The following is a 60,948-nucleotide window of genomic DNA, read 5'->3' as shown; positions in this document are numbered from 1 at the left end:
CCTAGATTACCTTTCCCTCATCGCTTGATCGTTACTTCTGATCCTGCGCTGGTTGCTGTGTCTGTGTCTGGACAGGCTCACAGAACTGTGGAAAGGCCCCACTTCCAAAAGTGTGACAAGCTCTGTTCTTGTCATTGCACATTTATAGACTTGGGAGTAACTCTGACAGTCCCAGGTATCGTGTTATGGCAGTCCATGTAGACTCAGTCAACAGGTGACTACTTCTCAGTGACCCAACTACTCCGTACTCCTACCAGATCTGAGCATACAGCCAAAATGATCATCTGTCTCTTCTCCATTGGCCATTCATCTACTCTAGCTTCCCTCTATGGTAAATTTTCTCTTCAGTTTAGGAGCCAGTATTCACTAACCCTAACACTACCCCCCACCAAAACAAGGAAGTCACCAATGCTTGAAATGAGTCCTTCAAATAATAGTAAATAGATGAGTATCATGGCACATACTTGTAATCCTAGAACTGTGGTTGAGGCAGGAGGATTATAAGTGCAAGGCCACCTTAGGCTACATAGAGAAACACTGTTTCAATCAGACAAACAACAGAGACAAACAACAGACAATTAGCTGGGCATAGAGGCACAGGCCTGTAATTTTGACACTTGGGCTTCCCATTTGCCAATCCATCAGTGTTTGCTCACTGAATGTTTTCTCTAATTGTGAATGGAAAGGCTATTTCCAATCCCCATTCATGGCATTAATTTTTAAAAAAATTAATAAAAGACTAGGAATATTTAGGAATTTTTGTTCATACATCAGAACAGGAGAGACTGCAGCAGAAGTATTGAGGGTTTGAGGCAAATTTAAGCCAGATTGTGTCTCAGACTTTTAAATAAATAAATGAATAAATAAACAAATAAATACAACCAGTGACATAGCTCAGCATTTCCTGGTTTAATTTCCAGCATCACAGCCCCCCAAAGAAAAAATAAAAAAAGAAACTACCATTCTTCTGTGTGTGTGTGACTCTCTCTGTTCTGTCTCTCTAGTTCTCTCTCTGTCTGTCTCTGTCTCTGTCTCTGTCTCTGTCTCTCTCTCTCTCTCTCTCTCTCATCACCTCCAAATAGAATGCACGCTGCCTCCAATGAAAACATATGAAATCATGAGCAGAGTCTGAAGGGATGCAGGACTCTTTATTTGCACTGACAGGACTCAGGGGCAAGCAGTGGCTGAGTTCTCAGGGAGATCGCAAAGGTGGCCTCGGGAGTGCAGGTGGCACAGGGGTGGGAAACCACTCCTTTTTCACCCACCTAAATTTAGGCAACACTCAGGGCCATCCCTGCTTATAAGGCTCTCAGAAAAGCAGAAATAATAATAACAAAGGCCCAGACAATCTCTGTAGCACCAGGTCAAAGCACAGGCACACTAGTCAGGGTCCTGACCTTCTGGAACACTTTCCCCATTCAAACCTCATTAAAAGTTCACAGACTTGGACTGCATCCTATGTATATAATGTATCAGAGTGACTTCTGGGACACACATGCAAGTTTTGTGCCTCGGCGATGACTCAGCACTCTGTCAATCATGCCTGTCAATCTTATCCAGAGACCAGGGAGAAGCCCCTGGGCTGGGGTGCACATCCTTTAAAATTCAAAACCGGATTTATCTGTGTGCTGTTCACTTTCCTGTCACCCTGACACCACCTTTCTGTTCACCCCATCTGAGCACCTCTTCCTGTCGTCTCCAGTAAATGTACCTGCTTTTTCCCTTTACCAGTGGATATACACTTGAGATTCTTTGCTCCACACACACCACAGTCTGGAATCTATGTATTAGATGTACCACACAGCAATGTAGGAATTTAAGAACAAAAATGTTCTTGGAATACTGGCAGGAGATGACTTGAAGTATGATAAAAGCAAAGTCACACTCACTAGAATGCAGCAGGAAGTCATTTTTATTGCGTGAATGCAGTGCAATTATCTTGACAAAAGTGACAAAGTCCTAGAACATTTCCCCCCTTTCCATATTTGCCTTGCTCCAGAATAGACAGGCCTCCAAAGCAGAGAAGAATTATTCTTCTACCCATCCAACCTCAGGTCTGCTACAGCACCCTAGGCACTGTAATTCTCCCAACACCTCTCCTCTTTTTTTTGCAGGAACAAGAAAATCAAAAAAGAAGATGAAGAAGGAAAAAGAGCAGACCAAAAATGCAGAACAAACTATAATAGCAACTGCCTGTCAAGACAGAGGAAAACCGCTGGGAATTGTGGACAATAGCGTCAAAGTGAACAGGAACCAGAGGGTACTGACGTGGATCCTCCTGCTGAGGTGGCTCACAGGCCACAGTGAAGTTCTTGAGAGTGGAATCAGTCCTGTAGTAGCAGTTCGGGTACTGACCTTTAGTTAACTGGCAGACAGTCATCTTCACAGGATGTATACTCTGGTGGCAGTTGTTTTGGCCATTCCTGCAGAGCTGGTTGGGCAGTGTACACACATCAATCACATTCTGGAGAGAGTTATGCAGAAAGGTGTTTGTAGGCCTGCACTTATGATTCTTTTCTAATTCATTGACAGCAGTCATCGCCGGGTCACATGGGCGAGGGTCTGGCTGTACATGTTTATGCTGAAACATCTGAAATGGGGTGAGATCCTGAGACACAGCCCAAAAAGGGCACAGCAGCCCAAACAGGCACAGCAGCAACAGGAGAGGAAACCTCACAGCTCGCACCATCTTTTCTGTGTAGGGAAAGGGAAGATCATAGTAATAATAGAAGCAATAAGAGCAAAATTATTAATCATGCCTGCTCACATTCTTATTTTGCTTTTAAAGGTTTCATGCCTCTTTTAAAAGTCTGTCCCATGTAGCCTCACAGTTCCACTGCAAAGAATGGGAGGCGAGCAGCCCTCTCCCTTGACTGGTGTATCCCATCTCCCACTTTGGCCTCTACTCCTGTATCCAGTGACTCTAATGGTAGAAATCTGGGGCTTTTTGCATCTTCCCCTGAGATCTTGACCCTTCATCTATAACTGCCTCTTCTGAATCCCCATCACTGCCCTGTTCATCCCAGTCCTGAGGTTTCCCATCTTACTAGGTGTTTATGCTGGAGTTCCTGGTGAGCTCAGAGCAGTGCGTAGCTCACGTTCAGAGGATTCCGTTTGCTTTTTCTCTCCACACCCTACCTGAGATGCTGTGCTGGGCAGAAGATGTGTTCTGAGTATCAAGAAAAAAGAAACTTACCTCTCAACAGATTTGGACTTCCAAAGTACGGATGAGAATCTAGATCTTCAAACCTCCTCTATAACTTCATATCATTACCACTTTTGATAGAGGAAGAACTCTCATTTATATAACAAGATGACTCAAAAGATTATTCAAAAGTTTACTTCTGAGTAAGCAGGAAATTCAGCTGGTAGCTGGGGTGAGTCAGCTCCCTATCCAGAACCCGGGAGGCTGTGTTAAGATCATTGCTCCCAGAGCTCAAGGGCCCGCCCAGAGCCCCGCCACACTAGGCTGCACTCGTCTGGCCGGTTTCAGGCCTACCTAGGACATGCCCAGCCACCTTCTCCAGAACCAGGAACCCGGAAACTCAGCTGGTGGCTAGGGTGAGTCTGCTTCCCATTCAAAGCACTGGAGACTATGTTAAGATCATTGCTCCCAGAGCTCAAGGATCCGGCCAGAAAACAGCCACACTAGGCTGTGCTTGCCTGGTGTGATAGTGTTATAACTCAGGCCCCGGTATAAAATCCAAGGAAGCAAGAGACCGAAAATTTAGGTGGGAGCCAATTTGGAGACTGTGTCCCAGAGACTGAAGGAAGGACTTTAAAAGGAGGCTAGAGGAAAGCGCGGGGGGGGGGGGGGGGGACCTGCAGAGCCATCAAACTTGTTGACCCGAGTCTGGAAACTGTGTTGCTGTCCACTTAGCTCTGACAATCTCGGGAGTTCCTGGTGTTTCTCAAATTACTCCCATCCTACAGACTGACATCATCTCAGAGTGGCACATCTGCAGCAATATTTGGAGAAGAAAGTGGAGAGTTAATTATCCCAGGACAGCTCGTTTTCGCTAGTGGGTGTGAAGGGGTCAAGAGTTACAAGAAGCTGAAACTTAAGTTTTACAAAGATCTGATATCTAACTCATTTGATGCATACAGAACAAAAGGAAAGCACTGATTGGGGTTTGGGCCATAGTATTTCCCGGTAATTTCTTTGAAACTAAACAGTTCTTAAAATTGGGGCAGGCTCATTTTATGACAGATCATCACCGGGTTGGGAAGAGGTCACCAGAAACCCAAATTCTTTATGGCCTAGATAGATAGGTGAGGGGAGAGGGAGGCAATAAGGCACCATACAGAACAGAAAATGGCGGTTATGTGTCAAGGTCAGGTAAAGGGTTAAACTCATATGCAAATCTCTCTGCACACAAGCAAGTTACTTCAAACAAGTGTAAATTAATGGGCCATCCTAGTTTTCTTTAGCTCTTTAGCGGAGAATAGAGGCGCCTAACAGTGATTAACAACCCTTGTTAGCTTGTTTTAGCACAACTTCTGTAGTTTGTAGAGGGCAACAATGGTTAACATATCAATTAGGTGAGATTCTTGCAATTCTTTTCAGAGGAGAGTATTGCTCACTATATCAATTAGGTCATTTAACATATCAGTTAGGGAAAAAGGATAAAAAAAACACATTTAGTAAGCCACGTTGCAGGTTTGCTATAATACACATATAACGAAGCTATTTTCTTAGAGTACAACAATAGCTTGGACCCCAGAATAAAATCCAAGGGAGCAAGAAATTAAGAAATTTGGAGCAAAGCCTTTATTTTAGGCCAGGCCTGGCGATGCAGCTTCTGGTAGCCAATATGGAAGACTGCATGCCTAACAGCTAAAAGACTGGGTTTTTATCTTGTAAAACCGTGAACAGCTGCTCTCACAATGCAATGAGGGGAGTGGGTTTGTCGTGCACTATAGAACAGGAACATGGTGATTACATTTCTTGGGAAGAGCAAGGTTCAGGTAAGGGTTGGGCTAACAAGCAAGTTTAGATTAGGCAAACATCCTCTAGGGGGAAGGCACATCCTGCAAACAAGCAAGTTACCCTGCAGACAAGCAAGTTTAGATTAGGAAGCATCCTGTTCTGCTCTTAGAGTTACCTTTGATTTTTTCCTTGCCTCTGAAGAGACTTATGAGGGGTTTTTTTATATACAGGTATAGCACCTGGCAGATTTCAGGCCTACACCAGGACACATCCAGCAACCTTCTCTGGAACCAGGAAGCAATAAATTTAGCTGGCGGCTGGGGTGAGTCAGCTCCCTATCCAGAGCCCAGGAGACTGTGTTAAGAACTGATAGAAGGGGTCCTGTGAGTTGTTTATGTAATACTGATCTAATAAGGAAGTAAGTCATGTAATGAGCAGACATGGAAAGACCAGAGAACTTTTAGGTAAGTAGATCTGGGGGGTCTTCGTTGCCCAGTGAGGTGACTGATACCTATCTAGATTTTATTAGAGGATGTGTTAACATTTATCTCATCCCTTGGGGAATAGGAAGGCCTGGCCCTTCTTGTTGTTATCTTCAAGCCTGGCCTCTAACTGATGCATCTATAGCCACAGCTGTGATACATTTTTACCTCTTGTTCTGACTTTCTGGAAGGCCCAGACTTAGCTGTCTCTGATATTTTTACCTAATTTATCTCGCTGTTTTTGCTTGTTGCTGCCTTGAAATATTACCCTGGTGTATGCCACCCTGGCTTGGAACCAACTGATTACATACTTAAACTTCCATGAACTGTGAGCTAAATAAACCTTTCCTTCCTTAATTTTAGGTGTTGGGTATTTTGTCCCAACAATAAGAGAAAAGTAACCAAGACACCCTTGTTATAACCTAAGGCCCCCTAACTATCGTGCCATAAGGTCTGTTCTGTATAAGCCCACCTGCTGCTCCCCCTCCCCTTCTCCCTTCAAATCTAACTAGGTTAAGTTTTAACTTCCTAAAGGCCATAAAACAAAGGCCTGAGGTAATAGCTCCTGACAACCTGGGTCTTCCCTACCCGGTAGCCTGTCACAAATTGTGTTAATTGCATTAGATTGTATTAGATTGTACTATTCTTCACAAAAATAGCTTTGTTTGTATCATAGCAATACCTGTAATTTGGCCTTACTGTATATGTGTGTTTTCTTTTTCCCTCTGAGTAAAGGATTGATATGTTAATCAATGCTCTCCTCTGTAAAGAATTGTAAAATCTTACCTAATTGATATGTTAACCATTGTTGCCCTCTACAAATAGAACAGTCGTGTTTTTAAAGTAAGGTAACTAAGGTTGTTAATTGCTGTTAGACTTCTCTATTCTTTGCTAAGAAAAACAAGATTTCTTCTTATCTAAACTTGCTAGTATGCAGGGAGACTTGCAATTGCCGTTTCTGCTTTGTAGTGCGTCACACCCCCATCCCCCTCCTTACATTGTGTGACCAGCAGCTTTGTGGATTTACAAGATAAAAAGTCCTGACTTTTAGCTGTGAGGTGCGCAGTCTCCAAATTGGCTCCCGGAGACTCATCACCAGGCCTGGATTTTACCTAATAAAGCTTTTGCTTCCCAAATTTTAATTTCTTGCTTCCTTAGATTTTATACCTGGGTCCGAGTTACCACAACCTTCAATTAGCTTTAAGCAATACCAATGAGTCCAGTTGAGGCACCAATGAGAAGTAAAAAGTGACAAGTCTGTGTTGCCCACCTATACCTCCCTACTACTAATCGTGAGTTGGCTGAGAGATGCCTCCCTATCAGCTGGGAATGAGCTTCAAGAAAGAGGCAGTGAGGTCCCAGGGCAATAAAAGCTACACATCAGAGTTGAAGCAGCCAACACAAAACACAAGACACTTTCTCAAACTGTCATGAAGATTCCTCCAAATTTAGAGGCTACTTGGTGCCAAAATTTGGTACTCTTTCTATATTCCTCTCTCTGCATGTCACAGAGGTGTCTTTGTGCCTCCTCCCTGGTCCAGCTCACAGTAATCACTTACTTCCCACTATGCTCACAGTCACTCAGTCCTAAGCCATTCCCTTCTTCATGGGTTGTGGCCTTTGTTCTGGTTAGTCTTGGTTCTGGCAGGACTTAGGACACTCTTGGATCCCCACAACTGCAGATATGTCTTTGTCTATTTATTCTCACCATGGATTGCATTGAAAGTGGTAAATTGGAATTTACTTATGAAAGTTCCAATAGCTTTTTCCCTGGGATTACAATTTATAAACACCTCTGGACTATGATGAGGTCAGGACAGACTCCTTTAAGGGTCTACCAGGCTTGTCCAAAGGCAACATGGCATGAAATTTATTATGTCTGGTGCAGGCAGAAAGAAGGTAAACAGGACATCCTTGTGGTATGGAGAAAAAACAGAGCCTTTTCATAGGGTTTGGACAAAAAGAGTCAATGGGGGAGCTCAAGCAAAGTATCTGGTAAGGAAGTCAGGGACCTTAGGTAAGGAGACCTGGCCAAACATCTGTGGTAAAAATTCTCCAGTACCAAGCCATCTAAAGACACTTCCCACTGGTAAGCAGCTCAGGTTAGGAGGCAGAGGCTGGTCCTTCTGCCTCGTGCATTCCAGCAGCCGTCTGAGGACACTGCTCACAGGTAACTAGCTCTCAAGTTGTGAACAGCAGCCAACCCTGCTCCTGCACACACTCCAGCAGCCCTCTGGGCACTTCTGTCCCAGGTAACCAGCATGGGCTGGGAAAAATCACCAACTAGCTCTGTACCAGCACACCCAGTAGCCACCACTGGATACGTGTAGCCAGCACTGGCCATGAGAACCAAAGAGTCATGCTCCAGAGAAATTGTAGCCAACACAGGAAAGGCCTGGAACCCCACTGTCCACTTGTTTGGAAGAACTCAAGAAAATGTCAAGAAGAAGAAGAAGAAGAAGCAAAAGGCAGTCTGTGGCCTCCACCCAAGCACAGCAAGTCCAGCAAATGAGAACATGGAAGAGATCAAGGATTTTCTCATTTCCTGATCGACGCCCATAACCCCTTACTTTGTAAATCATGCTTGCTACAGAAAGTCTGGAAAGTTTTGAGTGACACACAGTTTTTGCAAACTCCAACTGCACTGTGTCAGTGGGCCCAGGATAAAATAAATCAGCGCTGCTTTTTAAAAACATGTCTTGCCCCATTTTTGGACAATATGTTGGGGGCTCTGGGGGGCTCATTTTTGGGCTACAAGACCAACAGCATGGTAGAGATGGGCCAGTGCAGTGTTGGCCATAACCATTAATGTAGATAGCCTCAATTCAACAATAAAAAGAAACACAGGCAGAGTGGGTCAGGAGACAGGATTCATCAATATGCTTTATTCAAGAAATATATTTAACTGTAAAGGAAATTCCTAGGCTAAAAGTCAAAGGAGAAAAAACAATGCTCTATGTGACAGGAAATCAGAATAAAAGTAGGGGCAGATTGTCCATCAACTGCAGAAGGGATAAGAAAGACATGGCATTTCCATACAATAGAAAGCTACTGAGCTATAAAGAATGATAACCCCCAAGGCTCTTGGAGGTAAATGGATACAACTTGAGATCATGCTCATGGGTGAAATGGTTCAGAGTTAAGTGGGTGATCACTTTAAAATTATACACTTAAAATTGTGTTATCTCCATAGTGTAAAAAGACGAAAGGAATTAGTGGGATACAAAATGCACAATAGAGGTTGTAAAGATGAAAAGAGATGTCTAGAGAGGGAAGGCAGTGGGCACTGTTAATTTACGTCCTGTTTTGAAACCCTACATTGTTTTCATTGTTCTGTTTAGCTTCATTTTATTCTGTTTTGGTTTGTTTGTTTGTTTGTTTTCATATTTGATGGCATGGACAGCTATTTCAAAAATAGCAAAATGTATTATAGTAGACATTATTGATTTCCAGTTATCTTATTTTGAAGTCCTGCATTGCTTTCTTTTCTTTTCTTTTTTTTTTTTTTTGTTTTTGTTTTTGTTTAAGGAGAAAAAGAAAAAAAAAACAGAAAAAGGGTACAAGTTATACAGAATTTCAGAAAAAATAAACAGTAGGAAACCACTAGTTAATAGATTATATATTGTTATCTTAGAAATAGTTGTTCAATTTACAAAATTAAAGCATGTAAAGTGAACTTTCAAACAGTGAGACTGGAAACAGTTTTGTTCAATGATCCAACAAAACTCAGTAATATGGTTATCTATCTTATACACTTAAATATATATGCAATTAGATTCTTTAGAGCACTTTCTTTTCCTTTCTTTTATACAATGACAATTACACATTTTGGGTTTTATTACTCCCACAGTTCTTATTACTTTTTATGAAGAGAGTAAAACCAAATGTGACATAACAGAACAGAGTCAGTCAAATCAAAAGGATGGACATAATAGATAATGTAAAAACAAAATACTAGGTGATCAACAATGGTTACCATACTGCCTCTTGCTATCTTAAAAAGAATGCCTATATCATCAGTTATAATAAAATTGAACAAAACAGTAAAGAATAACACCAAAACATTGGAGACATTACAGGACTTTAAAAGAAGATAATAGTCAACCGGAATGGGCATCATAATGAATCTTACTGTCTTCACAGTTTTGCCTATACTTTCGAACTTGGTACTATCAAGCAAAGCAAAACAGAGGAAAATCAGTCAAAGCAAGATGGTGAGGGCTATATAGGGTTTCAAATCAAGTTAATAAGAAATCAAAGTAGGTTACTATAATATATCCTGCTATTTTTTATTTTTTGTTAATTAAAAAGATAAAAATAAAAAAGTAAATAATTTTTAAAAAGGACATTTAGATAAAAGAGGGCATAACAACAAAACAGCACAGGTCAAAGCATAACCATGTAAACAAAATAGTGTTTCACCACAAGATATCCTGACATAAAAGTAGTTGCCATAGTGTCTCTTTCCTTGAAATCTTTGAGTATAACTTCGTATACTGTGGCACCAAACATATCAAGACAATGTAAAACCATTCAAGAGAATGACACTATTACAGGGTATTTAGAACCAACTATCAGAAAATGAACAATGGTTTCTGTATAATCTCCTTGTCTATAAAATTTTTGCTTATATTATCACATATAATAAAATCCAATAAGATACAACCTGTTAAGACCAATGGAAACAGAAGAATAAAAGCTTGATGGGACTTCAAAACAAGATGATACTAAATAAGCACTAGCTCTTATGATGTCTTATTTTCTCCAAAATAGCTGTTCCTACCATCTGATCTTCTCTGCTTCATTTCTGTTGAGCTCTTTTTCTGTCGTTTGTTGTCAGTTTGTCTTCTTCATTTCGCTTTCTGCTCCATTCATTGTAGCCTCTCTGCCACTGTTTCTGAAGTCTTAGTATTTTCCTTTTTTAGAATATCCTGCAGTATTCTCTGTAGAGTTAAGTTGGTGGTTGCAAATTCCCCTAGTTCCTCTTTATCTTGGGAGCACCTTGTTTTTCCATCAATTTCTAGGGAAAGTTGTGCAGGATCTATCAATCTTGGCTGGAGGTTGTTATCTTTCAAAGCTTGAATTATTTCCCCCCACGCTCTTTGTGATTTGATGGTTTGTGCCGAAAAGTCTGCTGTAATTCTGATAGGTGTTCCCTTGTAAGTGATCTGTTTCTTGTCTCTGACAGCTTTTAGTATTCTGTTATTATATTGGATTTCTGGAATTTTGATTATTATATGCCTGGGTGTAGCTCTGTTTGGGTTGTAGGTGGCTGGGGTTCTGTATGCCTCATACATCTGAGTATCTTTACCTCTTGCTAAATTAGGGAAATTCTCTTGGATTATTTCTGTGAATAGCTTTTGTAGTCCATTTGTTTGTGTTCCTACTTCTTCTTTTATGTTCTTAATTCTTAATTTATAGATCCTCTTATCATCTTCTAGCCTTTGTATTATTGCTGTTTGTTTTCTTGTTATTTTTAAGAAGTTTTTCATTTCATGCTCCCAAATTACAAATCTGCCTTCCAATTCAGGTAATCTATCCTTAGTTTCTTTCAAGCTGTTATGCCAGCTTTGGATAGAGTTTTTAGTTTCCTGGTAATCTCTTTGAACCTGCTTCACGTATTCTATGTTTTCTCTATTTTCTCCATCAAACAATTCTCCCCTTTTTTTCTGTTCTTCCATTTCACCATCTGTATTTTCTTGGGCAGTACTTAGCATTTCTCTAACTATTCTACTTATATCTTGCTTTATTTTGTTAAATACTTCATTTTTAAACTCATCTATGAGGCTCTGGAGATATCGCTTTATGTCTATTGGTGCCGTGTCTGATATTGCATGTTTTCTGTTTTCCTTTGTGTTTCCCTTTTCTGGATCTGTGTTCTCAGGATTGGGGACTGAGGACCCTCTCTTGTTGCTTCCTCTTCCCATACTTTTTATTCTTTCCATACAAGTGAATGTAGGAGGCCCAATTTTTTTCTCTTTTTCGGTTATGGTTTGTTTGAATTGCACCGACTAGGTGTTCCCGCCTACTATAGTGTACAAGGGAGACTTAGACCTAGGCAGCCTCTGCTGGGCCCTCCCCTCCAGGTCAAACTACCAAAGGCTTCACTGCTAGGGTGCACCTCCAGGCACTGGGACCTGATTTGGGCTGGTTTGGATCTTAGCGACATCACACAGGTCAGGCACTCCCCACCAATCCCGCTTGAGAGGGAAATATGCGACTAATGTCACTGCAGCGCCCTGTTCTGGCAAGTCTGCCGGGTCCCAGTATGTCCTTTGCTGGAGCCTCCTACTCTATGAAAGGGTCCCCGTCTGCTCACTCACTGCAAGTTGATGTAGGGCTCCCTACCAGTCCCGCTCTCAACTCTGTTTGCAGATTCCCACTTTCAGAGCTTTCACGTGTCTCTCTCCCTGCCAGCAGATTTGGATGCAGCAGCGGCAGCAGGAAATTCAAATCGCAGCTTCCAGTGGCATGGGTTCTAGCTTCCGCGCTGAGATTTTATCTGTTCCTGTTATAGCACCAGGATTGGATTTCCAGTTGGTTTCTCTTCGCTTAGTTCATTCCTGGGTCGGCAGGGTGTATCTCCCCTTGCTTAGGACTCCTCATACCACACCATTCCTGGATTTTAAGCAGGGTACCTCAGAGATCCTCCGTAGCTGCTGCTATCTATCTGCCATGTTCTTCTGGAAGCCTCTTTAGTTGTTTTCTTTTGATTGATTTTATTCTATTTTGTTTTGCTTAATTTTATTATGTCTGATGATATAAACAGCTACTTTGAAGACAACAAGATGCTTTATGCTAGCCACTGTTTTGTCTTGTTCTGAAGTTCTATATTGCTTTCATTGTTTTGCTTTGATTGGTTTTATGCTGTTCTGTTGTTGGATTTTATTATCCCTGATGGTAAGGGCAGTTATTTTGAAGATGGCAAGAAGCATCATGCTAGCCATTGTCGGTTTCCTTTTATCTTGTCTTTAAGTTTTGTATCACATTCATTGTTTTGTTTTGATTATCACTATTCTATAATATTTCTTTCAATTTTATTCCCTCCCCCCCCAAAAAAAAGTTCACTAGTACCTCAGTGGTCAAAGTCCTCAGGGCAAATGGTGTAAAAGTATAGATGTTTTGAGGTGTTCTGGTGTTTGGAGGATTCCGTGTTCTGTTCTATCTTTTCTTTTTCCTTTTTTTTTTTTTTTTTTTTTTTTGCCTTTTTTGTTACAGGGCACCACTATGCAGTTCAGGCTGGTCTTGAGCTCACTTTGTAACCCAGATTGGTCTCAAACTAACAATGATCCTCCTGCCTCAGCCTCCCAAGTGCTGGGATTACAGGTATGCACCACCACGCCTGACCTGTCTTATCTTTTCTTTATACCACCTTGCCTGGTTTTTGCCATGGGTAGCAGCATTGGTGCTGAACTGAGTTTTCTCTGAGGACAGTGGTCCTTCTGACAAATAGATTGGGTTCTGGGAAAGTCATGCCCAAATGAGCCTGACAGATTTAATGCTTTCTTCTTCATTAAAAGCTTCAAGTTTTTTAAACTGTATGATTTTAGTTTCTTAAAAGAAAAGGTGCATGTAGTATAATATCTGCTACATATTTGGTAATGTGCTGCATTCCAACAATAGATGTGGATGCTTCATTTATGTGTTTATTGGGCCAGATCCAGGGCTGCTCAGATTCAGGAGTTCACACTCCAGTGAATGAGAAAGTCAAGCAATGAACAATACATAATGAATATAAAGATGAAAACAGATGGCATTTGCAGTGTGATAGAAGGCACTGCAGAGGCTGTGGAGACTGTGACAGGCCACTTAGGCTCCTAAGCTCAGGTTCACTCAGGTCTGTTTGCTCATCAGTTACCAAGTGAAAGGAGACCATATGTTCTGGTGAAAAGGAAAAAAAGGATTTATTCAAAGTAGCCCTGAATAAATTATGCCTCATTTGTCTCAAGTCACCATCTCCTGGTTGCAAGGGGTCAAGGATCTTTTACAGTAAGGAACAAAAAAGGAGGTGAGTACAGAGAGACGATGCAGATCTCCACATTTGCTTTACTGATTTTAGCCACCTGAAAACTCATTGCCCCCATTGTTGTGGATTGGGAACTGGGCACTGGAATTCCTGGTGTCAGTATCTGCATATTCTATTCCTTCATTTGGTCTGGGAGGAGGTGGGAGTTGCTTGTAACCCAGCCATCAGGAAGCCACTTATCCTGAAAGGAAATAAAACTAACCTCTAAAGTTCCATTTTGTGGGGCTGGCAAGAATTATTAGAGGAACACAACCCCTCAGCTGAATTTTGAGGAATTAGAAGTAGGTGAAGGGAGAGATAAGAACCTAAAAAAGATAAAAATGTGTTTGAAAAGCCCATAAATATGAAGCAGGAAGACAAGTTTAGACTATTTGCCTTGAAATCTGTTCTTTCCTTTCCACTGGTCCTGCACCATCTCGCATTCTGCACCTTATTTTCATGGGTGGCTCACATAGAGCTTCCCACCTGCACTCCCTGCCTCCAACCTCTTCTCCTAAATATGCACTTGGCTTCCAAATCAGTCTTCTGTGAGAAGAGTTATGATAAGTACGTAACTTCTGTCCTATGCTTTTATGGTATTAAATATCCACAAGGAAAAAACGGTGTTTATTAGGGTTTACCTGCACTGAGGTTAATTACAGGATACAAAGTTAACACACAAAAGTCAATGCATTTATGGTTTGATTTGGCTTGATTAGAACCAAATCATTTTATTGGTTTAGTTTGGTTTTGAGACATAATTTCACTATGTTTCTGGGTAGCCTCGGCTGGTCCACAATTGGATGTCTTCCTGCCTCCACTTCTTGAGATTATAGACAATGGCACCATGCTCAGCTCAAAAGTCAATTGCTCTTTTACATACCAAAAATTTAAAATAGAAATTTAAAATAAAAAACAATGTGGTTTTCATTGCCATGAAGAGAAGTACAATATTTATGCATCAATCTAACAAAATATGTAAAGCTGCTGTGACTAAATGTTATAGGAGCCAGGGCAATGGCTGGATGAATGTTTTTATTAGAGATAGCTAAGTTAAGTAGAAATATTATAGGCAGTCAGACAGGGATGGGCCCTCAAGAGTCAATGAAGAGTACAAAAACGCATTGCACCTGTAGCTGGAGGTACATCTGCTGGGGGCCAGGCCTCAGGATAAAGCCAATGAGCAGGCCTACACCCCTCCTGAAGGATAAAATGAGTGGTAACACCTGTTCCAATAAAGTCTAGATGGACATCAGTCACCCTGGTGGGTAACCAAGATCCCCTAATCCATCCCTTCCTTTAAAAAAAGGTCTTTGTTCTTTCCATCTACACTTGCTAATCACATGCTTCCCCATTGGATCGATATTACCTATATTTCTAATCTTATTGGTTAATCATAGTTTTGTCCCACATTGTATCTACCTTGTAATTTTGCTCTTCAAAACTTATTTTGACTTCCATTGTCAACTCACTTTTGGTTCCTTTATTGTCTCTCAGGAGCTATCTCTCTCAATAAATATTTCCTAACCCTAACCTTCATAATTTCTAAGAAGTTATTCTTCAATTTTGTGGAACATTAACTCAGTGTACCTAACATCTCACAGATTGGGTGTTTCATTTATTACCCCTACATCATTTGGAGGTTTCAGCAAAATAATTGGAAGGAGATAAGTGTTTGCTCAGAAATTGTCATCCTTCTTTGTCAGTTGCTTATGCCTTGATATTTGTTTTGAAGACAGTAAAATAAAACAAAACAAGACAGGACAAAGCCAATCGAGACAATCAGTGAAACTGATACAGAACTTCAGAGCAGGATATTGAAATAACAGTAATAGGTACCATAGTATATCTTATCTTCACAATAGCTGTCCATTCAATCAGGTATAGCAAAATCAAACCAAAAACAGAACATTATAAAACTTATCGAAACAGAATATTGAATAGAGAAAAATAATCAGAACAAAGCAAAACAGTGAAGACAATATTGGCCTTCAAAAAGAAGATAGAAGGAAATCCCCATATTTGCTGTATTGCATAGGGTCATCCTCCCAAGAGATGCTCAGACCTCTGGCCCCAGGTCAGCATAATCAACCCAACAATACAAGCATTTAGTTGCTTTATGTGCCTTAGTTGCTGTCAACTCTGACTGCTCCACACCACCCAGTTGGGGGTGGAGGGTTGATTCTCAGCCCACGCCCGGTAGGTTCATGGGAGACACTGACTGGCATTCCCCACTGCTCGCTTGCACCTATTTTTGCCTATTTTGTTTTCAAAACAAAATAATAGGAGAATAACAATAGTTAATATATGGCATATTGTTATCTTCAAAGTAGTTACTGAGAGTACAAGATATGGGCATAAAAATTCTCTAAGTAGTATTCACACAAACGTTTCTTTTCAGTGAACTAAGAAAAAACTAGTTGTGTAATTATCTTGTACTTTTTTTTTCTTTCCCTTCCCTCCTTTCCTCCTTTTTTCACTCTAGTTCCTCTTTCCTTTTGAACAATTTCTTCCCATTTCACAATATCTATTCTACATTTTGATCCTTATTTACTCTTTCAGTTTCTTACACCAGTGAGACAATGTGATGTTTACACATGTGAGTCTGATTTATTTCACTTATAAGTTGGTCTCAAATAGCATCCATTTATCTATGTCTCAAGTTTACCCTTCTTTGTGTCTATCTCATGAGACTGTTTTCCCAATGTATTAAGGATGAGAAGTTGTTAAATACTTGGCTCAGCACCCAGTCCTTTGGTACTGGACTACAGTGATGTTTATGACTCTACACAGTCACAGGGGAGAAAAATTGATGACAACCCAGCTAAAATAGTACACCAAAAGCCTAAGGATGTGGTTTCCAAGGCAACCATAAGATAGTCTCTTCCACTATTATTCAGCCTGAGGTTCCCTCACCTTCTGCACCCTATGGGTGAAGTTTGCAAACCAACCTTAATTGAAGCACCCACTGGGCTATATACATCCCTATTTGATCTTGTTTGGACTCCTCAAAGACAGTATATACCCCTTAGAGGATGTGAGTGGAGAATTTGGCACTACTTGGGTCCATATGTGCTTTTCTCCCAGTGACCGCCAACAGATCAAATGAGATCTAGGAGATCTACAGGGTACTTACTCAGGCCTATACAGTAAACTGGAAAGATGGAATGTTCCTCTTAAATCAAACACTGATTTCTATTGAGAGACAAGCAGCACTACAAGCGGCTATTACATTTGGAGATGAATACCACATTGTTAATTTTAGAAGACTAGAAAACAAGCAGCCAGGGGAACAGCTGGTTCCTACCAGAGACCAAGTAGTTCCCACACAAGATCCCTACTAGCCTGCCAATGAGACAGGAAGCTGGAATAGGAGACATCTTCAGGTATGTATTCTTAAAAATGTCCAAAATAGAGAACCCCTCTGCCTTCTTAGATCATTTATAAGGCACATTGATAAAAAATAAATCCCTCGCTCCTTTGGCGGAAGAACACATTATTCTTAAAGACAAGTTTATTGCCCAGTCCATCTCAAATACTAGGAAAAAAACTACAAAAGATGGCTTTTGCTTGAGATACCTCCCTGATACTTTAGTGAGAATTACCACCTCAGTATTTTATAATCAACACCAGGAGGAGGCCAAAGGGAAAAAACAAAGACACCAAAAGAAAGTGGCTGCCTTTGCTGAAACCTTAGAAGAAACAGAGTCTAAGTCTGATTCTCGGGGCTCCAAGAAGAGCTCAGTGACTTAACCCACCTGCGGTCTCAGTGGAAAGCCAGGCCATCTTAGAAGGAACTGTGATAAAAACCATCACAGCGGGGCTGGGGATTTAGCTCAGCGGCATAAGCGCCTGCCTTGCAAGCAGGCAGTCGTGAGTTCAATTCCCGGTACCGGTTTAAAAAAAAAAAACCATCACAGCAAGAGGGCCCGAGGGCTGTGCCCTGACTGCAGAGGCAACCACTGTACTTTAGACTTCACCATGAGCTGGAGCCCAGGTAGTCATGACTGTGGAGGGAAGACAAAGTAGACTATTGCTGGACACTGGCCATCTCTGTCCTTCTCAACCCTCTCTTCCATCTAGCCATCATACCTCAGTGAAAGGAGTCATGGAGCAGAGGTTACTCACAATTTCTTGCAACCCTTAGATTGCAACTGGGATGACTTCCCCTTTCCCCATTTCCTTTTTAATTATGCCTGAAGGTCCAGTTCCCTTCCCAGAGAAAACTTATCTTGCCTGCATACTGTAATTTACCTGAGTCCAGGTCAGGTACACTGCCTCCCCCTCATGGAGAGAGAAATAAATCCTCAAGTATAAGCAACTAAAAGTAGTACAGAGAGCAATAGGGGCTGCCCTAGCGCAAACACATCTCAAAGATCCCACTGTTCTTCCTCACTGGAGGTAATACCTGCTTAAGGTCTAACTTTAAAGGAACTATTGCCTATAATTGACAACTTAAGTGCAACAGGTTTACTTTCACGTTGTGACAGCCCTTGCCACACTCCAATCTTGGAATTTCAAAAACCCAGTGAAGAGTAAAAGCCAGCACAGGTCCTTAAATTGGTAAATGAGGCAGTAATGCCAATCTACCTACCCCATATGCTCTCATTTTCCAGATCTTGAAAGACACCTGTTGGTTTCCAATGTTAGGTTTATTTATGTATTTATTTATTTTTGTCTTTTTGGACACGGGTTCACTATGCAGCCCAGGCTAGCCTCCAAATCACAGTAATTCTCCTTCTTCAGCCTCCCACGTGCTGGGATTACAGGTGTGCACCACTGCACCAGCCTCCAGTGTAAGATTTAAAAGATGACTTCTTTTGTATTCCTTTACATACACATTCTCAGTTTCTTCAGAAAACCGCATGACCAGGCCTCTCAACTAATTCAGACTGTGCTTCCTGAAGGGTTCAGAGATAATCCTCATCTTTTTGGACAAGTACTGTCCCATGGTTTGTCATGTTCTGAATTTTCCCAAGTCACAGCACTACAATATGTAGATGATATACTATTATGTGCCCCATAAGAAAAGTTCTCTAGCCAAGGTCACCATGCTGTGCTGAATCTTCTGCAGAGAGAGGTAATAAGGTTTCTAGGTCTAAGGCATACCTTTTCAGCCTTGCAGTAAAATACTTGGGATTTATATCTAAGGGAATCTTAAGGCTGGGGGAAGAGAGAATGAAACCAATATTTTCTTTCCCACAGCCCAGGTCCCTAAAACAGCTAAGGGGATTCCTAGGAATTACAAGCTTTTATCACTTTTGGGTAACAAGGTATGGTAAGAACACACAACTTCTCTACCAGCTTATAAAGAAAGCCCAAAAGGTAGATAAACATATTTTAACCTGAGAACATAAATGCAAAACTGCATTCTAGAAGCTTAAACAAGCACCTCAAAATGCCCCCAGCACTGTACCTACTGTCAGGAAACTGTTTCAATCTTTATGTTGATGAAATATAGGGCATGGTTTTGGGAGTGCTTACCCAGGATCAAGGACCTGCTCAACATCCTATAAGACACCCAAGTCATGACTTGGACATTGTAGCAATGGGATGGCCTGTGTGCCTTACAGCTCTTACTGCTATCACTCTCCTGGTACCCAAGTCATCCAAACTGACCTTAGGCAAAGATCTCACTGCATATACACCTCACAATAAGGCAGGACTTCTTTCTTCCAAACAAAGACTATGGCTATTAGTCAACTGACTCCTGAAATACCAGGACTTACTTCTAAAAGACCCAGTCATTCAAGTAGAGACATGTTCTTTCTTAAACCTTGTCATCTTTCTACCAGGAAAGGGGGGCATTGAGGTTGAAAGACATGACTATGGATAGATAATTCTCCATATGTACACAGCCGGAGATGACTTGTTAGACACACCCCGTTACTAGTCCTGATTTGATGCTTTTCTGTGATGGCAGTTCCTTGATGGAAAATAGCACAAGAACAGCAGGTATGCAGTAGTGACTCTACATCAGACCTTTGAAAGTTCCTCACTTGCCCCTGGGACTAGAGTCCAGCTAGCAGAACTCACAGCTCTGACAAGGGTTTCGCAACTGATTTGCATATTACAAGGAAGGAGTGTTAAAAATATCAACAAAAAAATCTGTAAACTTACACTATCTACAACATCAGTGATCTAGAAGTACATCTGGTTGGTGTGATCTCTGGCCCTTCCCTAGGATTAGAGGATATCATTTAGTACATCAAGGCTGAGGCTAACTATACTCAGTGGGCCTTAAATGATATCTTGACTGCTCTCTCTCCCCTAAATTAAGGAATAAAATTAATGAGTCAAGTTGTCCTCCCAAATTGAATGGCATTAGACATCCTAACACCTGCACAAGGCAGCACTTGTACAATTGTAAAAGCTGAGTGTTGTGAGTGTATTTCTGACACTTCTGCTATTAAAGATATTAGATAGCTTAGTGCCATGTTGAATTCTGAAATTCCCTGGACATTTTCCTTACCTTCTTTGTGGGAGGCTATTATTGGTTTTTCTTGGTGGAAATATTGTTGGTAGTATTCATAATAGTCTTGTTCATCTTATTATTTGGCTGATACAATTTAACTGTTTCTGTGGCCTTGTCTCCTCCATATGTAAAGCTCCATGACTATGGACCAGGGTTACAGCTCAGTGGCACAGTGCCTGCCTGGCTGAGGTTCCTCTCCCCTGTTGATAACATCGTGAGGCTGAGGTGCCTAAGTAATTCCTGATTAAAGCTTCTACCAGGCTATATTTTTATCTAACCTAAGTAAAGCCCAACAAGGGCTATATCCTTTGCAGGAAGCTGGGAGTGAGGCCCCACCTGTACATGTGGCATCTCCCCCTAGTGAGCTCAAACAAATGAAATTTTTGAAAACATTTGCAGATGGTCCTGATAAATACATTGAATCTTGAGAGAGCTCACCCAAACATGAATTGATCTGGAAAGACATAATGTTGCTTTTAAATTAGATCCTGATCCATAGTAGAACAAAAATAGCAGCATTATAGGCTGCTGTAGCCTTTGGGTAAGAGCTACCTCAGGTCCATTACAGAGGACCAGAGGATTTACCACCAAGAGAGCAATAAATGCCTAATGGAGCTTGGGTAGTTCTGGTACAGGAACCCAAACGGCATAATTCTGCAGTTAGAGACTGCATCAGGAAGTATTTCCAGGCCTGCATTTTCAGTGCATGTTGGGCAAAGTACAGACATCGGTCACACTTTGGAGAGATTCATGCTGAAACTAAGAGAGAACATATCTTAAATTTTTAAAAAAATTGATAAAGAGTTGGAGACACATTGGGAATAGTCATCCATCCCTGTAGCGCCTATACTCAGGTGGTTGGGGCAGGAGGCTTGAGTTTGAGGCCAATTTAGCCTGATCCTGTCTCAAAATTTAAAAATTAAAAGGAGTAATGAAATAGTTCAGCACTTTTTATGTTTACTTCACAGCATCCCACCCCTCACAAAGAAAGATAAAAGAATCTCTCTCTCTCTCTCTCTCTCTCTCTCTCTCTCTCTCTCTCTCTCTCTCATCAGCATCACCTCCAAATAAGTACAGACAATGGGTTTAAGTAAAAATTACAAAATCACCAGCAGAGTTTGAAGGGATGAAGGATCGCCTTGGTTGGAATCCTAGAGATACAGAGGTAAGAGAAGTGGTTGGCTTCCTCAGGGAGACTTCAAAGGTGGCCTAAGGACCTAAGAACAAAGTAGTTCTTCTTGGAGTACAGGAAAACAAGAATTTGAACAGATATAAAACACACCAACGCTCCCTAAAATGCCCATTAAAAATGATTTTATTGCTGTGATTACAGTGCAGTAAAGTCTGGCATGAAGGCCTACATCTCTACACAGACAAACCTCTAAAGCAGAAAAGAAATATATGTATACATTCAATCCCAGGCTAGTCCAGTATCCTAGACACTTTAATACTTTGAGCACTTCCCTTTTTTCTTTTGTGGGAGCAAAGAAATAAATACAAGACAGACAGAACAATAAACTGCAGTAGAAGCTGTGTCGAAAGATTAAAAAAAAAAAAAAGCAATCAAAACTGTACAGAAGCCAGCAGTGGAGAGGGGGTGATGAATACAGACCCAGTGAACAATTTGAAATGAGGACTTCAAGTGTCATGGCAGTTAAGAAACATCCCTCCAAGAAACGTGCAGAATCAGGGTGAAAAGATTTGCAATTTTTGTCTCCATTAATGCAGATAACGCTGGGCATAGCACAAGTAATAGCCATGTTGGGAAAAGAGTCATGCAGAAAGCTGTTTGCAGACTTGCCGAGGAAATACTGGCACCCAACGCTGCTGCCAAGATTGAAGAGGACGTGGTTGTATGAGCTAGATTTCAAACCACTGAGCCCCAGAGAGGCCCAGAGGCACAGTCCAAAGAGGACACAGGAGCCCACGCAGCTCCAGCAGAAACAGGAGAGGAAACGTCATATCTCACACTTTCATGTCTGTGTAGAGAAAAGGAAGATCATGGTAATAATAAAAAGAAAGCAAAATTACTAATCACAAGTATTTATGTTCTTATTTTGCCTTTTGGGATATCAAAAGAAAGGAAATGTAATCAAAATTTCAGACAATCTTATCTAAGTGTACTGGAACCAACGGATAGGAAGTGTCATTCTTCTGAGGTGGTTCACAGGCCACAATGAAGAATTTGAACTGGGAAGCATTCTTGTAGCGACAGTTGGGATACTTCCCTCCAGTGAGCTTGCAGTTGGTCAGGCTGACAGGACTTGCACTCTGGTGGCAGTTGTGCTGGCCATTCTTGCAGGTGATATTGGGCAAGGTACAGGAATCACTCACATTTTGGAAAGAGTCATGCAGAAAAGTGTTTAAAGGCTTACAGCGCTTGGTATAATTGTTGACATCGCTCATTGCTCCATCACATTGGAGAGGAATTGGCTGTATGTGCTGGATCTCAAACCACTGAGCCTTGGTGAGGCCCTTAGGCAAAGCCCACAGTGGATACAGAAGCCCAAACAACCCCAGCAGCAACAGGAGAGGAAACCTCACATCTCGCTCCATCTTTTCTGTGTAGGAAATGGGAAAATCATGGTCATATTAGAAGCAACAACAGCAAAATTGTTAATCATAACTTTGCAGGCTTGTTTTGCCTTTTGAGATTTCCTTCCTCCCTTAAAAATCTCTCTCACACAGTCTCATAATTCGAGTGAAAAGACTGTGCAGTAAGCAGACTCTCCCTTGACTGGCACATCCCACTCCTCTCTTGATCCCTGCTTCTGTGTTCAGTAACCTCACATCACATTGGAAACCTGGGTATTCTACCTCTTCCCTCCTGCGACGCTGCCCGTCATCCCTGACGGCCTCCTCCCAGCCTTCGTTACCCTACTCATCCCAGCCCTCTTACCAGGATCTGTGCTGGGCTCCTGGTGGGTGCACAGCAGTGGTTAGTCCAGTTCAGAGGATTCCTTCTGCGTGTCTTCTCCCCAGCCGACCAGCGCTGCTGTGCCTGGCAGGGAAAGGTATATTGTGAGCCTCAGGAAAGACGACCCTGCCACTTTGAAGATGTGGACTTGTTCTGCAGTGGAGATGAGATTCTAGACTTTTAATCTCCTCTTGAAATTCATATCCTTGTCACTATTTATAGAGGAAGAACTCTCATTTGTGAAACAGGATGACTCAGAACAATTTTGAGGAACTGACAACTTCCTGATAAATCTTCAGTGCTTCTTTCTTGAATCCCCAAGTCAGTTTTTTTTTAAGCTCTATGATTTCAGTTCCTTTTCTTCCTTTCTTTCTTTTTTCTTTTACTTGTTTATTTATTTTTATCTCCTTTGGTTTGTTGACACAGGGTCACACTGTCTAGTTCAAACTGTCCTTGAACTCACTATGTAGCCCAGGTTAGCCTCTACTTTGCAGGATCCTCCTGCCTCAGCCACCTTACTACTTAAATTTCAGTGTTACATCACCACTCCCAGCTCTGATTTCAGTTCCTTAAGAGAAACAATAAATTGATATAACAGCTGCAGCATACTTGGTAATGTTGCAAGCTCAACAATAGATGTAAAAGCCAGACATGGTGGCATGTGCCTGTAATCCCAGAACTCAGGAGACTGAGCCAAAAGAATTCCTGTGAGTTCAAAGCCAACCTGGGCTACAAAGTAAGTTCAAGGCCAGCCTCAACTACATAGTGAAACTCTGTCTCAAAAAGACCAAAAAAGAATGAATTATCCATCAATATATGTGTTTATTGAGCCAGGTCTTTCAATACTCAGATTCAGTTCATGTTTTAATTATAGTCAGATAACTAGAGAAATATGCTACAAAGATAAGGACAGACTGCATGAGCAGGATAACGGAGGACATTGCCAGGGATGTGGGGAGGCTGAGGGGAAAAATTATTAGGATCCTGAACCTGAATTCAACTTTGAAGAGGGTTTAGCTGTAAGGTAATTAGAGGTAAAGAGGGTGATAAGGCCTAAAACAGAAAATGTATATGAGGAGACCAATAAGGAGAAAGGCAAATTTAGGGCCTTGGCCTTTGACTCTCTTCTTTCCCTACCCGTGTTGCTGCAATGCTCTCATTCTGCACTAGTTTTCTCATAGAGGCCTCACATAAGCTTCCCACGCGGACTTCCTGCCTCCAGCCTCTCTTCCTTACAGTCCATTCTGCTTTCAGATTAGTCCTGCGCCAGCAGAGTTATAATAAGCTCAGCACTCTTGTCCAATGCCTTTAATGGTTCCAGATACCTACAGGGAAAATACGATGCCTGCTTGTGGTTTACCTTCTCTGTGGTTATTTCCAAGATATAAATTTAATATACAAGATGCTTCTTTTGTTTGGTTTGGTTCTGTTGTGCTCTGAAACAGGGTCAAACTGTGTCACTGTGTAGCTCAGGCCATTCTAGAACCTAAAACTTACTGACCTCCTGCTTCGGTCTCCTGAGTGCTAAGAATACAGACGTGTACTACTGTGGCCAACTCAAAAGAGAACCACAGCAAAGGACAGTGCAAATTTCAAATTACAAACACAGTAACATTCACGTTGCTCCAAAGAAAGGGAAATGCTTAGGTGTCAAACTAGCAAAGCATATAAAGATTTTGCGTGAGGCAACCTTTTGTTGTTAGTTAGTTAGTTTGTTCGTTTATTTGTTTGTTGCTGTAACCAATTATTCCAGGGAGCTAAGGTTGTTGAGGTGGGGAAAGGGGTTAGAGGCCCAAAACCGGACATCAACTATCTCTATTAATTTGCCTGTTTACCACAAAGAGTTTGAAAAAAGCCTATAAAACATGGAAAACATTCACAATCTGGTCAAATTCCTCCCCCTCCACCCAGCTCACATCAGTGCTTCAGTTTACGGAATAGTTAGAGCAACACCAGGAAATATGCCAGGTGTTAGTCAGTAAAGGACTCAGAAAAAAAACTGTTGAAAGTCTGGTTCTCTCAAAAGTTTTGCTTTCTCCATGAAGAGCTGGGGAAACAGAACTTTAAACAGCTGTAATTTTTAAGTATCTATATTATCCTCTCAGTTACAACAAATATCTGAGAAAAAAGTTAAAGAAAGGATTTGTTTTTGGTTCACAGTTTCCAAGGTTCAGTCCCTGGTTGCTGGCCCCATTGCCTTTACACCTGTGGCCAGGCAGAAACATCATAGTGCAAAGGATCCCAGAGGAAAGATGCTCACTTCATGACCATCAGGAAACAAGAGAGAGAGAGTGAGAGTCAGAAGGAAGGGGCCAAGTACTAAATGTAATCCCCCAGGTCTCTTTCCCATGTTCTGTTCCCTTCAACAAGATGCCCTTCTGTTTCCATTACCTCTCAATAATGCATCAAATTATGGTCTTATCAATGGATTAGTACTGGTGAAGTTAGAACCAATCCACCAAACTGTCAGCAATCAATCTTTCAAAACATAAATCACGTGAAGCTCTTGGGAAACGTAGTCAGATTGCTTTGAGTAAAAATATAAAACTTTGATGGAAGAAATCCAAGTGCTAAATGACTACATATTTCATATTTATGGACAGGAAGAATCAGTATTATTTAGTTCTTTGTCATTTGACCTATAGATTAAGTACGATCTCAACGAACATCTCAGTAAGTTATTTATAATTATTAACAAATTCTGAAGTTTACATGGGAAGCCAAAGTTTCCAAATTATCCACACAATGAGGCAACACAAATCAGAAGCCCGGCAGGACCCAACTTCAAAGCGTTACAGAGCTACAGTAATCAGGAAAGCATATTAGTGTTCCATGGCTGTTACACAATAACTCACATAATCATCTTAGAAGTAGGAAACCAGTATTGTGGCTCACAATTTCAGTGGTTTCTGTCTGTTGGCAGGTGGCCCTGTGGCTTTGGGTCTATGGCAAGGCAGTCATTATGCTCAATAGTTTGTGGTGGAGCAGCATTCTACCCACACTGCTCTATAGTTGGCAAGAAACAAAGAAATGGAAAGAAGAGGGGCTGGGATCTTAGTTTCCCCATACTCTTACTGTCATGCTCCCATTGATCTAAATGCTTCTACTAGGCCCCACCTCGGAAAGGTCCCAGCGCCTCTCAACTGTGCACAAGTTGGGGACCAGACCTTCAACACATGGGCCTTTATCAGGATCTAGACTACAGCAGACAGTGTGATGTTAGTGAATGAATAAACAAATAGGTAAACAGAACAGAATAGAACACCCAGAAATGAATACAGAGTGAGCCAGTCTTTGACAGTGAACAATGATAATTCACCTGAGGAAAGACTGTCTTTATGACTTATGGTCATAAAGTAACTTGTGGTAATAGAGCAACTATACATCCACATGCCAAAAAAATTTTTTACAAATCTATATCTTATATACTTCCATAGATCTACATTGAACATCTTTTACAAAAAAATGAATTCAACATGTTCCATAGACCTAAGTGTAAAAAATTGCATAAAAATTCCAGAAGATAATATATGAAAGAATGTACACAACTTTGGGTTCAGTGATGGTTTTTTATATACAACACCTAAAGCAGAATCTATAGCAGAAAACATGGACAAGATAAACTTCATTCAAATAAAAAGATTCCTACTCTGCAACAGTGTTAAGAGCATAAAAAGACGAGCCAGAGGAAAACATAAAATACAAGCATAAGATATATCTGATGGAATGTTATAAAGAACTACTAAACCCCAATGATAGAAAAACACAGAAGGTTCTGCAAGTTTTTTCTGTATGTGTGGCACTGGAGATTGAATCCTGGATCTCCATACTGAGCTCCATTCCTAGGCTCAAGTTTATTTTTGAGACAGAGTCTCACTAAATTGTGCTGCCTACAGCAGGCTCTAATTTGTGATCCTCCTGTCTCAGCTTCCTATGGTGGTGAGATTACTGGTATGCACAACCACAACTTATTGTGTGCAACTTTGGAAGGGGTACTTGGAATCAAACTCATGACCTCACGTTTGTCAGGCAGGCGCTGAGCCCTGAGCTATATATCCTTGGCCAGGTGCAGCTTTCTGATGACAAATAAAAATCTTAGGAAATTTTCTTTCTGACCAGAATTTTCTCTATAAGAGCATTTACAGACGATTTAGTCATTCTTCTGAGTGCTAACAGACAGTTGTCTTGGTAAAATTCTTTGGAATGACTATGGCAGCTGAGTTGTCAGGAAGTTGCACTAAAGTTAAGATATTGATGTTTTGAGTGTGTGTGTTTGTGTGTTTGCGGCTCAGATGTTTTAAATAAAAAATAATTTTGAATCCATTTGGTGACTTTTAATCACTTCAGCACATTACAAGAGCACTAAAAACACAACAATGAGATACCACTGTTGTTGGCAAATTCCTGAATCAAACCAAAAGAAGACTCCTCAGGGACTGGGGATTTAGCTCAGCGGCATAAGCGCCTGCCTTGCAATCAGGGAGTCGTGAGTTCAATCCCTGGTACCGATAAAAAGGAAAAAGACTGTAAAAAAAAAAAAAAAAAAAAAAGAAGACTCTTCACATCAAGAAGCTAAGAAGGCAGCATCTTTATGCCAGTGGACTATTGTGGGATCATTTCCCCCTGAGTTCACACAGAGTTTAGTTTATATGGCATTTAGAAGTAGAGAGCACAGAGCAAGTGTCAAAATGTGACATAATTAGTTTACAAACATTGAGTCATATATTGACAGGCAGGCTAGTCTTGAACAGATTCGTTGAAACAAAGGGATTGTTTATCACAATATAGAAATATTCCAGGAGCAAGCAGAGGGACCCTTACAGGCTGAGCAGGTCAAAGGTGTCCTTGACTAGCCCAGGGTGCTTACTTTGTAAGCACTTACTCTGACTCTGTGCTCATCAGAGGAGTGCAGTTGGACTGACCTTGACTGTAGACACTGTCAAGGTCAACAGAAGTTAACAAAAGCAGCAGAAATCTGGTCAGAAACCTCTAATTGTCTCTAATTTGTATCATGAAATACCTATAAGTTTTCTCTTTTATAAATGTGTTCTTACATTATAATTGTGCCCAAACACTACCACACACCAGTTACAACAGCTGAACTTTTAAAAAAAACATCAAATGCTGGTGATGATGAAGAGGAGCTAGAATACTACTTCACCGAAGGTAAGCATTTAATTCCACATTGGTATCTTGGGGTGAATATTGTGATCTTCTTCAGTCATATGTTGGGATGAGCTATCCTGGTATCCTGCAAGAGAAAACCCACTCATCCTGCCCAAATCTCATGACCTTTGCTTGGTTCACTGGATAAGACTGGGCATCATTCCTTCATAGATACTCCCACCAATACTGCACACAAAAGAAGAAAGATGGCTATGATAGCTAACTGACCGTGTCAGTTGGAGTAAGAAAGGCTCAACTAAATTGAATCAGCATAGTTCTGTGCATGGCTGAAGAGATTTACCCAAGAAAGAAGACCTGCCCTGGGTGTGAGTGACACTAACCAACAGGCTTCATACCGGGTAGAATAACAGAATAGTGAAGTTGCTTGTTTTTTCAGAGGAGCTCCAATGCCCGCCTTCACCTGCATCATCCTCTCCCAGTTGCCGGCACAAACTCCTCCACCTTCCAGCACAGACCCTCCGACCTCCCGTGGCTGACCCTTTGACCTTCCCATAGAACTCACAGGGAGACTACGCTGAGCTCCAGGCCTTCAGCTGACTCCTCCAGCTCTCCACCACACAGAGAGCCCCTCTGCACTTTTCCACCCCTGACTCTACAGCCAGCCCTTACCGGCCAATATTGTAAATTCTTCTATGCTTGTACATCTTGCATTAAATCTGTTTCTGGAGTAAGCACCAACTGATAAAATAGTTGCCTACGGCAGAGAAATGTATAGTTATCCAAATAAGGGATGGATGCTGGGAAAGTCAGAGCAACAATACAAAACTGTTGTGCTAATTGCCCTCACATCCATTTTCTTGTATACTGATTTAAATCACTATCTTCTAACCCTTTAATAAAAACTGTGGCATGAAACATGCACTGTGGGTGCCAGGCCTAGAGCATGGGTGGCAAGAGAATGAACCAACAGCAAAGAAGATACATAAGCTAAGAGTTGATTAGGGTACTTACAAGACAGTGGCAACCCACTCCAAGAGAAGACTGTTGGGGTTCTGCAAGCAAAGGGAAAATCAAGGGTCGCACACACTAAGGGTCAGCAAAATGGCTGCCACCCACCCAACCTAAGTAAGCAGCTTTTATTGAGATAAAGAGCAAAGAAATTCAAATTGCGCATGTACAGATTATATAACTTGTTTGCTTCTTGACCTTACAGGACCTCATGTTTTTACCTTGGAGTGGTGGTGATGTTTCCACACTGGCACTATTTCCCATAACATTGTCAACCGGATATGTCCGGGACAAAATGGAGTCAGTGTGGATTCTTCTCTACAGAAGACCACACTGTCGGGGTAGAATGCTGGGATTTTTATGAGGATTTTGGAACCAGAAGAGGAAAACAGAACTTTAATAATTAGATTTTTTTTCTTTAGAGAAAAGTGATTTCTCCACACTGCCTCAGACCATTCTCATTAATGGCCATTAATGGCCATTCTCATCTCTCCTCAACCCAGATGCCCAGCTGCAGACTGCAGAAGGCCGAAGTCCACAGACAAGGGAGGGAGAGGGTTGGGTCCAGGAGGGACGAAACAGGCCTGGACAAATCTACTTTTTCATTGTGCTCTATCTCTACACTGTTGCTTGCTATAAAAGATGCCAACACCCATGTACATTGAGAGATGGTGACTTGGATCATGAGGACCTTCCAGCTCCTCAGAGCTAGCTTTGAATAAAATCTTTCTCTATGACATGGATCTGTACAATCTATTATGTTCACATGCCAGTATAATTAATCAGAATGGAAAGATGCATGCTTGAGTACTCCCACAGAGCAGAGCACGACAGACATGGGCACCACCAATAGCAGAGTCAATAAAGGCTAGAGACCCCTCAGGAAGACTCAGAACTTAGTTCAGTCTCTTCCTCTACCCCCTCTTCTCTGAGGGTCACTTTCTCCATTCCACCTCCTTAACAAGCTACCTATTCCCCACCACCTCAGGAATCAGCTCTGCTGGTGAAACAAGGAGCAGCATCTCATATCATCCAGTTGGCAAAGCCTCCTGATACATGGCAGCTTCAAGAAGTCTCAGAGAGTTATATAGTGTTAAGAGAGTCAAGCTCATTTCTCTACAAATGGCCTGGGACAGTGTTAACACAAACTGAAACAGTTTTTAAAAGAATCAAGTAAACTCATAGCTGTTTCCAACTCTGACTTTAGCTTACTATCTGACTTGGAATGATCTCTGAGGACATTTTTCTACCTGCTGGATGCTTAAAGAAAAAATTCATGCATGAGCAAGGACCCGCGCTAGGTTGACGAAGGGACAAGCCTGGGACAGTAGTAAGGATGTGGGTAGAACTATATTCCAGCAAGATCCTCATTGGCAAAATCGGATCAGAGTGAGAGTTAGAAGTGCAATGAGGTGCTTACATATCTAATTGTGGAACGAGAAAATGTATGAATATGCCAGTCAATTATGAAAAGATTACAGAAGTCATCCAAGATCAGGCAGAAAGACCTGCTTTGTTTCTGAGAGAGTTCCCCGGGAACATCCATAAATGTGTTAATATTGATACTAACTCGCAGGAGGAAAAAACTTTATTCAGAAATTATTGTGTAAGGCAGTCCTCCATCAGAAATTCATAAAAGGTTCAGAAACAGGTATGAATCCTCAGACAGACCTCAAGTAGTGAACTTTTAAACTTGGCCTTTGGGATAGTCAACAAGAGGCACGAAACAGAAGCAACTTCCGAGGCTCAGGAAAAGACTACAGGTGTGAGGCAGACATGACTGTTGCTTTGGCATTAGAAAAGGAAACCCTGCTTCATAGAGAATTCCCAGAATTCCATGTGCAAAGATAGAAAATGAGATTAAATGTCTACCACTGCCACAGAGACAAGGACTGCATTAAGCAAGGCCTCTTGCATGCTATGTGCTACTTCAGCAGGCAGGGATAACACTAGAAGCAAGGCCACTCTCACCTCCACAGGGAGAGGCTACCTGCTTCCACTATGGCTGCCCTGGAAGAATAAAGGTGTCCAAGGTGGCTGAAAACCCCACTCATCAAAGTAGGGGAAGAACCTTGGGTAACACTTGACGTGAGAGATTAAACTTCTAATTTTCTCTCATTGTGGATTCATTCTCTGCCTTTGTATTCTCTGGACCTCTTGCTAGCAACACCTACGTTAAAGGATGCTCATGGCCTCCCTAACGGCAAGTGCTTTACAGTGAGTTTAAGTTGCAAGTATGGAAAACTCACTTTCACTTAAATTTTCCTAGTTTTCCTAGAATGTCCCGCCCAATATAGAAAGAGACATTTCCATGTTTGGAATAAACCTTTTGCTGTTACTTAAATATCTGCCTCCCTTTTTGGAAGCATGAACAGGGAAATATATTTAGAGATATACTTAGAAAAGTTTTATCAGAAGTAGAGCCATGATTCTGGAACACCAAATCCTCAGGACAGGTAGTTCACATCCAATCTGTCTTCATTTTCTTAAAAGACCCAAACACCTATACTCATAAACAGCATTCTACTAAATCAGAGTCCCACTGGGGACTTTGGTCTCTATTTTTTAAAATTTCTTAAACAAGTGTCAGTCACCAGTGCCACCATTCTGGTGCCAAACCCAAGGAGGGAATACCAGCTAGTACATCATTTGTGGGCCATTAAGGGAACTGTAACCCTGCTCATCCCGTAGTTGCTAATCCATATACAACTGAAAACCAAACACCAAGAGGAACTACAAGGCTTCTATATCTATGTTTTCTATATCTAAGGTGCCTTCTGCATCTCCTTGCAGCCTGAGTCACAATATCTGTTTGCTTTTGAACAGACTGGTTCTGATACTATAAAAACTGCCCACTATGCTTGAGGCTTGCTACCTCACTTCTAGGAAACAAAGCATCTCATTACATTCAGTGCCCTTGTCCCACTCATGTGTGTGCAGTTTTATATGATGAATTTGCAAGTTGTATGATCATTCGGTTTCCAGCCTCTAAATTTGTATAGATCCTGCTTATCTTCTATGCTCCTTTACGTTAGAAAAGTCTCAGTTCTATTCAGCTTCAGTGATTCATTTCCCTGGTTCCTAAATTCAGCCTATACTTTGCCAATTGATAAATGTATACTACACCCAATTGAAGAAATGTTTGTTTTTATGAACACTGTTCATGATTCCTTGGTTTACCCTGCTGGGAGAGGGAGTGCACCATGGGAGCATAACGCTGAACTGGTGCCATGTCAGGCTTCCTTATGGACACCACATGCATCTGAAGGAAGGACAGAGCAAAGCAAATGTAAATATCCTGAAACAATTTTGTTCTTCCTACCCAGGTGCCCCTGTCATCTTCCTCCCCTTTTTTCCCTATCTGTAACTTATAAAAGGACTGGTGGTTTCAGCTCGGGAGTGGAGTTTCTTTTTTTCTTTTCTTTTTATTTTAAATAGAAAAAAACAGAAAAATCAAGATGCAAACAAACCAAAATAGCAATAAAATCAAAATGATAATAAAAACACAGCAATAGCTATATAGGTTTTCAAAACAAGATGATAGGAATTTAACAATGGTTGTTAGATTGCCTATTGTTATCTTTAAATTAGTTGCTCAGTTTACCAGATACAGGACTAAAATAAAAAAGTAAAATGGAACAAAACATTGGATTTCATAATCAAGACAGAAGGAAATCCCCTACAGTTGCTATAATGTATATTCTTATCCTCCAAATAGATGATTAGACTACCAGCTTTAGGCCTGCAAAGTGAATCAGATTATACAGGCATTAAGTTATTTTTTTACTTCTGTTGCTGTCATCTCAGCCTGAGTTCCTCTGAACCAGCCAGTTGTTTGAGGGGGGCAGTCCTTGTCTCCCTGCCTGTGCAGCAGGTGGCTCACAGAAAGGGTGGTTTGGCTTCTTGATTCTCTTCCCTTTACACCTGATTGCCTTTTTAAAAAGGGAATAAAACAAAACAAAATAGTGAGAACCTGATAATGGATTTCTAAACTAAGACAGTAGGGAGTCTACCATAATTACTATACTGCATATTGTCCTCTCTAAATCGTTACTCAGACTACTGGTTTTAGGCCTACAGAGTCAAACAAACAAGCTTTAGGTTGTTTCTTTACTTCAGTTGCCATCATCACAGTCTACATTCCTCCAAATCAGCTGGCTGCTTCCCTCTCCCCCCACCCCAACCTGGGAGGTGCATGGCTTCCATCCTAGCTCTCACCCTTAGCCAGCCAGGAGCACAGTTTCTTGACTCCATTCCCTTGAGGAAGAAATTTAAACACACTTGGGAGGTGCCTGCCACCCATGGAAGCATCCCAGGACCCAGGACCCACTGACTCTTTCTTTAGGTCCATCCAGTCCTTTGAACTCACACACATCTTGCCTTATTTCAACCCAAAAGCAAATCTAACTAGTCCACATTGTCCTCCTCGAGGAAAAGAGAAAATAGAGGAAACAGATAACTCTCTATAAGTTTCTTAGTACTTAAGGTGCTAAGCCAGGTTTTGGACAGGGAAAGTTGGAATTTAGAGCATGAAAGGGTATTTTGATATTTTTTGACTGCAGATATCAAAGTTGTCTCTTGGAAAAATAGGCCGCCTTCTGTAAGAAAATTCTGTGGCAAAGAAACATTCCTTGGGTTTTTCTTAACAAGGATTAGATGTTTGGTTTATCTTTAGTCCCTCTACCCAGGTCTGCACTATAGAACCGGTAGACATGCTGGATAAAAACTGCTGGTTTCCCCACTGTACTCCCATATAGAGGAGTGGCCTGGTAGGAGTAGAAAGGGCTTGCATTGGGTAGGCTCACACTAGAGGCTTCCTTGTACTCCCTGTCCTTGTGTGGCTTCTCTCCTCCACAATCCCTTTATTTGCCTTTTACTAATCCCCCCCCCAAAAAATGGTGAAAAGGCCAGGCACAGAGGTCACAGGAGTCTGACCGGGTGTGCAAGACTTGGGTGCCTGTGCTGTAGTGACTTTCTTCACAGCTTCTTGTGCATTAGCAGACAGATGAGGTTCACTTGAGAGAAAGAGTCCTGCAGGCAGATTCCCTCTCTCCCAAGCAAACCTTAGGAGGTAACCTACACCATGAGCCACCCTTTTCATACCATGACCTTGTTTTCATCTGAATGGATCCAAGATGCTTCTCTTGCTTGTCTTGGTAAATGAACTCCTTTGCATCTATGTAAAGTACCTAGCCCTGGGACTGAATGATTGCTGTAATGGACCTCCCATTATCAGACCCACATAAATAGCTCAAGCAATGGCCTCAGGAGCTTCCACTTTTGTAAGGCTGGGGAGGTAGAGCTAAGGTGCATGGAACACTGGGAAGGTTTGGGCTCTGCTAACACCTAAAAGCTTGGACCAGGCCAAAGTCAGATGAGGAGTGGGTTGGGAGAGTGGTGGTATAGCCAGGTACAAAGAACTCTTGTGCTGCAGGAGGCCCAAGGTTGGGGAAAGTCAGCAGCTCTTTTTGGAACAAAACAGAACCCCTTTATGATTTGAGTGTCAAGCAATGAACTGAAACTCTAAGACAACAAGCTGTTTCCCCCATCCTGGATGTCATGGCAATAATTCAGTAATAAACTTTGGATCACAGTCTACTGAAAATGATCTGATAAGGCATTTATAGGGAGGGAAATGTATTTCAATTGCAAATATATTTTAGTTTTTTTTTTAATCTAGTATTAACCTGACATGGTGGCACACACCCATATTCCCAGCACTCTGGAGGCCAAGGCTTGAAAACCACCTTTAGTTAAAGGCCAGGCTGGGCTACCTAGTGAGACTCTGCCTCAGAAAATAAAACAAACAAAAACGTCATATGTAAGAGGCATTGCCAGTATTTCAGGTGATATTAGGTTGCCACCTACAGTGGAGGATGACTTTTTTTTTTTTTTTTTTTTAGTCTTTTTCCTTTTTTTCGGTACCAGGGATCAAACCCACAACTGCCTGCTTGCAAGGCAGGCGCTTATGCTGCTGAGCTAAATCCCCAGCCCCTGATGACTTTCAACTAGTAGGAATGCAATGCACTCAGAGAAGCATGTGCATGAGTGTACCATCATGTGGGAAATCTCTCTGGAAAAGAAAGGAAGAGCATATGCCTGGAAACAAGAGATGGGAACAACAGTTCTGCTTATTAAGTAATGTTCCTTCTCTTTCTCTTTCCCAATATTTTGGGGCAATGAAACTCCTGACCTACTGTGTCAGGTTCATGTTCTGTAAAATGGAAAAATGAATTTTAGGAATAACAGAGGTTAAGAGTAGAGTATACTAATTAAGAGAAAGAAATCTTTTCTTGAGAAAAAGATAGCGGATAGATAAGAGCAGAACATAGAGGCTCCCTGAGACAGGCAACTCAGATGCCGAAATAACACAGTGTGGGGAGTCCTGGACAGAGGGAGATGGATCCTCTCAACCCAGGAAGACACTAAAGTGAAAAGAACCAGTCAAACATGCAGTCCCAGGGCTACTATTGAGGCAGCTAAGACTGCATGCTTTTGCACACCGGAATTCCTGCCTCTTCAACACACTGGAACCACAATCGCACTGAAGTGCAGTCACACTGAAGTTGGAGGTCAGTGAGCCCAACAGAGAACAGAGACAGCAAGAGACCTACATTGACCTGCGGTGAGTGCTGGGAATAAAACCATTGCACGGGAAAGGGGCACCAATGGGAAGACATTTTGGAATCGGGCAGGAACTGGCAAGAACAAGGAACAACAGTGACTTCAGTCAGTTGTTCTCTTTCCATACAAGATTAGTGGAGTGTGCTTGGCGTAGGTCACGCCCCTGGCTGAGACCCAATAAGTTGTCCCAAGCCAATTCCCTACATGCGGCACACACTAACACAGTGAAGGCCTCAGCAGGTTGACTGACCCAGAGGGGAGAAGCCAGCATATGTTGCCCCTGTTTGCACCTGAATAACACACTGGAGTAGGCAGAAATACCTAGCCAGCGTGCTTCAGAAGAATCATAACCAACAAGGAAAGGGACTGGGACCTCCTCTATACGCCTATATGGAAGAAAACAAAAAACATAAGAAGAGGATGCAACAAGAAAAAGTCCCCAGCCCCCAACCCTAAGAACAATGATCCAGGAGAGGTAAATACAAAAGAGATTGAGGACATCAAACATGCAATACCAGACACGGCATCAGTGAACATAAAGAGATATCTTCAGGACCTCATAGATGAGTTCAAAAGTGAAATATTTAACCAGGTAAAGCAAGAAATAAGTAGATTAATAAAAGAAATGCTAAGCATCTCTGAATAAGACACAAATGGAAGAATAGAGGAACACAAAAAAATGAGAGAAACATTTGATGAAGGATATAAAGAAAACATAGAATACATGAAGCAGGTTCAAAGAGATTACCAGGAAATAAAAAATTCCATTGAAAGCTGCCAAAACTGCTTGAAAGAATCTAAGGATAGATTATCCAAACTGGAAGACAGGTTTGCAATGTGAGGTCATGAAAGGAAAAATTTCTTTAAAATAACAAGGAAACAGGCAGTAACAATACAAAGGCTAGAAGATGACAAGAGGATCTATAACTTAAGAATAAAGAATATGGGGGCTGGGGATTTAGCTCAGTGGCATAAGCACTTGTGCAGTTGTGAGTTTAAACCCTGGTACTGAGAAAAAAAGGAATAAAGAATATGAATGAAGAAGCAGGGGTACAAACAAATGAATTACAAAGGTTATTCACAGAAATAATTAAGGAAAACTTCCCAAGCATAGGAAAAAGAAATGATATTCAGATGTATGAGGCATACAGAACTCCAGCCACCTACAACATAAATAGAGCCACACCCAGACATATAATAATCAAGATCTCAGAAATACAATGTAAGAACAGAATATTAAAAGCTGTCAGAAAAAAAAAAACAGATCACCTATAAATGAAAACCCAACAAAATCATGACATCCTTCTTGATACAGACCATCAAATCAAGAAGAGCTTGGAGTGAAGTATTCCAAGCCCTGAAAGAAAATAACTTTCAGCCTAGGTTGATATACTCTGCAAACCTGTCTCTAGAAATTAATGGAGAAATAAGATGCTTCCAAGACAAAGAGGAACTGGGGAAATTCGCGACCACAAATCCAACTCTACAGAGAATACTGTAGGACATTCTAGAGAGAGAGAAAAGTACCAGGATTTCAGGAACAGTGGCAGAGAGGCCTCAATGCAGAAAGTCAAATAAAGAAGAAAAGCAGACAACTAATGGCAAAAAAGGAGCACAACAGAAATGAGGCAGAAAAGGTTGGCTATAATCTCTTATATAGATGGTATATAGTATACACTAAAAAAAAAAAAAGAAAGATCCACTAAAAAAAAGAAAGAAAGAAAGAAAAAGAAAAAAAGAGAAAAACAGGCAGAGTAGATCAGGAGGTAGGATCCACCAAGATGCTCTTTATAGGAAATATAATTAACCTGAAAAATGGTTTATGCACCAAAAATCAAATATGAGAAAACAATGCTCTATGTGACAGAGAACCAGAGAGTAATAGGGGCAACTAGACCAGTGTTTGTGGATAGGTTGGAAAGATAGGCTTTAATAGGTAAAGGAATACAATTAGAAATCAAGTCCAGAAGAGAGAAGGTTCAGAACCACTTAGGTAAATAGCAGGTTGGCCCCCCTCCCCAATTTAAAACCAAAAATGCACAGTATACTCTGGGGGAAGTGAAAGGGGAAGAAGAGTCTTAAAAAAGATGGCAGAAGATATTGTTAATAGTGATTAACCGGATTTAAAGCCCATATTCCTAGCACTGCTCTGCTTAGATAGATTTTATTCTGTCCCAGTTTGTCTACCTGCACTAGCTCTGAGGGCACAGACAGCTATCCCCAAAATAACAGGATATAGTACAGTAATCATCTTTAATTTCCTAGTAACTTACTCTGGAGCCCTGTATAACTTATATGTTTTATCATGACTGATCTTAGTTAAATCTAGTTTGTTTGATTGCTGTTTGGTACCGACAGATTTTATTCAAAACTGTTATGATTGATAGTATCAAGTCTGAGTCTAGGCAACTACACTGAAGATGACAAGATTCACTATGATACACCCATTCTGGTTTGATTATTACCTGTTTTTGAAGTTTTACACTATCTACAATGTTTTGTTTTTATTAATATTGTTATGTACTGCTGTATTCAATTATACTATGCCTGATGATACAGACAGTTCTATTGAAGATAACAAGAGACAACACAGTAACCATGGTAGAACTCCTTATACAGTGGTTTTATATGTCTTTTTCATTTCATATGCTTATAGGAATATGTTTTGTTTTGTCTTGCTTTTTTGTTTCTCCCTCTAATTTAGAAAGGATAGAAATACACGTTAAGACTCATGCATGCATAGAACCTATAAACAGTTTACAAGAACTGATGGCATAATCCATGATGAAATGAACAAATACTTTAAAGAAAAAGAGACACTGCAATACCTAGTGCTGATCCCATTGTGTCATGATGTGAAATTCCGCAATTCTATTACTCTTTGTTCAGAGTGATTTTAGCCTGCTTTGGTTTGTTTAGTCTCAACATAAATGAAGATATAGATAACTGCATGTATGTTTAAGTATATAGGACTGATAACCATATTATTAAGTTTTTGTTGGATAGTTGTGTTTTACTTTTGTATCTTGAACAACTATTTGTAAGAGGACAATATGTAATCATCCACTAGTGATTTCTTACTGTTTATTTTTTAAATTTACCAGTTTTCTGTTTTGTTTAGTCTTTCTTTAAATAAAATATTAAAAGAGAGAAAACTTCTGTCTGAAAGAGACAGAAAGGGTCCCGAGCAGGTTGCCAAGGATTCTGTCTTTTCTAGGGACTTTTATAGAGTATAGAGTGAGGCAGGTTCAAGGTGGGGAAAACTGGGAACTTACAAGGCAGATGATGTCCCATAAGGTGGGACAGAACTATGGTTAGCCAATAAGATTAATAGTTCAGGTAAAAGTGATTAAATTGAGGACAAATGGGGAAGTGATCATGTAGAAAGTGGGCATTTTTAGGAATCAGTGACTCTTCCCTAGTGAGGTGGGATGGTGACTCCTGGCTTCCTCAGGTGATAAGGAGCTATTTTGAATTTCTGTCGTTAGGATATGGATGCATTTGCTTGGTTTCCTAAGGTTTTGAAGTTCTATATCACTTATACTGGTTTATTTTTTATTGATTTTAATCTGTTTTGTTTTCCTTGGTTTTAGCCTCTTTAAAATAAAATGAAAAAAATTGAAATGGATCATCTTTATCTCAATCTGATAAAAACCATCTGCAACAAACCAACAGCTGACATCATATTAAGTGGACAAAAATGGAAAACTTTCATTCTAAAATCAGGAACAACACAAGGACATCCACTGTCTCCACTCTTATTCGACATAGTCCTGGAAACTAGCTGGAGCAATCAGACAAGAGAAAGAAACAAAATGAATAAAGATAAGAAACAAAGAAGTTAAACTATCATTATTTACAGATGACATGATACTCTACTTAAAAGATCCCAAAAACTCCACCAAAAGACTTCTATGTTTAATAAGCTAATTAAGTAATGTAGCTAGTTACAATGTCAACACTCAAAAATATAGCCTTGAATAACAAATTCACTGAAAGAAAAATCAGGGAAACAATATCTTTTACAATGCATCCAAAAATATGAAATATCTAAGAATCAATCTAACAAAGGATGTAAAAGATCTATACAATGAAAATTACAGTACTCTGAAATAGGATACTGAAGAGGATATTAGAAAATGGAGAAGTATCCTGTGCTCTTGGTTAGGAAGAACCAATATAGTGAAAATGGCCATACTTCCAGACCTATTATACAGATTCAGTGCAACCCCAATCAGAATTCCAATAGTGTATCTCACAGAATTAGAGAAAACAATCCTAAAATTCATCTGGACCAGAAGAGACCTAGAATAGCAAAGGCAATCCTGGGCAACAAAGACAAGATGGGGCATCACTATTCCTGACTTCAAATTATACTATAAAGCTACTGTGATAAAAATAAGGTGCTATTGGAAAAAAAAAAAACAGACCTGAAGATCAATGGAACAGATTAGAAGATGCAGAAACAAATCCAAACACACTAAGCCATCTTATCTTTGACAAAGTTGCTAAACACGTTCACTGGAAAAAAGATAGCCTCTTTAATAAATGGTGGTGGAAAACTAGCTCTACACATGCCAGAGATTAAAACTAGACACATATCTTTCACCATGTACTAAGCTAAAATCAGAATGGATTAAAGATCTTAATATTAAAACAGAAACATTAAATCTGCTGGAGGGCAGAGAAGTCAAAACACTTGAAGACACTGGTGTAGGCAAAGACTTCATGAACAAAATCCATACTGCACAAGAACTATCACAAAGAATCAACAAATGGGATCTCACCCTACTGAGAATCTTTTGAACATCAAGAGAAACCACCAACAGAGTAAAGAGGCAGCCTAGGAGAAAATGTTTTCCAGCTGTTCCTCAGACAAAGGATTACTATTCAGAACCTATAAAAAAAATCAGTCCAGATTTAAAGACCCAATTCAAAACTGGGCATCTGAGATGAATACACACTTCTCAGATGAAGAAAAAAAGCAGCAAATAAATATATGGGAAAATGTTCAACATCACTGGTCATTTAAGAGATACAAATTAAAACAACACTGAGACTCCACCTCACCTAGAAAGAATGACTACTATCAAGAAATCAAGCAATAAAAAATGCTAGAGAGGTTTTGGGGGGAAAAAAACCAAAAAAGTAATAAGAACTGTGGGAGTAAAAAAACCCAAAAAGTGTAATTGTCATTGTAAAAAAAGAGAGGAAAGGAAGGTGGTCTAAGAGATATAACTGCATGTATGTTTGAGTGTGTAGGATGGAAAACCATATTACTGAGCTTTTGTTGGATCACTGAACGGAACTGTCTGCAATCTCACTGCATGAATGTCTACTTTATATGCTTTAATTTTATAATTTGGACAACTGTTTCTAAGATGACAATATGTAACCTATTAACTAGTGATTTCTTACTGTATTTTTTTCTTGAAATTCTGTATTATTTGTACCCTTTTACTGCTTTGGTTTTTTTTAAATTTCCTTTCTTTTTTCTCTTTAAATAAAAAAAGGAAGCCTTCTCCACTGTGGATGGAAATGCAGACTGGTGCAACCACTGTGAAAATCAGTGTGGAGATTCTTCAGAAAACTAGGATTAGAGGTCCCATTCAACCTAGCTATTCCCCTACTGGTTATCTTTCCAAAAGAATTAAAAACATCATATACCACAGTGATATATGTGCACTCATGTTTATAGCAGCATAGTTCATAATAGATCTTGGAAACAAATGTCCATCAACTGAGGAATGTATAAAAAGATGTGGTATTTTATTCAATGGAGTACTACTCAGCCATAAAGAAGGATAAACTGGAGACTTTGGAGGTAAATGAATACATCTTAAGAACGTATTCATTAGTGAAATAAATAAGCCACACATGTGTAAACCACACACATTTCATTAGTGTGAGAAGCTGAAAGAAAAAAGTGTGTTTGCGTTAGTATATATATAATGTTAAGATACTTAATACTGATTTCTCTGAGTTCACTGAAGAGAAATATTTGTGCCAGTATGATTCAAACAATTGAATGCAGATGTCTCTTGAGCTCTCGATGAATGATTTAGGGATGACAATGCAAAATATATGTACCATTGTTGTCCTAATTGATGCGTTTTGAAGTTTTGTTTTGTTTCTTCTTCTTTTTTTATATCCTTGAAATAAAATGGATTTGGGGAGGAGAAACCTGGGTTTTTACCCTTCCCCTGAGACGCTGACCTTTCTCTGTGACCGCCTCCTCCCAGCCATCCTCACTGCCCTGCGCACCCCAGCCCAAGGGCTTCCCCTCTTACCAGTGAGTTCCTGGTGAGCTCAGCAGGGTTAGAGAATTCCTTCTGCTTCTCTTCTCCCAGCTGACCAGCACTGCTGGGCCAGGCAAGGCAAGGTATGTTCTGAAACCCAGGAAAGAGAGCCTGCCTCTTAGCATGTGCCCTTAGGATATGGACTCCTTAAATAAAGCAGAACTCACAGGAAAATCAACCATATGCAAACTCTCCCTCCAACTTCCCTCTCTGAAAGTCCACACCTCTGTGAGGACACAGATAAGGTTAGCACCTGTGCTCCACGAAACACTGACCTCTGCTCTGTTCCTGGTAAAAATGACTGTTACGGTTCTGAGGAAAGAGTCCCGTAACTCCCCGTGGCATCACAGCGTCCAAGTTTGTGACATCTCCGTGTCCTCACAAGGTTCAAAAGGCTCTGAGTTAGAAACTCATTATGAGAATAATCACTAAATAAGATAATCCCCAGCACATGTATAAACCCTGGACCTTTTCTCAGTCCCATTGCCAGTCTTTTGGACAGAAGTCCAACTGAATCAGGTGCACCTAATAAAATCCTCCTGTTGGGGCTGGGGATTTAGCTGAGCGGCATAAGCACCTGCTTTGCAAGCACATGGTCGTGAGTTTGATCCCTGGTACCAATAAATAAATAAATGAACAAATAAATACATAAAATAAAATCCTCCTGTGTCCCAGGGTTCCCCCAATGTTCTAAAAATTCTGCAACACCTTTGCAGTGTGGAGACCCTCAGACCTTTCATCTTCTCCTGTTTTTTTAACTCAGGGCCTCATGCTTGTGGGCAGGCACTTGCTACAAGCTATTGCCCCAGCTACATCTCCTCTTTCACTTGGTAACGTTACCGTAGTGACAGAGGACAAACTCTCCTTTGTGTAACAAGGTTACTCAAAACTCAGCTTGGAGGACCTGAGCCTTCCGCAGAAAAATGTAGTGCTTTCTTCTTGATTAAAATCTTCAGGTTTTGAGCTTTATCGTTTTGGTTTCTTAAAAGACAATGTAAGAGTGGCGTAATGGCCACCACATAGTTGGTACTATTGTGAGTTCTAACAATAGATGTGAGTGAATTATTGACTTATATATGAATTTATTGGGCCAGATCTTATTTTTCACAGACGGCTCACATGAAACTTCCCACGTGCACTTGCTGCCTCCATCCAGGCTTCCTTATAGTCCAATCTGCTTTTAGATTAGTCTTCCTCCATCGTGGTTACACTAGTTTAACATTGTTGTCTAATTTGTTTTGTTTTAGATAGGCTTTCAGTGGGTAGCCCAGCTGGGCCTGGAAAACTCACTATGCTCCCCAGGCCACCCTGCACATGTAGTAATCCACTTGCCTCTGTCTCCTGAGGGCTGACATTACAGTATGGGCACCACACTCAGTGTGTACCATGCTTTTAACGGCTCCAGAACCTACAGGAAAAAATGTCCATGTGTGGTTTACCTACACTGAGGTTACTCACAGGACACACGATTAATAATATCTGAGATGATCCATGACGATGACTGCCACTGTCAGGTATGCAAAGGATGGAGATTTAATACCACAGTGGCACATGCAGATGGGGCTTTTGGAGGGCAATGCAGATTACAGAAAGTCATCAGAGCAGGACCTCAAGGTTAGATTCTGATGGTTGTAAAACAGGAGGGACAGTGACCACTCAGGCACATACCCATGGCCCTGTCTCTTGCCATATGACATCCTAGTCATCCTGGGACTCTACCAAGTGCACATGTGTTTCTCCACCCTCCTCTTCTCTCTCATCAGCCCTGGAACGAAGTGGGGGCTGCCAGGTCACAAGAACTCAGCAGAACCGCCTGGCCTGGGTCTAGGGCAAGCCTAGCGTGAGGCGCCAATTACAGGGGCGCTGCCGTCTTCTGCCACCCTGCTGGGGTATTGCAGTCATCTCAGAGCAAAGCTGAGGGAGGCTGCAGTTTCAGGAAAAGAGCAGAGGTGGTGACGGTGATTTCCAGCTGGGACACATTAAATCTGAGTGTCTAACACGGGCACCCTAGGAAAGATGCCAGGTAGACAGCTGCACGTGCTAGTGCAAAGCTGAGAGAGAGTGGGGCTGAGAGTGAAAGCTGGGGAGCTGCAGGAGAGCAGGGTCATGTCAAACACGAGGCTGGATAAGACCACCAGAAGCCTATGAAGAGGGCAGGGTCTTAGGTGACCCCCAACTCTCCAACAGCAACTCGCCAGGGAGGAGAGGGGCATTTGGCAGGAAGACTGAGAACAAAAGCCCTGCAGGTCAGAGAGAGCCAAGAGGATGCGCTGCCCACAGAGCCTGTAGGCCAGGACCCAGGGATGCTTGTTATCCCTCTTTTTGCCACAAGAGCCCAAGATGCAGGGCAGCATCAAGGAAGACGATTCACCAGCCTTGCATAACACTGTCAAATGTGCAAAACCAACCCAATCGGGGTGGAGAGGTCTTGTTTATAGCCAAGCACCACCACAACCCTACTCTTCCCATCCCCGAAGGCAGGGGCAAGGTCACTGAGATTTCCAAAGTTCCAGACCTAGAAGACAGGCCTGTTCAGGAAGTAACTAGGAAGAGTCCCCATTTCAGTCACGTGATCTGTGCAACAGGAAAGAATGGAAACACGGGCAGTAAGGTACCTGCATCTCTTCCTCTGATTCACCAGCAGCCCACCTCCATACGTTTCATCACTGTTCCTGCCCTCTGGGGGGGGACTGCACGTGTACAAACCTGCCTAAGTGACCACCTGAGTTCACCCTGCCAGGTCCAGCTGCAGCTCCTCCACCCTACCAACCTGACCTGCACATACTTTGGAAGAGCTTCACAAGTCCCGCAGAGATCCAACTCATTTTTTAAATGTCACAAAAGTCTAATGCAAATCTCATTTCAAAGAATTGTATTTAATTGTCATATCAGGAAGTTCTGAATTTAATTTGTCAGCCACTGTGGTCTTGCCTGCAAAATGACGAACTTGGAATTAAGGACCTTAGAAATTATTTCCATTGCGGTGCTCTCTAGTTCCCCGAAACCTTAACTAAGGAATGGGGCTGGAGTGCACATGAATATAGAGGAATATCTACTGAAAACATAATCCATGGTTCTCAGGTTTTTTACTATGTACACCTGATTTCATCAGAAGATTAGACCTAACCCCAGACGTATCCAACTATCTGAGCTGAAGCTACTGTCCTCTATAAGCCCGTGTGTTTATATAATGTGCTCTTCTCTATCCACCACTGCATTTCCCATGAAACCCACTACCCAAGGTCAACCGCAGAAAAGGAAGAAGATGCATATAGTATAAGACATACAGAGAGAGAGAAAGAGAGCATTCACACAACTTTTATTACAATATATGTTTATACTTCTCTATTTTATTATTGGTTTATTATTTATTGTTGACGTATTTATTATTGTTGATTTTTCTCTGTGCCTCCTGTATATACTATTTGTCACAGGGATGTATGTATTGGAAATAACATAAAGCTGTGTATATGAAATTCAATTCTATCCACTGGAGCTCTTGGAATTTTACCCTCATGGAAAGGGGTGTCTACCATAATTGTTGTTGCCATTAATTTGATAACATCAAATTTTTATTTTATTATTTTATTATATTATATTATGGATCACATGCAAACCCCTATCCCTCAGAACTCAGAATTCAACTGCACAGAGATCAATACAGAAAAGCACAAAGGCAAAGGTCAGCACAGAAGGCTGAAGGATGACCTTGCACCTCTGAGACAGTCCATATTTGAGAATTGCTGAACACACTAGGAGAAATCTCTCAGTCAGCAAACATTAATGTAGCAACTCCTACACTTAGCTCTCTGTTCCTGTAAGCTTCATCTGTTCCCAACTTGCAAACTGAAGCCCTAAAGCATATTAAACTAATAAGGAAGTTGTGATGGAAGCTTTGTAGATTTAAAGACCTCAGCCTCATTCAAAATCCTTATACCTTTGGTTTTCCAAGGAGCACTGGAAGCAAGCAGGAAAGCTGGTGCCTCTCTTCGCATTTGCTTCATATGAGACACTTGGGATTAAGTTTTACAATAATGCCGTCCAGCAGGTACCACTCTGCCCCTTTCTCAGAGAGACAATTCAGGTTTGCATTTGTGCTCGTAATGTAAGCCATCCCACCATCAGACTCAAGTCTTTTCCTGTTTGCTGCATGGGAGAAAATATGTTCACAGAACAAGTGAATTGTATGAGTCAAACTGATCTGTCATTTCTACAAGCCCACAGACGGCCACACTGGTGTCCCTTAAAGAAAGGATATGATGAAAGTGGGAGACAGAGTAATGGATGATGCTCCATGCAATGAAACATCCTATTTAAGAAATGTGTAGGAAGAACAAACTTTGACAAGAAGACAGTGATTGCTCTGAAAGCACAAAAGGGAAAACCCAAACACTGAATATTCCAGCGGTGACCACTACTACTGAGAAATAGTGTGCAAGATCTACTTGACAAATCCAGGCAATTGGAGTACAGACCCAGGTGAAGCTGGCTGTTAATCTCAGGGTTTTCCTGTCTCATACATCCTGCACCACAGCACCTTTCCACCTGTACTATTAATTAGTATTTCATTTTAATATAACTCACATTTTCACACAGTTTTCTTGATGAAGAAATATGAAACTATAGGTTTGGTGTATTGATTATTCATGCACCTTAGATAAGCTCTTAACTGTGGGCACTTTAAATGTGTGTCTGTAAACATTTACCATTGGCCATCCCCCTTCTCACTGCTTCTACCCAGTTCATTCTTTAACATACAACTTTATCTTGAACTGCAACTTGAAAAATTCTACCTGCAAAAAAATTCTTTTATGAAAGAATGAAAACATGAGGACAGCAGAAAAAAAGAAACCTAAAATGCAAGATTTTGTCTTGTTTGTCCAATTTTGTTCGAAAGAGAAGTTAGACCAAGCAGGCTCCATTCTGTCCTTATAGAAATGTTCCTAATCACTTGCTAGGACAGTTCCTCACCTTTCTCATGGAGTTAACAAGACAAGGAACTTTTCTTAATATTTCCCTTGGCCCTGATTCAATGCATAAAGTAAATATGTGTGCTGATTGGTGATTCTTTCCATCTCAGACTTAGCAAGGATCTCAGTAAATGCCTTCTTTATTCTAAAGTTCAGGTGGTTTCATTTCTCTTAGAATCTATCTTCCAGATGTTTAGAAAAAATTCTCTTAACTCTCTTCTGACACAGTATTATTCTCTCTATCATTCTATTTGAGCATCCTTTTCAAACCTCACTAGAGAAAGAAATTATCAATGCAGTCATAAAAAGCTGCGAAGAGTCCTATTTAATTTTGCAAACTGATCAAATATGTCAAAATATGCAATTTTCCAATGGACTCAGGAGAGATTTGTGGAAAACAGCACACAATAAGAATGGCCCTCAGACCAGGGAACGTTCAGTGCATCAAATCTCTTTCCAAATAACCTGAATTAGTTCCTGCTCCACGTTGGAATTAAGTTCACCAGCACCGCATTACTATGAAAATCCTTCTTGTGGCACATGGAAGGAGTGTGCACCCCCGTTCCTGCAGACAGCCACTGTGCACGGGAAGCTGTATGCAAGAAGGTGTTGATGGTCAGCAGCTCCTTATCAGCAGCTTAAGGGCACACACTGCAAGAGTGACACAAAACTGAAGAAATGCCTGGCACTGGACATCAAAGAGGCGTTAAACCACCCTGTGGCCAATGTCCTCAACGGTTGTTCTTACCTCAGTTGCAGAAGGCATTTTCCGGGTACTCTTACATTATTAAGTCTGTTATTTGCAGATAAAGGAATAACTAGCCAATAATTCAATGCTTCTCTGACACTGATGTGGTGATTAAGCTAATACAGCAATGCAGTAAGCCCACATTTATCAGGCTTTAGTACTAAAGATAAAATCACATGGAGAATGCTGGGTACTTACTTAACATATTTGTATTAATTTCTGTTTCACAGAGGCAGGTCCTAGCCCAAGATGTTCCTTTCAATTAAGTCACTTGCACTTACTTATAGAGGACAAGGAGGGTAGTTAAATAGTTACACAAGAAGCATTAAGAAAAATCTGTTCAAGGGTGTCCTTAGAATGCAACTGAAAGGAGGGTCTAATCTGAGCCACTGTACAGGACATCATGACAATCTGATACCTCCAGACACTCGCACCTCCAGGTGGTGTGATCACAGCATGAACAGGGAGCAATGGTGTCAGTGACATCCCTGGGCTTCTGTTTTAAAAGGAGAAGCTGCAGACTGCAGCCCTTCCAGGGGGTGAACCAGCAGCAGCTCCTGAGATCTGCACCATGTTGGAACTTAGGATGCTGGGAAGCCAAGCAAGCACCTCCCCACCCTGGTAATCGGTGGCAGTGTGACAGACTGTGGCCCCTCCAGGAGGAGAACCAGCAGCAGCTCCTGAGATCCATGCCATGTTGGAACTTAGGACTCTATGAAACCAAACAACCAGCCTGCCTCCCTGCTAAGCAATAGTGAACCCACTGATGCACGGCCTAGAGTCAAATATCCCACTTCCTCTACTCCCCCCCCCCCCCACTGTGGGAACCAGAAATCTGAGCGTCTCCTGGGAGGTTGACCATAGCAAGTATTTGCCTTCTCTTTGAAGGCAAATATTTTTATTACTGTTTTGCTCTTTTCTGATTAATGGTACTGCTCTATTCAGTATTCTGTTTTGATAAGTTCTATAGTGTTCTATATTTTATCTCAATTTGATATACGTGATTGAAAGAATAACTATTATAAAGATAACAAAATATACTGTGATACCTATTACTGTTATCCTGATAACCAGCTGTGAAGTTCTGTACCAATTTCACTGTACGATCTTAGTTGACTTTATTCTGTCTTGTTCTGTCGTATACTTTCAAAATAAAATTTTAAAAAAAGGAGAAGCTGCTAAGCACAGGTTGAAAGTTAGGCTATCCCTTATCTCCACTTTACATTCATGGTGAGTTCACAGAGGCCCAGTGTATCCCACATTTTTAGTGATTATAAGACTAAACAGGAATTCTAATTTCCAATGTGAAAATCTTCTTTTGGAAAAGTTTTCACCAAGGCCAAACATTATTCAAAGAAAAAAACAGCCTTGTGACTGTATTATGTCAGTTTTGGCTGGAGCTATAAATACTTAGTACAATGTTCCCAACCAATTGAAGACTATGAGCATCCCATCTTCTCGTCTATAAAATTTATAAAAATGCCTCCACACAATACAGAAAAACTTGCTTAATAATTGAAGGAATGAACTAATTTCCAGAAAAAAGTGACACTCATTCTGTCTGGGTCAGTATCAGTGTTCATATTTATGTCAGGATATCATCCGCAATATGATTGTACTTTTAGATGATAAGGATATAAAAGGATAATAAAACTTGTGTAAATTAACCTCTAATTTCAATTTTTCTCCCTAGAACATGGACCAGTGATGCAACATTTTGTATGCATGCTCAGGTCTTCCTACCCATAATAGGCTTCCCGCCTCTGTGATTTCCCACCAGCACCTGTTCTGGAAAGATTCATCCTCTCAGTAATGCCCTGACCAATTGCTCCTTATTCCTCATGGCCTGCACTGGAGGATGGAGCCTCGTCTTAGGAGCCTTCGTGGACCATCGGAGGATGCTCCTTTATCCCTATGCTCCCGCAAAGCCATATTTATACAAGTGTGGTTGCTGCTATCCTGTGCTTTGTTTCTCTGTCACTGCAAGTTACATGGGGCCAAGACTATGTTTCGTACACATTAATACATGGGGTGATAATGACAGTTTTAAGAATACAAGGGGGCTGGGGATTTAGCTCAGCGGCATAAATGCCTGCCTTGCAAGCAGGAAGTCGTGAGTTCGATCCCCGGTACCAATAAAAAGGAAAAAGACCAAAAAAAAAAAAAAAAAAAAGAATACAAAGCACAGTCCATAAATGTAAGAATAGAAAGCACAGTTCATAAATACAATTAAATTCCAAAATAAATCAGGAAATAAAAGCACTGGAAATGTAATGATAGTTGTGTAAAAAGTAGCATAAATGGTAGCAAATCCACAGTTCTGAGAATCTGGATGAGAGTCCTTTGCGCGACGTCAGCCATTCACCTTTTATAGATTTTACACAGTGACTTCTGTCATCTCAGCGTGTGGTAGTTGACAAGGAGTGGAAGCAGCATTAAGGTCAAGACTAAGATGTGGAGAATCGAATCCAGCACAGGTAGAACTGAGGAAAATACAAGAGGAAGAGACAAGTTGCTTTTCTCTGGGCAGAACTCTGATTCAGTTCTGAGATAACGTCAAGAAATAAAATGGCTCAAATTTTCAGGATTGATGAGGTGGAGAAAGCTTGTGTGACAAGGAAACCAGGGATACTCATAAAAACAAAGCGGTAGGCAGTTTCCTTTTGCAAACCTCCCTCCTTTGCTTTGTTCCTTCTGAGTTTTAGTCTCCTTTCTCTTACATGGGGCTAGGAAGTGACTAAAAAGAAGAAAGAGGGGAAAGGGAGATGGGCTCCAAAACTCTGGAGGCTTGACTGATGCTGAGTTCTCACTATACTCTCAGAGCTAGAAAAGGCCTCCCTTCTGATTTCAAATAACAAATTTAGAAAAATATCTGTGCAAGAAAAAGAAGATATCAGTTCCTATTGTAAGTTTCTTTACCTCTTCTGGCTTTAGTCCTTAAAACAGAGTTTGTCACATCTAATATAGTCAGTGAAGAATTCCACTAAGGATGAAAAATAACCTCCATGTCCTAGATAAATGTCTTTTCCTGTTAATATCTCTTTCTTCTTTGTTTTTGTCTTTCTTCAGTCCTTGCTTTTCATAATTCATCATTTTTTAGATAGCCTCCATGACTAGGTGACCGTGTGGATCATTTCCAGTGATCCTCATAAACACTCACATTCCTTCTAGAAAGTTCTCTTTCAATCAATCCCTATTCCAAGGAGTAAACATTAAATTGCTAGAGGTCTTAGAGAAACTGTTAAAGCCAATTTGGGGGCAGGGTGGATTCCTCTGCTCAGTCTGAACTAGAAATGGTTGTTCTAATTCTTGGACAAGGGAGGCCCTAGTTCACATCACTGTCATGAAATAATTTTAAGTTTTTCTTCAGAGTTTTGAATTGACAGCAAGAAGTCTTCCATATCTTCTCTCTGCCATGGTCACTGTGAGACTGATGAGTCTGAACCCCTCAGAGAGGAGAGAGATGGCAGAGTCCCAAAGGCATCCGCTCCAGTAGACATCAGGGTCCCTCAGGCCATTCCAAGCCAAGCCTAGCACTGTTCTCTAATGATCCTCTGTCCCACACCTGCAGGAGCCCAGCTGAACCTCTCCCTCCACAGCCCGCTTGCTCTCTTTGTAAAAGGAGACCAGATCATACTCGCAAATCCCTGTCCTGAAACAGTGAGCCTTAATATTGGATTGTAGTCCACAGCAGCTGTGACAATGTTGCCTTTGGGTATGACTTAATCATCCAGGTCATAAACCTAGGAATCCAGTGACACTGTGATTGTAGTCTAGTCTGTGGGGTTCTTCATGGCTGAAAATCAGACACAGGCAGATATGACCTGTATCTCCACCAGCTTTTGACTAAGACACTGAGGTGTCACTTGGAATCTGTCTCCTTCCCATCCATAAGCAAGTAAGGCCCACATGTTAGGAGATATCACATATTAGTTTGATTTTCTCTAATTTTTCTTCTCATAGGGTGTGTGTGTGTGCACACACACTCACATGCACCCGTGCACATGAGAGTGTGTTCATACACACACACTGAGCTAGACATTAAACGTTGGGCCTCACGCATACTAAGCCTATGCTCTGCCACGGAGCTACATTTTCAAAAGCCCAGTTTGCCTTCCAAATTACTCAAAAAGTCACAAAACTTATATGAGAAAATATACTGTTGCAAAAAAATAAGAAATATGGGGGGAAAGGAGAGAAAAAAACAAATTAGAAAAACTAAAACAAGAAAAACAGAGGACCAAGAAGAACAAGGAGAAGCTTCAGGAGCCTCTGTCCTCGCTGTGACTCTGATGAAGGGGAGGGAGACTCGCAGGTAAGGACCAAGCAGGCAGGGCTGCTTTAGCCCACAGTGCTGCCCCAAACACTACAACCCAGAGCAGAGCGCTGGGCACACAAAGGTAAAGTCAGGATGGCTCCTAGGACAGCAAGGACACTAAAAACAACTCAGGATGTCAGAGAGGCCGTGTGCGAAGGGGTCATCTCTACACTCCAGGGTGAGGTGAATCCCTTCTCTCTTTCTCTCTCTCTCTCTCTCTCTCTCTCTCTCTCTCTCTCTCTCTCTCTCTCTCTCTGTCTCTCTCTCTCTCTCTCTCTCTCCTGCCCTGGCACCCAGACGCAGTATGAGGCCTTCACAGGGGCCTGAGCACAGTGAGCACGTGAGGGCTGGGGACTTCTTCAGAAAGGAACAGAGCTAGGTAATGAGGAAAATGCCTCCTCTTGAAATGAATACTGTGTTATTGCTAAAAGAGCTACAGTATGTTGAATACTTATCATAGGAGATATTAAAAACTTGGTCAGGGATAAAGCTGATGGTGTTAAAGCAAATGAAAGATTTCTTGAAATTGAGAGTTAAAAGGAAATGTGAATGAGATTGAACACAAAATAAAATGTCTGGTGTAAATGCACAATGAGAAATTCTCACTGAATGCAGAGAAAAAGCCAGAAGAGATCAAGATAGGAAAACAGGACAGCCAGGCCTCTACCAGCAGCCTTGGCAGGTCATGTCTGTAAATTACAGAATTTGGGAGGTTGAGGCAAGAGGATTGCTGTGAGTTTGAGGCCAGTCTGACTACATAGCAAGACTCTGTCTCAAAAAAAGAAAAGAAAACAGGAGAAAAAGAGAGAGCTGGTCTAAAAGAAATAGTGTACATGTAATATGAATACCTGAAACCAAAGACTAACTTTTAAAGGTTGAAGTTGATGTAATAATTTTTTGTACCAGGGATCAAACTCAACTGCACACTTACAAGGCAGGCACTTATGCCACTGAGCTAAATCCCCACCCCTGAAGTAATAATTAACTAATTGAAGAAAACTTTTCAGATCTGAAGACATACAAATACCTAAAATACACATTTAAAAATGTGTAACATCACTGGCCATTAGAGACAAGCAAACTAAACAATACCGAGATAACCAGGAGTCCAGTTTCTTGATTCCACTCCTTCAGGAAGAAATTCAAACACATTTGGAAGGTGCCTGCCACCCATGGAAGCATCCCAGGACCCAGGACCCACTGACTCTTTCTTTAGGTCCATCCAGTCCTTTGAACTCACACACATATTGCCTTATTTCAACTCAAAAGCAAATCTATCTAGTCCACATAGTCCTCCTTGCAGAAAAGACATAATAGAGGAAACATGACTTTCTATAAGTTGCTTAGTACTTAAGGTGCTAAGCCAGGTTTTGGACAGGGAAAGTTGGAATTCAGAGCATGGAAGAGTATTTTAATATTTCTTAACTCTACAGATATCAAAGTTATTTCTTGGAAAAATAGGCCGCCTTCTGTAAGAAAACTCTGCTGCAAAGAAACATTCCTTGGGTTTGTCCCAACAATGATTCGGGGTTTGGTTTATCTTTAGTCCCTCTACCTAGGTCTGCACTGTAGAACCAGTAGTCATGCTGGATAAGAACTGCCCACGTTTCCCCACAGCATCCCCATATAGAGGAGTGGCCTCGTGGGAGTGGAAAGGGCTCACACTGGATAGGCTCACTCTAGAGGCCTCCTTGTTCGCCCTGTCCTTGTGGGGCTTCTCTCCTCCACAATCACCTTATTTGCCTTTTGCTAATCCCCTGAAAAAATGGTGAAAAGGGAAGACAAAGAGATCACAGGAGTCTGAAGTGCCATGCAAGGCTTGGGTGCCTGTGCTGTAGTGATTTTCTTCACAGCCCCCTGGGCATCAGCTGACAGATGAGGTTCACATGGGAAAGAGAGTCCTACAGGCAGATTTCCTCTCTCCCCAGCAAACCTGAGGCGGTAGCTTGGACCATGGACTTGTTTTCATCTGAATGAATCCTCCCACTTTTCTCAACCCTTTGCATCTATGTAAAGTGCATAGCCCAGGGACTGAGTGATTGCAGAAACTGACCTCCCAATCTGAAGACCCAGGTCAGTGGCCCAAGCTCTGGTCTCAGGAGCTGCCACTGCTTGAGGGCTGGGGAAGAGGCAACTAAAGTGGGTGGTACAGTGAAAAAGCTTGTGCTCTCACTAGAACCAAAAAAAGCCTAGGCCATATGAACATCAGTTGGGGCAGAGGAGTGCCAGGGTGAGCAAGAACAGGCAGGTACAAAAAATTCACGGGCCTGGAGAAGGAAGTGTCACAGAGCTGGGGGAAGTGAGCAGTGCTCTTTGGATACAGCAGAACCCTTTATGATGTCAGTGTCAGACATGGCCCTGAGTTTCTCTTGTGCTCTAAGACAGCAGGCTGTCTCCCATCATCCTGGATGTCATGGCAAAAACTCAGTGATAAAATTTGTCTCATGGTTTGTTCAAAATGATCTTCTGATTAGTTCTTTGAACTCAGGGGAAAGTTTTATTTTTAAAGTGTTTTATTTTTAAAGTGTATTTTGGATGAAAGAGTGTTCATATGAAGCACTGACAAGATTTTAGCAGAGATTGTAGGTCATCAGCTAGAGGGACAATGGTTTCTCTCTAACTAGTGGGAAGGAAATGCACTCAGAGCAGGTTCTTTGTGTCTCATGGCTTGGGAAATCTCACAGGGAAAGGGGAACTGTATGCCAGGAGGCAGCAGGCGGGAGCTGGAGTGTAATATCTGAAAGCATGCTCTTCCCTCTCTTTCCTTTCCTCATTTCTACTCTTCCAGGACAGTGAGGTCACCACGATGTCTCTTGTCCTGTTCCCACTGCTTGTCCTGGTGCTCCTGGGGCTGAAGTGGCTCCAGCTTACTCAGGACAAAGAATCCTCAGCCATGAGGTTCCAGCGGCAGCACATGGACTCAGACAGTACCCACATCAGCAACCCCAGCTACTGCAATGAAATGATGCAGTACCGGAACATGACACGGGGCCGCTGCAAGCCAGTCAACACCTTCGTGCACGAGCCCCTGGCAGATGTGCAGGCTGTCTGCTTCCAGAAAAATGTCCTCTGCAAGAATGGGCAGAGCAACTGCTACCAGAGCTACTCCAGCATGCACATCACAGACTGTCGCCTGACGAGCAGCTCCAAGTTCCCCGACTGCTCATACCGCATGAGCCAGGCGCAGAAGAGCATCATCGTGGCCTGTGAGGGGAACCCGTATGTGCCAGTCCACTTTGACACTTCAGTGGAGCCCTCCACCTAAGCCAGAGCAGCGAGACCCGTCTCACCCCTTCTCATTATTTCTGTATCTGCCTTTCCCTTGTTTCCTTGCCCAAAGGAAGTAAGTGTGGTTAGGGCTCCTGTCCAACACACACAAGCTTCCCTCTCCTGTGTCCTGCTCCTGCATGGCTTTGGGGCTGAGGAGTGGGTGGTGAGGTGGGCCCTGTATCAACTCCTTCACTGCTTCTTTCAATAAAACACAGTTGCAGTCACTGGTTCCTAGAGCATCCTACCAGGAGCAGTTGCTTTCCAGCAAGGAGGAAGACACACAGATCGGATTCATTTTGGTGAACAACAGAAAGAGAAATCAAATGTCCCTCTCTCTTCACTTGTGGATTTCAGTATCATCAGAAAATCCCCTTTCTTCCTGATTCCTTGTTGTCAAGCACGAAACTTTTAGGTGAGAGCTGTTTCAGATAAAAGGTAGCCACGAAGGAGAGCATGGCTGTGTGGGTAAATCGACAAAGGTAAAGCTCAAACACCAAAATTCTATGACACAGAAGAGGACGAGCACAGCCACAGGAAAGCCCTGCATGTACTCGGAGTGGCCATGAGGAGTCTGTGAGATCCTGACCTTAAATTTCCTCCTTCTTGTTGTTGTTGTTTTTGAGCGAGCTCTGTCTACATCAGAAAAATGCTTGTCACTGGGCAAGTGAGGACCTTAGTCCACAGAGCAGGAAGACACCTGAGGTCATGGTACTGGGGGACAACAGTAGATTTCAGCTTGTGCCCAACATTATTGGAAGCGCCTGCTAGACTGCTGTAGAAAAAAATCTATGAACACAGCCTCTAACTGAACTGCATATGACACACGTTTGCCAGCCCACAGCTAACATAAGCCCCAATTGTTGAAGGACTCCCTCATGGTAGCCAGCTAGTGGCACAGCTGAGACTGGAACCCAGGAGGGTTTAACTCAGGAAGTAATTCCCCAGTCTCCTTTTCCCAGTGCCGGGGAGAGCTGCCCTCTCTTCTGGCGTGATCACCTACAGATCTCCAGGACACATGGCCGATGAATCAGCTCTCACAGGTCTTGGCAGCCCTTCCTGAGGGCAGCGACAGGACTAGATTTGGTGGCCCTCATCTCGTGATCATCCCATTTAATCTTCTTCTGGTGGCAATGTCTGTCATTAGGCTCACAGAACGGGGGAAAGGCCCTGCTTCCAACAAGGAGGACCAGATCTGGTTTGATTGTTTTTGTTTTTGTTTTTGTTTTTGTTTTTAGAAAGGGGCTTGCTATGTAATTCAGGCTAGCCTGAACTCACTACGTTGCACAGATTGGCCCCAAATTCAGAACAGCCCTCCTGCCTCAGCCTTCCAAATGCTGGGAATACAGGTATGCAGGACTATGGCTTGGCACAGGTGTGTTACTGTCTTTGCACATTTCTAGACTGGAGAATGACTGACCATCCTGGCGTGCCAATTTCTCCTTACTCCTAATACATCTTACTGTCCTGACAAAATGATCATCTTCTGCCCCTCTATGCTGCTGGCAACCCATCCACTCCTGCTTGTCCCTCTTTGTTTTAGGAGCCAGTAGTCACTCAGGCCATCATGACCCAACACCAACTATTGGAATCCAAATATCATGTATTGTAAGTCAAATATTGTAATCCCTTTTCCATACTCCCCACAATCCAGAACGTTCATTTGTAATTCCACTGAAACATAATTGGAATCCTGGCAAGCTAATTCAAATTTACTACCTTCAATGCAACCCATGGTGAGAGTAAAGACATCAAGACATATTCCAAATTATGGGCAGCGAAGAGGCCCTAAGTGCAAACCAGGTGAAGATATACAGACAAAAGCCTTGATCCAAGGCCTCTTCAGAATTTATTATCTCATAAAGAAGGGAGTGGCTCAAGCATGGGTGACAGTGAGGATGGCAAGAACTGCATGAGTAACTTGAGCTGGCTAGTCAGTGGGGGGAAAGCATCTTTGCAACACTCAGGGAGAATGATATGCAAGAAGGACCAGTCTGCATAACTCTATTAGAGTAGCATTTAAATGGGTTTAGGAGGCTGCTGCTTCAGTTTCTTATACGTAAACCTTTTTTCCCCTGGTAGTCACAGCACCTTTATTTTGAGGCTTGTACCCGTCTGGCATTCCTGGAGCTGAGTGACTCACTCAATCTTTTACATAAAGTACAATGCAAGGAAACAGGAAACTGTCAGGTTGGCCTCCGAGGATTAGGTATCAGTACCTCAGCTGGCCTTATTTGCATTGCTTATAGCCAGCTGAAGGGAGAAGGAAATACAATGGCCAGCTCTGTACATATCGGTGCATGGAAACAAGATTTTACTAATGCTTAAGCAATTGTTCAGCCTTCAAAGGGAGCTGCGCAAATTGTCTCCTACAACCAACATCTGAAATGAGTCGTTCAAATAAGAGTAAATAGCTGGGTGTCATGGCATGTGTTTGTAATTTCAGCACTGCTCAGTTTAACGCATGAAAACTGCAAGTTCAAGGCCACTCTAGACTACACCAAGACCCTGGATCAAAAACAAAAAGCTGGGCACAGAGACACAGACCTCTAACCTCAACACTGGGGGGCCAAAGCAGGAGAACTGTATGTTCAAGCCCAGACTGGGCTACTAGTAACTTAGCAAGCCACTGTCTCAAAATATAAAAAACTTAAAATAAGGATTGTTGTGTAGCTCTGTGTGAAGGATCTGATTTCAATCCCCGGGACCAAAAGAAAAGAGCGAATGATCACTAGATCAGTGTCTTGCTTTCCATGTGCCATTTCAAATAGTATTTACGCTGAATTTTTTCTCTAATTGTGGAAGGATGCTCCCAGTCTAAGGTCCTGATATGAACTCACCTTAAATTTTTTAAACAATTAATAAAGAACTGGGAAATATTGGAAATAGTTGTCTACGCCTATTCCCAGCACTCAGGAGGCTGAGACAGGAGGACTGCCACGAGTTTGAGGCCAGTTTGAATTACACATTGAGATCCTGTCTCAAAAAAAAAAAGAAAGCAACAAAAGCAAATTATTAATCATAACCATATATAGTCTTGTTTTGCCTTTAAAGATTTCATACCTCTTTTAACATTCTCCCTCATAGAGTCTCACAATTCCAGTGAAAAGAATGTGAGGAGAGCAGACCTGTTCCATGGTGGGCGGATCCCATGCGCTTCTTGACTTGTGCTCTTATTCAGTAATTTATGTAAGAAACCTGGGTTTTTCCCTCTTCCTCTGAGATGCTGACCTTCATCTCTGACCACCTCCTCCCAGTCATCTTCACTGCCCTGCGCATCCCAGCCCGAAGGTTTCCCCTCTTACTGGTCAGTTCCTGGTGAGCTCAGCTGCCTTTCTCCCCCCAGCTGACCCGTGCTACTCAGATTCAAGAGTTCACATTTCAGTGAGAGAGAAAATCAGGCAAGTAGGCTAGTTTGTTACACATATAAAGACAAAGACAGCATTTACAGGGTGATGGAGGACAGAGCAGAGGCTGTGGGGAGACTGGAAAGAACTATTGGGACCCAGCACCTGAACTGAATATTGAGGAGTAAGTAAACACAGGGAAAAAAGTGAAGAGGCCCAAAAGTAGGAAAATGTGGGCAGAGACCATAAGCATGAAGAAGCAAGGCGAATTTAAGGCACTGCCCTTTCAGGTTCTTTTCTTTCCACTGCAGCTACAACCCTCTTAATCAAACCCTCCAGTCTTTTCATAGATGGTTCACATAAAGCTTCCCACATGCACTCCGTGCCACAATTTGTTTTCCTTAAAATTCAATCAGCTTCCAGATTAGTCTTCTTCCACTACTCTTGTCCAGTTCTTTTAAGGGTTCCATACTGGGGACCTGGCCTAGATTCCCCATCTCCCAAATGAGTGTACAGCAAAGGCTTGAATAAATGAGATAATGGTATGATTTTAGGGATCCAGGAGGATCAAAACCCTCTACAGAGTTTGGGGAATCAGATGGCTAAGACAGGAAATGTCTCTGGATCACCCATATTTATTTAGGGAGTTACAGTGGAAAACACAGGAAACTGAACAGACTTTGGGAGTGGTTCAAAGACTTTGCAAGTAACAAATTACCTTAACAAGGAGAAGATCTTCATGTTGCATTTCACTACTGGGGTGAAACGCCTGTGGCTACAGTCTTTATTTAGTTAACTGGAGTTGGAGCCAGGTGTCCTGAGCTGTGATCTTATCTTGCCCTGGCCATGCAGCAGCCCTGCATGAGTGTTCAATTTTCACTTTCAACGGCTTGGACAGTTCCAGATATCTACAGGAAAAAATAGTGTCTGTTTGTGTTTTATCTGTGCTGAGGTTACATACAGGACACAAGGTGATGAAAGTCAATGCCGTTTTGTTTTGAGACAGTCTCTCATGTTGCTGAGCAACCTAGGCTGACCTATAACTTGCTATCCTCCTACCCTGGCCTCCTGAATTCCAAATTACAGAAGTGTGCTACCATCCCCAACTCAAAACTTTTTTACATATTTACATACCACCAATGAACAACAGGAATTTAAAATTTACATTTTTATGTACCACCAATGAACAACAGGAATTTAAAATTTAAAAACACTGCCATTTACATTGCCCCCCCAAAAAATGAAATACTCAGTATCGATCTAATAAAATATGTAAAGATTGTGTTACTTGAGCATTAGTTGCTGCAACTAAATGTTACAGTGGGTGAGGGCCAGTGAGAGGCAGGGGCTGGAGCTTTTGGAGATTTGATACTTTAGCAAGGTATCTGCATTCAGCTGCCTGGCTACCATCAAGAGTATAAAACAGCCCATAAAATGTAAAGCTTAGTTTATTCAAACTTTAGCCCAATTGGGAAGACAAATAGTTCACTTTCCCCCAAGTCCAACTCACAGCAGTATTCCAATATATGGAAAAAATAGAACAAACAGGATGTATGCCAGGCTTTGGCCCACTATAAGACTCAAGGAAAAATATTAAAAGTCTGGTTCTGTTGAGAGTTTTGCTCTTAACATATGGAAGCTGGAGAAAGACAAATTTTTAAAAGTTCTGATTTTTAAGTATCTATAGTATACTCTCAGTTACTATACCTGAAAAAACAAGTTCAAGGAGAAAGGATTTGTTTTGGCTCACAGTTTCGGAGGTTTAGTCCCTGGTTGCTGACCCCATTGCCGTTACGCCTATGGCAAGGCAGAAACATCATAGTGCAAAGGATCCTAAAAGAAAACTGGTCACCCTGTGGCTATCAAGAAACTGGGTGAGATGCAGGCAGGAAGGAACCAAGTACCAGATGCAGTCTCCTAGGTCTCTCCTGCATGTTCTCTTCCCCTGAACTAGGCCGCCTACTGTCACTATTACCTCTCAATAATGCCATCAAATTAAGGTTATATCAGTGAATTATTCCACTGTTGAAGTGAGACCCATACAACCATCAGTAACCAATCCTCCATCTCGGTGAGCATGCCCACCCTCTGCCAGAATGACCTACATTTTTAATCCATGATATTAATTGAAACAAACACTCAGGCTTAAATATTGCATTATTTCTCTTATGTGAGGAACCAAAATACAAATAAAGAGCAAAATAAAAGATAGATAAAAGGAAGTTGAGAGATCTTGTTCAAACTGGAAAGGAAAAAAAGAAGGAATGAAAAAAATGATGAAAAGAAGATGGAAAAATGAAAAAAATGGAAATACAGCTTTTGCAAATGGGAAGGGAGTCAGAGGGGTAGAGGATAAAAAAAAGATATGTACATGTGCCAACTCCCCATGATGAATATAATCATTATACACCGTATCATGTACTAACAAAAC

At 41.5% G+C, this 60,948-nt stretch overlaps 2 protein-coding genes and 2 long non-coding RNA genes across 4 annotated transcripts; 2 read left to right on the top strand and 2 right to left on the bottom strand.

Annotated features, from left to right (window-relative positions):
• Positions 1-2,173: 2,173 nt before the first annotated feature.
• LOC100721168 (uncharacterized) lies at positions 2,174-3,557 on the bottom strand. Its single transcript, XR_001202251.2, has 2 exons — positions 3,197-3,557; positions 2,174-2,694 (listed from the first exon to the last, which is right to left on the bottom strand). It is a non-coding gene; the product is annotated as an uncharacterized LOC100721168 (long non-coding RNA).
• Positions 3,558-5,256: 1,699 nt separating this feature from the next.
• Positions 5,257-21,061, top strand: LOC134473246 (uncharacterized). Its single transcript, XR_010043398.1, has 3 exons — positions 5,257-5,394; positions 12,631-12,738; positions 20,948-21,061. It is a non-coding gene; the product is annotated as an uncharacterized LOC134473246 (long non-coding RNA).
• Positions 21,062-21,189: 128 nt separating this feature from the next.
• Positions 21,190-23,020, bottom strand: Rnase6 (ribonuclease A family member k6). The gene is made up of 2 exons (XM_005005663.4): positions 22,792-23,020; positions 21,190-22,453 (listed from the first exon to the last, which is right to left on the bottom strand). Exon 2 carries the CDS (start codon positions 22,446-22,448, stop codon positions 21,993-21,995), a length of 456 nt encoding a protein of 151 aa, XP_005005720.1. The 5' UTR covers positions 22,449-22,453; positions 22,792-23,020; the 3' UTR covers positions 21,190-21,992.
• A 31,676-nt stretch (positions 23,021-54,696) lies between these two features.
• On the top strand, positions 54,697-55,302 carry LOC100720895 (ribonuclease pancreatic). Its single transcript, XM_013157294.3, has one exon. It carries the CDS (start codon positions 54,710-54,712, stop codon positions 55,166-55,168), a length of 459 nt encoding a protein of 152 aa, XP_013012748.3. The 5' UTR covers positions 54,697-54,709; the 3' UTR covers positions 55,169-55,302.
• Positions 55,303-60,948: the final 5,646 nt, after the last annotated feature.

Source organism: Cavia porcellus, unplaced genomic scaffold (genome assembly GCF_034190915.1).
Source record: "Cavia porcellus strain 051 isolate PalLab524CR breed Dunkin Hartley unplaced genomic scaffold, mCavPor4.1 scaffold_26, whole genome shotgun sequence".
In the NCBI taxonomy this organism is placed as follows: Eukaryota; Metazoa; Chordata; class Mammalia; order Rodentia; family Caviidae; genus Cavia; species Cavia porcellus.
This window is presented reverse-complemented; position numbering and strand designations above follow the sequence as displayed.

What these genes read in the sequence shown, in the direction of transcription:
- Rnase6 (XM_005005663.4), bottom strand. Translation starts at nt 22,448, where the DNA reads ATGGAGCGAGATGTGAGGTTTCCTCTCCTGTTGCTGCTGGGGTTGTTT.
- LOC100720895 (XM_013157294.3), top strand. Translation starts at nt 54,710, where the DNA reads ATGTCTCTTGTCCTGTTCCCACTGCTTGTCCTGGTGCTCCTGGGGCTG.